The sequence below is a fragment of the Oncorhynchus kisutch genome, linkage group LG18, assembly GCF_002021735.2.
Source record: "Oncorhynchus kisutch isolate 150728-3 linkage group LG18, Okis_V2, whole genome shotgun sequence".
NCBI classification, from domain to species: Eukaryota; Metazoa; Chordata; class Actinopteri; order Salmoniformes; family Salmonidae; genus Oncorhynchus; species Oncorhynchus kisutch.
In genome coordinates, this window is record NC_034191.2 from 8,395,130 (window position 1) to 8,465,270 (window position 70,141).

The window sequence follows — 70,141 nt, forward strand, 5'->3', positions numbered from 1 at the left end:
ACAGGGCGGCAGAAACTCAGGGTCAGGACAGGCAGGTACAGGGTGGCAGGTAAACTCAGGGTCAGGACAGGCAGGTACAGGGTGGCAGGTAAACTCAGGGTCAGGACAGGCAGGTACAGGGCGGCAGGTAAACTCAGGGTCAGGACAGGCAGGTACAGGGTGGCAGGTAAACTCAGGGTCAGGACAGGCAGGTACAGGGCGGCAGGTAAACTCAGGGTCAGGACAGGCAGGTACAGGGCGGCAGGTAAACTCAGGGTCAGGACAGGCAGAAAGATCAGAGACTAGAACAGGAACATGGGGAAACTCGCTGGTAAGAACTAACAAGACAAGATGAACTGGCAACAGACAAGCAGAAAAAGCAGGTATTAATACACAGGAGATAATGGGTAGAAATGGGAGACACCTGGTGGGGGGTGGAGACAAGCAGGTATTAATACACAGGAGATAATGGGTAGAAATGGGAGACACCTGGTGGGGGGTGGAGACAAGCAGGTATTAATACACAGGAGATAATGGGTAGAAATGGGAGACGCCTGGTGGGGGGTGGAGACAAGCAGGTATTAATACACAGGAGATAATGGGTAGAAATGGGAGACACCTGGTGGGGGGTGGAGACAAGCAGGTATTAATACACAGGAGATAATGGGTAGAAATGGGAGACACCTGGTGGGGGGTGGAGACAAGCAGGTATTAATACACAGGAGATAATGGGTAGAAATGGGAGACACCTGGTGGGGGGTGGAGACAAGCAGGTATTAATACACAGGAGATAATGGGTAGAAATGGGAGACACCTGGTGGGGGGTGGAGACAAGCAGGTATTAATACACAGGAGATAATGGGTAGAAATGGGAGACACCTGGTGGGGGGTTTTTATTTATTTTATTTTATTTTACCTTTATTTAACCAGGTAGGCAAGTTGAGAACAAGTTCTCATTTACAATTGCGACCTGGCCAAGATAAAGCAAAGCAGTTCGACAGATAAAACGACACAGAGTTACACATGGAGTAAAAACAAACATACAGTCAATAATGCAGTATAAACAAGTCTATATACAATGTGAGCAAATGAGGTGAGAAGGGAGGTAAAGGCAAAAAAGGCCAAGATGGCAAAGTAAATACAATATAGCAAGTAAAATACTGGAATGGTAGTTTTGCAATGGAAGAATGTGCAAAGTAGAAATAAAAAAATAATGGGGTGCAAAGGAGCAAAATAAATAAATAAATTAAAATTAAATGCAGTTGGGAAAGAGGTAGTTGTTTGGGCTAAATTATAGGTGGGCTATGTACAGGTGCAGTAATCTGTGAGCTGCTCTGACAGTTGGTGCTTAAAGCTAGTGAGGGAGATAAGTGTTTCCAGTTTCAGAGATTTTTGTAGTTCGTTCCAGTCATTGGCAGCAGAGAACTGGAAGGAGAGGCGGCCAAAGAAAGAATTGGTTTTGGGGGTGACTAGAGAGATATACCTGCTGGAGCGTGTGCTACAGGTGGGAGATGCTATGGTGACCAGCGAGCTGAGATAAGGGGGGACTTTACCTAGCAGGGTCTTGTAGATGACATGGAGCCAGTGGGTTTGGCGACGAGTATGAAGCGAGGGCCAGCCAACGAGAGCGTACAGGTCGCAATGGTGGGTAGTATATGGGGCTTTGGTGATAAAACGGATTGCACTGTGATAGACTGCATCCAATTTGTTGGATGACCCCTCCTGACCCCTCCTGTCTCAGCCTCCAGTATTTATGCTGCAGTAGTTTGTGTCGGGGGGCTGGGGTCAGTTTGTTATATCTGGAGTACTTCTCCTGTCCTATTCGGTGTCCTGTGTGAATCTAAGTGTGCGTTCTCTAATTCTCTCCTTCTCTCTTTCTTTCTCTCTCTCGGAGGACCTGAGCCCTAGGACCATGCCCCAGGACTACCTGACATGATGACTCCTTGCTGTCCCCAGTCCACCTGGCCATGCTGCTGTTCCAGTTTCAACTGACCTGAGCCCTAGGACCATGCCCCAGGACTACCTGACATGATGACTCCTTGCTGTCCCCAGTCTACCTGGCCATGCTGCTGCTCCAGTTTCAACTTCCACCTGACTGTGCTGCTGCTCTAGTTTCAACTGTTCTGCCTTATTATTATTCGACCATGCTGGTCATTTATGAACATTGAACATCTTGACCATGTTCTGTTATAATCTCCACCCGGCACAGCCAGAAGAGGACTGGCCACCCCACATAGCCTGGTTCCTCTCTAGGTTTCTTCCTAGGTATTGGCCTTTCTAGGGAGTTTTTCCTAGCCACCGTGCTTCTCCACCTGCATTGCTTGCTGTTTGGGGTTTTAGGCTGGGTTTCTGTACAGCACTTTGAGATATCAGCTGATGTACGAAGGGCTATATAAATAAATTTGATTTGATTTGATTTGTTGAGTAGGGTATTGGAGGCTATTTTGTAAATGACATCGCCAAAGTCGAGGATTGGTAGGATGGTCAGTTTTACAAGGGTATGTTTGGCAGCATGAGTGAAGGATGCTTTGTTGCGAAATAGGAAGCCAATTCTAGATTTAACTTTGGATTGGAGATGTTTGATATGGGTCTGGAAGGAGAGTTTACAATCTAACCAGACACCTAAGTATTTGTAGTTGTCCACGTATTCTAAGTCAGAGCCGTCCAGAGTAGTGATGTTGGACAGGCGGGTAGGTGCAGGCAGCGATCGGTTGAAGAGCATGCATTTAGTTTTACTTGCATTCAAGAGCAATTGGAGGCCACGGAAGGAGAGTTGTATGGCATTGAAGCTTGCCTGGAGGGTTGTTAACACAGTGTCCAGAGAAGGGCCGGAAGTATACAGAATGGTGTCGTCTGCGTAGAGGTGGATCAGGGACTCACCAGCAGCAAGAGCGACCTCATTGATGTATACAGAGAAGAGAGTCGGTCCAAGAATTGAACCCTGTGGCACCCCCATAGAGACTGCCAGAGGTCCGGACAGCAGACCCTCCGATTTGACACACTGAACTCTATCAGAGAAGTAGTTGGTGAACCAGGCGAGGCAATCATTTGAGAAACCAAGGCTGTCGAGTCTGCCGATGAGGATATGGTGATTGACAGAGTCGAAAGCCTTGGCCAGATCAATGAATACGGCTGCACAGTAATGTTTCTTATCGATGGCGGTTAAGATATCGTTTAGGACCTTGAGCGTGGCTGAGGTGCACCCATGACCAGCTCTGAAACCAGATTGCATAGCAGAGAAGGTATGGTGAGATTCGAAATGGTCGGTAATCTGTTTGTTGACTTGGCTTTCGAAGACCTTAGAAAGGCACGGTAGGATAGATATAGGTCTGTAGCAGTTTGGGTCAAGAGTGTCCCCCCCTTTGAAGAGGGGGATGACCGCAGCTGCTTTCCAATCTTTGGGAATCTCAGACGACACGAAAGAGAGGTTGAACAGGCTAGTAATAGGGGTGGCAACAATTTCGGCAGATAATTTTAGAAAGAAAGGGTCCAGATTGTCTAGCCCGGCTGATTTGTAGGGGTCCAGATTTTGCAGCTCTTTCAGAACATCAGCTGAATGGATTTGGGAGAAGGAGAAATGGGGAAGGCTTGGGCGAGTTGCTGTTGGGGGTGCAGTGCTGTTGTCCGGGGTAGGAGTAGCCAGGTGGAAAGCATGGCCAGCCGTAGAAAAATGCTTATTGAAATTCTCAATTATGGTGGATTTATCAGTGGTGACAGTGTTTCCTATCTTCAGTGCAGTGGGCAGCTGGGAGGAGGTGTTCTTATTCTCCATGGACTTTACAGTGTCCCAGAACTTTTTTGAGTTAGTGTTGCAGGAAGCAAATTTCTGCTTGAAAAAGCTAGCCTTGGCTTTTCTAACTGCCTGTGTATAATGATTTCTAGCTTCCCTGAACAGCTGCATATCACGGGGGCTGTTCGATGCTAATGCAGAACGCCATAGGATGTTTTTGTGTTGGTTAAGGGCAGTCAGGTCTGGGGAGAACCAAGGGCTATATCTGTTCCTGGTTCTAAATTTCTTGAATGGGGCATGTTTATTTAGGATGGTTAGGAAGGCATTTTTTAAAAATATCCAGGCATCCTCTACTGACGGGATGAGATCAATATCCTTCCAGGATACCCCGGCCAGGTCGATTAGAAAGGCCTGCTCGCAGAAGTGTTTCAGGGAGCGTTTTACAGTGATGAGTGGCGGTCGTTTGACCGCTGACCCATTACGGATGCAGGCAATGAGGCAGTGATCGCTGAGATCTTGGTTGAAGACAGCAGAGGTGTATTTAGAGGGGAAGTTGGTTAGGATGATATCTATGAGGGTGCCCGTGTTTAAGGTTTTGGGGAGGTACCTGGTAGGTTCATTGATAATTTGTGTGAGATTGAGGGCATCAAGTTTAGATTGTAGGATGGCTGGGGTGTTAAGCATGTTCCAGTTTAGGTCGCCTAGCAGCACGAACTCTGAAGATAGATGGGGGGCAATCAGTTCACATATGGTGTCCAGAGCACAGCTGGGGGCAGAGGGTGGTCTATAGCAGGCGGCAACGGTGAGAGACTTGTTTTTAGAGAGGTGGATTTTTAAAAGTAGAAGTTCAAATTGTTTGGGTACAGACCTGGATAGTAGGACGTGGAGACAAGCAGGTATTAATGCACAGGAGATAATGGGTAGAAATGGGAGACACCTGGTGGGGGGTGGAGACAAGCAGGTATTAATACACAGGAGATAATGGGTAGAAATGGGAGACACCTGGTGGGGGGTGGAGACAAGCAGGTATTAATACACAGGAGATAATGGGTAGAAATGGGAGACACCTGGTGGGGGGTGGAGACAAGCAGGTATTAATACACAGGAGATAATGGGTAGAAATGGGAGACACCTGGTGGGGGGTGGAGACAAGCAGGTATTAATACACAGGAGATAATGGGTAGAAATGGGAGACACCTGGTGGGGGGTGGAGACAAGCAGGTATTAATACACAGGAGATAATGGGTAGAAATGGGAGACACCTGGTGGGGGGTGGAGACAAGCAGGTATTAATGCACAGGGGATAGTAGGTAGAAATGGGAGACACCTGGTGGGGGGTGGAGACAAGCACTAGACAGGTGAATCACATCTGAGTGTGACATTGAGTCAGGATCTCCTATGAAGTGTTTTTGTGTGTGTGTGTGTGTGTGTGTGTGTGTGTGTGTGTGTGTGTGTGTGTGTGTGTGTGCGTGTGTGTGTGTGTGTGTGTGTGTGTGTGTGTGTGTGAGTAAGTAAGTGTGATTATTTATGAATGTATCTCCAGTAATATTTAGTAATAGTTCTATGTTACTTGTTTTTACGACATGATCTCCTCCCCTCACCCTCCCCTTTCTCTTTGCTTATTTGAGCTGCCATAATATGTACTTGGTCTTTTACCAAATGGGGCTACCTTCTGTATACCCCCCCTACTTTGTCACAACACAATTGATTGGCTCAAACACATTAAGAAGGAAAGAAATTCCACAAATGAACTTTTAACATGTAACACCTGTTAATTGAAATGCATTTGTCACGCCCTGACCTTAGAGAGCTTTTGTATTTCTCTATTTGGTTAGGTCAGGGTGTGGTTTGGATGGGCATTCTAGTTTTTTGTTTTCTATGTTGACCTGGTATGGTTCCCAATCAGAGGCAGCTGTCTATCGTTGTCTCAGATTGGGGATCATATTTAGGCAGCCTTTTCCCACCTGTTGTTTGTGGGATCTTGTTTTTGTGTAGTGCCTATTAACACTGCAATTACGTCACGATTCATTTGTTTTCTGTATTTGTTTTGTTGATTTTCTTTGATTAAAACATGTGGAAGTCTACGCACGCTGCGCCTTGGTCCAATCATTCTTACGATCGTGACAGCGTTCCAGTTGACTACCTTATGAAGCTGGTTGACAGAATGCCAAGAGTGTGCAAAGCTGTCATCAAGGCAAGCTACTTTGAAGAATCTAAAATATAAATTATTTTTGGATTTGTTTAACACTTTTTTGATTACTACCTGAATCCATATGTGTTATTTCATAGATTTGATGTCATTATTATTATTCTACAGTGTAGAAAATAATAGAAATGAAGAAAACCCTTGAATGAGTCGGTGTGTTCAAACTTTTGACTGGTACTGCAAGTAAAGAACAACTTAGTGTTAAGTGTTTCTCATAACCACAACTCATAATGGTTGCTGCCCACTACAGTCCTTGTGATCCAGAAGGGTGCAGCGGTCAAAGGAAATGCATATCAGTGCTAGAGGCGTCACTACAGACCCTGGTTTGATTCCGGGCTGCATCACAATCGGCCGTGATTTGGAGGCCCATAGTGCAATGCACAATTGGCACAGGGTCGTCCGTGTTAGGGATTGGCTGGGTCTGTAATTGTAAATAAGAATTGGTCTTAAATGCAATGAAGTACTCTACATTGCACTAGAAACTATTTGGCTTCTTGAACAGTGTGTGTCTTAATTAACTGCTCTAGTAGGGGATGTAAGCATGAGAAGATCATCACTGGACACTGGGTGGAAGGGGTTGCAATAATGTGAATAAGGTTTGGCATATTTGTGATCTGTAATTAATCACATGTAAAGAATGTAAAAACAAGGTACAAATGTGGATTGACTGGCCAAGCAATCATTGACAAGACACCAATATATCTGACAATGTTTATTATACTATTATAATATACACTATGATGAATTACAATATCAATTGAACACACTCACTTCAATGTTATATCAATTCATATAGGAATAAAGCTTTTCTCCAACAACATGGAAGTGGTTCCACTGTAGGCTACTGCTAATTACATCATTTAGCAACAATTTCACATAACATTGGAATATCTAAAGTGACCCTGTTACACATTAATAGTTACAATGTTACCAATGATTATCTGCTAAATTGTTGTTTATCTCTGTCAGAGTAGTTCTACCTAACTCTATGATAAACCATATAACTGAACGTTACAATGTTTTTTCCACTCAATCATTTCTTAATGACGTATATCATTGGATGTCTTCTCCATGAGGTGTTTCTTGGTGTTCTTCTCCGGCCTGAACAGAATAATAAAGCATTTAGGAACAAATAATAGAAAGAACAACCCAAAGCTAGAGGTGATGATGGCAAAGATCTCCACAGCTACAGTGAACTTCCCAGGAGAGCTGACATAAGCTGGGATAAAGGTGATCCAGACTGCACAGAATATGAGCATGCTGAAGGTGATGAATTTGGCCTCATTGAAGTTATCAGGCAGCTTCCGAGCCAGAAAAGCCAGCACAAAGCACAAGAGAGACAGGAGACCTATATAACCCAACACAGCCCAGAATGCCCCTACAGAGCCTAAGTCACACTCGAGAAGGACCTTTTCCTTGTAGGTAGTGAGGTTTTTAATGGGGAAGGGAGGGGACAGGACCAACCACAGAGTGCATATCAAAGCCTGGACAAATGTGAAGGACACTACAGTCAATCTCTGCTGTGGAGGGCCAAACCATTTCATGACATTACTGCCTGGAAGTGTAGCCCTGAAGGCCATCAACACCACTATTGTTTTCCCCAGAACACAAGAGATGCAGAGGACGAAGGTGATCCCAAACGCTGTGTGACGCAGCATACAGGACCATTCAGAGGGCCGGCCAATGAAAGTAAGAGAACAGAGAAAACACAGAGTCAAGGAGAAGAGCAGCAGGAAGCTCAGCTCAGAGTTGTTGGCCCTGACGATGGCCGAAGTTCGGTGGCGGTAGAAGACGGTTGCCGTGGCGATGGCCAGACAAGCCCCGCCCACAGAGCAGGCGGTCAGGATGATTCCGAGGACCTCGTGGAAGGACAGGAACTCCACAGGTTTGAGGATACAGAGGTCTCTCTCAGCGTTGGGCCAGTACTCTTCGGGACAGATCAGACAGTCTGAAGAATCTGACCAGGACAAAACAACAGACATCAAATGTTAATAATAATAGATTCAGGTTTTATTTATTTACAAATACATGTCCCACAATGCTGCACTTTTCAGTTTACAATAAAGAATGTTGAATTAATTTGCAGCTTACATGAGATATTGAGAATAGTAACATGATTGACAGACACTACCTTTGTAGTGCTGGTAATATGAATAAATCACTACTTAGTAAACTGTGATGGAAATTACTACATCTACATCTTTGCCAACTGTTCCTATAGTCCTACCTGTGTTATTACTGATCTCTCCCTCTGCACATTGGATACAGTCATAACAGCATACAGGCCTTCCTTTCTGTACAGCCTTACGAGTGCCTGGGGGACAGCTCTCACTGCACACTGACACAGGTACTTCTGTACTGTTCTTTACCCAGGTGATTTCCTTCTCCATGTCAAACATCTGGTCAGGAGGCAGGGACGCATCATAGCGCCCCACTGTCACAAACTCCATCTTCCCACTCTCTCCTATCTGCCAGTTGACCAGCTCATATGTGGGCACTGGGTCCCCGTTGGCATCGAAAGACACCTGGTACCCATTTTGAGAGAAGTTCACCCTCCTCAATCTCTCCAGGACCTGGGGGTTAAAAGGGCAAGGAAGAGAGAGGGGACGAGAGAGAAGTAGAGAGGGTAAGAGAGATGGAGCAATAGACAGAGAGAGGGGAAGAGAGATGGAGATAAGGGAAGATAGAGATGGAGTGAGGTGAAGAGAGAAGGAGAGAGGAAGAGAGATGGAGCGATAGATTGAGGGAGGGGAAGAGAGATGGAGATATTGGAAGATAGAGATGGAGTAAGGGGATGAGAGAAGGAGAGAGAGAAACTTAACTTTCATTTACCTTGTATATTTTTCAAAGGTGTTACTTCAAAACCAGCCGTAAAGTATAATGAGAGCTCCTAGGCCTTCATACTTGTAGTCAATATAAACATATATATCAGGACATTATACCATTGTCTTGTCATTCACCTGTGTTGGTTTGACATGGAGGTGATTGTCACAGTTCACAGTGGAGTTTTCTCTCTCTTCACAAACGATGCTGTGGATGGCGTGTGCTATGGCATAAACAGCTTTATACACCATGTTAGTGACACGCAGCTGGGATGTATCTGTGTAGGGGGTCTGTAGCTGCTGTATATCCTCACTGCCATCACACACCTTCTCCTCAACCCCAACACCTGTAGAGGTCCCTACAGACAGACAGAGAGAGAGACAGAATGATAGGAAGATAGATAGATAGATAGATAGATAGATAGATAGATAGATAGATAGATAGATAGATAGATAGATAGATAGATAGATAGATAGATAGATAGATAGATAGATAGATAGATAGATAGATAGATAGATAGATAGATAGATAGATAGATAGATAGATAGATAGATAGATAGATAGATAGATACCCAGCTGACAGCCAAAGGCTCCCTCCCAGAACTCAGTGAGCAGGGGAGAGTTGGACACCTTCTGTGGGGAGAGGTCCAGGAGGAAGTCCCTAAGACCAGGGATGACAGAGCGTTGGATGCCAAATCCGATGGCCCCGGCACACATTGCAAAGCGCAGCATATCTGGGTCAGTGACCCAGGTCTCGCTTCCGATCCACTGGCGGGGTGGAGAGGGCAGGCGGTCCAACTCTCTCAGCAGGATCCTCATGTCCCCAGTGGCTGCAAATGCAACCACCACCCGGGCTGTGGAGCTGGGGAACATGATTATATCATAAAATATGCTTATGTTTGTCATTAATTGGCATGTCTCAGTGAAGTCAACATGAACATTAGCATTAAATAACACTTTTTATCTTTCTTTTCCCAAAGATCAGCTTTGGGAAAAGAGAGAAATTAATAACTGAAGCTTTTATAATTATGGTCTTGCATTTGTGTGAATGAAAAGTTCACCAGTAATCATGGATCACCTGCGGATCACGTCGGCCACCCGTTGCACTCTACTGAGTGGGTTGGTACGGTAGAAGGCTTCAGAATACTCCACACAGATTCCCTCCTCTTGTGCTGCCTGTAGGAAAGCAGCCATCCCGTTATTACCGTAGTCAGAGTCGGAACGGACCGCCCCAATCCAGGTCCAGCCGAAGTGCCTGATGAGGTGAGCCAGAGCGGCAGCCTGGAACTGATCACTGGGGATGGTTCTGAAGAAGGTTGGATACTGTTTCTTATCACTCAGACACGCACAGGTGGAAAAGTGACTCACCTTGGTAAAAACAGACAGTCGAAACATGAGAAAGAACATCATGTCGGCCAAACGAGTCTCAGTTATTGGCTACTTCCTACTTGTTTTCTTTAGCTGTGTGGTATGATGTAGTTTGATGTAGTTTGATGTTAGGGAGACATTATGTTTGATGGGAGATAATAAAAATATGCCGGTTTATTGTTTTTCGTTTCGCAAGAATGAAAAAGACGTTTCGACCCAAGACCTTGGTCATTCTATTCATATTGACAATAGTACAATAAGACATACTGGTTCTGTAAAAAACATGAGTAAAAGGTGCCAATCCCTGGTCTCCCATAACAACCTAGCCTATGAAAGATCAGATCATGTTTAAATGCCTATAGAAGTTCTCCTAACTTTCTCAACATAATTTCACACAGAAATGTATGTTCCTGAAAGAGAGAATACAGTTGGAATAGAGGAGGTTAAAAGAGGATTTATTTCCTGAAAGAGAGGAGAATATTAGATTTCTTTCCACAGGAGTTTACCTGAGGAATGCCGAAAGGGCCGATGATGCGCAACATGCTGATGGTTGGCGTGGAGCCAGACTCGCCCACGATAGCTGTCACCGTAGCCGATCCAGAGCACTGTTCTCCGGTATCAAACATGGGATCCAGGCCGTTAGCCAGTTGGAAGGCCACTTTTACAGCCATGGGGACCGAGGAGCAGGAGTCGTGCACTTGATAACCGAGTGTGACACCTGGTAGAAGGTCTGAACTGTTGTTTATCTCCTCAACTGCGAAGACCATGGCGCGTGAGAAGCGCAACTCACGGGAATCCAAACTGTAAATAGAAGATAGATAAGTGAGCACCACTTGACTAAATGGTAAACTGGCCTATAGAATACATGGTTATACGAGGGCAAACATCTTAATATCTAGCCATATTTTACTGTCTATAGGCCTACACTTTTGTTATCAGTAATTGAGGACATTGTAGTATTGCCTGCATTTTTGAAAATGTGACCCTTTGTAACAGTAGGCTTTATCTACTCTCTCGGATGCAAACACACTTTTAATCTGTCTTAAAAACACGGTTTATTGGTCTTTAAATGCTTTTCATATGTCTTTAAAACACAGTTAATCTGTCTTTAAAATATTGTTTATCTGTTTGTAAACACACTGTTTATCTGTCTTCAAAACACTGTTCCTCTGTATTTAAAACACAATGTATCTCTCTCCCCACACAGCCACAGTCCTGTCCCCTGTTCCCTCTTGCGCTCACTGACCTCCCTGTGCACTGCAGGGGCTCAGGCAGGCTGGTGTAGCTGTGATCCACAGTGTGCATATAGTAATGAATGGAGAAAACACCCCCGATGACAAAGTCCCCGTCCTGGGAGAACGCTGGAGGACGAGGGGTGCCTTGGAGCCTGCATCTGACAGACTCCATCCCAGAGGCAGAGTCAGAGTCAGAGGCAGACGAGAGCAAGGCGAGCCCACCAGCCACCACAGCTAGATGGAGTAGAACCAGACTACCAGCGAGACTTGGATCGAGAGCAGGAGCCGGAGACAGCCTCATTCCCCTGATGTGTAGAAGGTACGGAGTACTACAGTGCCACACAGACCCACATAGGTTAGGTTACCTCTCTAATCTCATTTAAATACCCACTGAACCTGTGTGGGGATTCCTCTAGGGGCCACACTGTGGGTATGGCCATGCCAGGGAGGGAGTGGTTAGAGGCTCACCCAGTCAGGTCCTGCTTCTTTCAGCTATAGAGGGAAAATGCAGCAGCATCAGCCCTACGTTGACTGTAATGGTTTAGATAGACGTAAACATACAGTAAACACACAATGACCATCTGGCTCTCTTATATTTCCTCTACAGTCTTGTCCTCTTGGCACGCTGGCTCTAAAGGAAGCTTGTTCTCAAGTGTCTGTCCTTTATCTGAGAAGAAAGATCAGAATGTATTAATACATTTTTTATTTTAACATGTGGGGGTTACATCCTTATATTTGGCACTAAAGTGTCCCTTTAGTGCCAAACTATTGGCCATGACTATACAGTCATGGCCAATAGTTTTGAGAATGACACAAATATAAATTTTCACAAAGTCTGCTGCCTCAGTTTGTATGATAGCAATTTTAATATTCTCCAGAATCTTATGAAGAGTGATCAGATGAATCCCTCCTTGCCATGCAAATGAACTGAATCCCCAAAAACATTTCCACTGTATTTCAGCTCTGCCACAAAAGGACCACCTGACATCATGTCAGTGTTTCTCTAGTTAACACACGTGTGCGTGTTGACGAGGACAAGGCTGGAGATCACTCTGTCATGCTGATTAAGTTTGAATAACAGACTGGAAGCTTCAAAAGGAGGGTGGTGCTTGGAATCTTTGTTCTTCCTCTGTCAACCATGGTTACCTGCAGGGAAGCATGTGCCGTAATCAAGAACTTCAAATAGAGTAGTTAAATTGTTGTGAAGAAGGCTTCAGGGCGCCCAAGACAGTCCAGCAAGCGCCAGGACCGTCCCCTAAAGTTGATTCAGCTGCGGGATTGGGGCACCACCAGTACAGAGATGGCTCAGGAATGGCAGCAAGCAGGTGTGAGTGCATCTCCATGCACAGTCAGGCGAGGACTTTTGGAGGGTGGCCAAGGGTCAAGAAGGGCAGTAAAGAAGTCACTTCTCTCTGGTAACCCATTCCAATCACCAGGTGCACGGCTGTGCATTTGCAGCATGTATCAATGTGTATTTACCATCACAAGTTTGTCATGCTCAAAAATCCTGCAGAAATGCAAAATTGACTGGCCTGATGAATTCGGGATGACCGGGCTGTGATAGTGGTTCCTATCCATCGCTCGTTGTGTTGATTTCATCATGTCCATTTGGTGATGTTTTTCACTGTTGAATCATATTGCAAATGCACGTGCATTTGCAATATGTTTCAATGGGCATTTACCTTCACGATTTGTCATGCTCCAAAATCCTGCAGAAATGCAAAATTGACTGGCCCGATGAACTCGGGATGGCCGGGCAGTGATTCTGGATCCTCTCCATCACTCGTTGGTGTTGATTTCAGAATGTCATTTTGCTGATGGTACCTAACTGTTTAAACATATTACAAATGGACAAAAGTCAGCCAGCAAGTCACCGTCCATCAGTCAATTAGATAGAATTTTGAAACCAAACTGATACAAACTGACACCACACCCACTTTTTCCAACTCGTTTAGAAGCCAACTATCACATATTTCAGAGCTGGCCCAAAATACACAGCGCCTTCTGTTCAAACCATAATAAAAACATAAAACACGAAGTTACATTCTAGCTGCGGGTCCAGTTCTGACATTATGTGTAGGCCTAGCTGAGGCGACCCCGAATCCCAAGTTCTGGCTCGATAGGTCATTCGGTGCCCGAGCAAGACTTTAATTGGTGCTGAAAATCCACTTTTTTCCATGCCTTGCTACGGGGACCTTTTTAACCCTTCGAAACAGCACCATTTTAAGTGCACCATTTTAAAATGACAGCATTTTAAGGCACTTCCGGTTTGAAAGTGAACACATATCCTCCTTGGGGTAGGCACTTATAGAATATTGAGTTTTAAGTCTTTAGGTTAAGAACTGACTTATTTACAGAGGGTTGAAATCCCAGAAATCTCGCATAGTGTCACGATTTACTAGGAGTGGTGGGTGGAATCAGGCGCAGAGAGCAGGGTTCAGTAGACTGTCAATTTATTCTCCGGCGCACAAAACCGGTCATGCCAACATACAGGGCGCATACAATTTACCAGCCCAAACACAGGACCAAAGTAGTCCGGAGAATAACCACACGAAAACCACCATACAACAGAGTAACAAAAACAATCCCGCACAAAACAAGGGCGGATCAACCTACTATTTATAAGGACGCGAATAAACTAAAATACACACAGGTGAAACTAATAAGACAAAACCAACAGACAAACGAAAAAGGGATCGGTAGTGGCTAGTAGGACAGTGACGACGACAGCCGAGCACCGCCCGAACAGGCAGGGGAGCCAACTTCGGCGGAAGTCGTGACACATAGCTCGGAAACACAATTCAAAAAGATTCGTCTGAACACGCTGCAACTGGATCTGTAACTTAAAAATTAAAATAAAGTAATTTTCCACCATAATTTGCAAATAAATTCATACAAAATCCTACAATGTGATTTTCTGGATTATTTTTTCTCATTTTGTCTGTCATAGTTGAAGTGTACTATGATGAAGATTACAGGCCTCTCTCATCTTTTTAAGTGGGAGAACTTGCACAATTGGTGGCTGACTAAATACTTTTTTGCCACACTGTATATACTGTATTCTATACCATCTACTGCATCTTGCCTATGCTGCAGAGCCATCGCTCATCCATATATTTATAGGTACATATTCTTATTCATACCTTTACATTTGTGTAAATAAGGTTGAATAAGATGTTGTGAATTTGTTAGATTACTTGTTAGATTTTACTGCATAGTCGGAACTAGGAGCACAAGCATTTGGCTACAATTGCATTAACATCTGCTAACCATGTGTATGTGACCAATACAATTTGATTTGATTTAATTTGATTTGACATACACAATCCATGTCCCAATTGTCTCAAGGCTTAAAACTATTCCCCTTCATCTATACTGATTGAAATGGATTTAACAAGTGACATCAATAACGGATCGTATCTTTCACCCTGATTCACCTGGTCAGACTATCATGGAAAAAACATGTATTCTTAGTATTCTTAGTATTCCAAATCAAATCAAATCAAATCAAATTGTATTTGTCACATACACATGGTTAGCAGATGTTAGTGGTCACATACACATGGTTAGCAGATGTTAATGGTCACATACACATGGTTAGCAGATGTTAATGGTCACATACACATGGTTAGCAGATGTTAATGGTCACATACACATGGTTAGCAGATGTTATTGGTCACATACACATGGTTAGCAGATGTTAATGGTCACATACACATGGTTAGCAGATGTTAATGGTCACATACACATGGTTAGCAGATGTTAATGGTCACATACACATGGTTAGCAGATGTTAATGGTCACATACACATGGTTAGCAGATGTTAATGGTCACATACACATGGTTAGCAGATGTTAATGGTCACATACACATGGTTAGCATATGTTAATGGTCACATACACATGGTTAGCAGATGTTATTGGTCACATACACATGGTTAGCAGATGTTATTGGTCACATACACATGGTTAGCAGATGTTAATGGTCACATACACATGGTTAGCAGATGTTAATGGTCACATACACATGGTTAGCAGATGTTAATGGTCACATACACATGGTTAGCAGATGTTATTGGTCACATACACATGGTTAGCAGATGTTATTGGTCACATACACATGGTTAGCAGATGTTAATGCGAGTGTAGCGAAATGCTTGTGCTTCTAGTTCCGACAATGCAGTAATAACCAACAAGTAATCTAGCTAACAATTCCAAAACTACTACCTTATACACACAAGTGTAAGGGGATAAAGAATATGTACATAAAGATATATGAGTGAGTGATGGTACAGAGCTGCATAGGCAAGATACAGTAGATGGTATTGAGTGCAGTATATACATATGAGATGAGTATGTAAACAAAGTGGCATAGTTAAAGTGGCTAGTGATACATGTATTACATAAAGATGCAGTAGATGATATAGAGTACAGTATATACATATACATATGAGATAAATACTGTAGGGTATGTAAACATTATATTAGGTAGCATTGTTTAAAGTGGCTAGTGATATATTTTACATAATTTCCCATCAATTCCCATTATTAAAGTGGCTGGAGTTGAGTCAGTGTGTTGGCAGCCGCTCTTTTAATTTATGGATTAAAAAAACGTGCCCGTTTTAAGCGCAATATTTTGTCACGAAAAGATGCTCGACTATGCATATAATTGGCAGCTTTGGAAAGAAAACACTCTAATTTTTCCAAAACTGCAAAGATATTATCTGTGAGTGCCACAGAACTCATGCTACAGGCGAAACCAAGATGAAACTTCAACCAGGAAATGGGCAGAATTTTTGAAGCTCTGTTTTCCATTGTCTCCTTATATGGCTGTGAATGCGCCGGGAATGAGCCTGCCCTTCCTATCGTTTCTCCAAGGTGTCTGCAGCATTGTGACGTATTTGTAGGCATATCATTGGAAGATTGGCCATAAGAGACTACATTTACCAGAGGTCCGCCCGGTGTCCTTTGTCTAAATTGGTGCGTAATCTACAAGCTGCACGCAGTCATCCAGTGATTGAGAGGAGAGAGGAGGCTTTCAACGAACGATATATCATGAAGAGATATGTGAAAAACACCTTGAGGATTGATTCTAAACAACGTTTACCATGTTTCAGTCGATTTTATGGAGTTAATTTGGAAAAAAGTTCAGCATTTTGAAGACTGAATTTTCGGGTTTTTTTGGTAGCCAAATGTGATGCACCAAACGGAGCAATTTCTCCTAAACAAATTATCTTTCAGGAAAAACTGAGCATTTGCTATCTAACTGAGAGTCTCCTCATTGAAAACATCTGAAGTTCTTCAAAGGTAATGATTTTATTTGAATGCTTTTCTGGTTTTTGTGAAAATGTTGCCTGCTAATGCCAACGCTAAATGCTACGCTAGCTGCGCTAGCTAAGCTTGAGAGCTAGCATATTAATTTCATTTCATTTGCGATTTTCATGAATAGTTAACGTTGTGTTATGCTAATGAGCTGCGGGGATAATTACTCTCCTGGATACAGGTTTTTTTCGTAGCTAAACGTGACGCACCAAACGGAGCGATTTCTCCTAAACAAATAATCTTTCAGGAAAAACTGAGCATTTGCTATCTAACTGAGAGTCTCCTCATTGAAAACATCTGAAGTTCTTCAAAGGTAATGATTTTATTTGAATGATTTTCTGGTTTTTGTGAAAATGTTGCCTGCTAATGCTAACGCTAAATGCTACGCTAGCTGCGCTAGCTGTTACACAAATGCTTGTTTTGCTATGGTTGAGAAGCATATTTTGAAAATCTGAGATGACAGTTTTGTTAACAAAAGGCTAAGCTTGAGAGCTAGCATATTAATTTCATTTCATTTGCGATTTTCATGAATAGTTAACGTTGCGTTATGGTAATGAGCTTGAGGCTGTATTCACGATCCCGGATCCGGGATGGCTCGACGCAACAGGTTAACCACTTACGTAACTGAGGAACTTATTTTAACCTTACATAATACCTAGATTCAGTCGCACTCCTAAAAACGAAAAATATTTGTCATTATAAACTAGCTCCCTGGTATACAAAAAATAGCCGAGTCGGAAGTGGCACTACACCAAACTGGAAGTCTTCTGATTAGCTTGGAATGGAAAGACAGTACCGTGCAGTATCGAAGATCCCTCACTGCTGCTAAATCATCCTATTTTTCCAATTTAATAGAGGAGAGTAAGAACAATCCAAAATGTATTTTGATACTGTCGCAAAGCTAACTAAAAAGTAGCATTCCCCAAGAGAGGATGGATTTTTGTTGTGGAAATAATCAGAATTTGTTGGTAACATATGTAAGATGTTTTATATTCATCAAATATGTGTAAGTTACTTCTCATCAGAATGGTATTTTTGTATATTACTGTGGCGGGTTGCAGTTGTCCGTTCTATGTCAAGACTAAGTTGATGGGCCGCAGAGAGGGGAGAGGTCAAAGTGTCATCATGTGTAAACATATCTTTTCCTCCCTACCTTTCCCAGCAGGGAAAGGAGGGTGGCAGTGTCTGGAATCATTCTATGCTCCCTCTAATGTTGTTTCTATCTTAACCTATAGCCGCATTCTCCTCTCTGTGAGTTTGTCCAGGATTGGTTGTATTTAGAATTGGTTGTATCTCAATGACAATTTGATATATGCCTGTAGATATGGAGGATTGGTTGAGAGAGGAGACAAAGCTGAACAATGAATTATGCCGATGCTGTCTTATCCTGTGTATCTTTGCTATAAAGGATCCCATTTGCCATTGTGTTGGGACTCTCAACTTTTCATTAGAGATACTGAACTGTTGAAAGTGAAAATGCTATTGCAATGTAGGGGGGGCTCTCAGAGAATTCACTGAGAGACACTGAATTACCTGAGAGTCACAGGATTGTGACAGAGGTCAGATAATTAAAGATGGACTTTGATAACTAACTCTGACTTGTGTGTGTGGTTTGCTCCCATGATTTGGTAAATAGAGGAAATTTCCTACGACATTTTACATCAGAAGTGATAAATTCATGAACTTCTTTGATGAAAAGATCATAATCATTAGAAAACAAATTACGGACATTGCTTTAAATATGCATATTTCTCCAAAGTTGTCCTGAGTCTGCGCAACACTGACCTAGGATCAAGGGAGACACTCAAGTTTTTGAATCTCTTGACACATTGATGGAAATAGCAATGGCCTCTAAACCTTCAAGCTGCATACTGGACCTAATTCCAACTAAACTACTGAAAGAGCTGCTTCCAGTCCCCATCATAGCACTGAGACTGCACTAGTGAAGGTGGTCAATTACCTTTTAATGGCGTCAGACCAAGGCTCTGCATCTGTCCTCGTGCTCCTAGACCTTAGTGCTGCTTTTGATACCATCAATCACAGCATTCTTTTGTAGAGATTTGAAACCCAAATTAGTCTACATGGACAAGTTCTGGCCTGGTTGGTTTAGATCTTATCTGTCAGAAAGATATCAGTTTTTCTCTGTGGATGGTTTGTCCTCTGACAAATCAACTCTATTGTTTTCACTATTTATTTTACATCTTGGTTGATTTTCACTGCTATGCGGATGATACACAGCTATACATTTCGATGAAACATGGTGAAGCCCCAAAGTGTTTCAGACACAAGGAAGTGGATGGCGGCACAGGTTTTACTTTTTAACTCAGAAATGCTAGTTCTAAGTCTCAAGAAACAAAGAGATCTTCTGTTGGATCTGACAATTAATCTTAATGGTGGTACAGTTGTCTCAAATAAAACTGTGAAGTGCCTCGGCATAAATCTGGACCCTGATCTCTCTATTGATGAACATATCAAGACTGTTTCAAGGACAGCTTTTTTCCATAACATAACATTGCAAAAATTTGAAATGTTCTATCCAAAAATGATGCAGAAATATGTTTTTGCCACTTCTAGATTAGACTACTGCAATGCTCTACTTTCCGGCTACCCGGATAAAGCACTAAATAAACTTCAGTTAGTGCTAAATACGGCTGCTAGAATCCTGAATAGAACCAAAGAATTTGATAAATTTACTCCAGTGCTAGCCTCTCTACACTGGCTTCCTGTTAAGACTAGTGCTGATTTCAAGGTTTTACTGCTAACCTACAATGCATTAAATGGACTTGCTCCTATCTATCTTTCTGATTTGGTCCTGACGTGAATACCTACACATATGCTACGGTCACAAGACGAAGGCCTCCTTATTGTCCCTAGAATTTCTAAGCAAACAGCTGGAGGCAGGGCTTTCTCCTATAGAGCTTAAATGTTATGGAATGGTCTGCCTATCCATTTTGAGAGACGCAGACTCGGTCTCAACCGGATATGTTGGACGGTAGCGTCCCACCCAGCCAACAAGCCAGTGAAAGTGCAGGGAGCCAAATTCAAAACAACAAAAATCTAATAATTAAAATTCCTCTAGCATACAAGTATTTTACACCAAAATTCTCGTTAATCCAGCCACAGTGTCTGATTTCAAAAAGGCTTTACAGCGAAAGCACCACAAACGATTATGTTGGGTCAGAGAGCCACATCAATTCACAGAAATACTCATAATAAACATTGATGAAAGACACAACTGTTATACAAGGAACTTTAGATAAACCTCTCCTTAATTCAACAGCTGTGTCAGATTTCAAAAACACTTTACGGAAAAAGCAGACCATGCAATAATCTGAGTACGGCACTCAGAGACCAAAACAGCCAATGAGATATCCGTCATGTTGTGTAGTCAACATTAGTAAAAAATAGCATTATAAATATTCACTTACCTTTGATGATCTTCATCAGAATGCACTCCCAGGAATCCCAGTTACACAATAGATGTTTGATTTGTTCGATAAAGTTTATAATTTATGTCCAAATACCTTCCTTTGTTAGATCGTTTGGTAAACAAATTCAAACGCGCGTGCAAGTCCAGCCGAAAGGTCGGATGAAAAGTCCAAAAAGTTCTGTTTACAGTCTGTAGAAACATGTCAAACTAAGTATAGAATCAATCTTTAGGATGTTTTTAACATAAATCTTCAACAATGTTCCAACCGGACAATTCCTTTGTCTATAGAAAAGCAATGGAACACGAGCTATCTCACATGACAGCGCGTCACGAGCTCAAAGCATTCTGCCAGACCTCTGGCTCATTCCCCTCTCATTCAGCCCCACTTCACAGTAGAAGCATCAAACTAGGTTCTAAAGACTGTTGACATCTAGTGGAAGCCCTAGGAAGTGCAACATGGGAATGTTGGGAAATGTTTTTTTTTTTTAACCTTTATTTTACTAGGCAAGTCAGTTAAGAACAAATTCTTATTTTCAATGACGGCCTAGGAACAGTGGGTTAACTGCCTGTTCAAGGGCAGAACGACAGATTTTGTACCTTGTCAGCTCGGGGATTTGAACTTGCAACCTTTCGGTTACTAGTCCAATGCTCTAACCACTAGGCTACACTGGAATGAGTTGAAAAACAACCAACCTCAAATTTCCCACTTCCTGGTTGGATTTCTTCTCAGATTTCTGCCTGCCAAATGAGTTATGTTTTACTCACAGACATCATTCAAACAGTTTGAGAAACTTCAGAGTGTTTTATATCCAAATATACTAATAATATGCATATATTAATAACTGGGCCTGAGTAGCAGGCAGTTTACTCTGGGCACCTTATTCATCCAAGCTACTCAATACTGCCCCCAGTCACCAAGAAGTTAAAGCTTTATTGAATACTCATCTCTTCAGTAGGGACTATGATTGAGTGTAGTCTGGCCCAGTGGTGTGAAGGTGAACGGAAAGATACTGGAGCGATGAACCGCCCTTGCTGTCTCTGCCTGTCCGGTTCCCCTCTCTACACAGGGATTCTCTGCCTCCAACCATATTACGGGGGCTAAGTCACTGGCTTACTTGTGCTCTTCCATGCCGTCCCTAGGAGGGGTGCTTCTCTTGAGTGGGTTGAGTCTCTGACATGATCTTCCTGTCCGGGTTGGCGCCCCCTCGGGTTTGTGCCGTGGAAGAGATCTTCGTGGGCTATACTCTGTCTTGTCTCAGGGTAGTAAACTGGTGATTAAAGATATTTAGTGGTGTGGGGGCTGTGCTTTGGCACAGTGGGTGGTGTTATATCTGCCTGATTGGCCCTGTCCGGGGGTATAGTTAGATGGGGCCACAGTGTCTCCCTACCCCTCCTGTCTCAGCCTCCAGTAATTATGCTGCAATAGATTATGTGTCCGGGGGGCTAGGTTCACTCTTATGTCTGGAGTATTTCTCCTGTCTTATCCAGGGTCCTGTGTGAATTTAAGTATGCTCCCTCCTATTCTCTCTCTCTTTCTCTCTTTGACTTTCTCTTCTCTCGGAGGACCTGAGGCCTGGGACAATGCCTCCGGACTACCTGGCCTGATGACTCCATGCTGTCCTCAATTCACATGGTCGTGCTGCTGTTCCAGTTTCAACTGAACTCTGACCTGGTCACCGGAAGTGCTCCCTTGTCTCGGACCTGCTGTTTTTGACTCTCTCACTCTACCACACCTGCTGTCTCTTAACGTTTGAACATCTTGGCCATGTACTATTATAATCTCCACCTGGCACAGCCAGAAGAGGACTGACCTCTCCTCAGAGCCTGGTTCCTCTCCAGGTTTCGTTCTAGGTTCCAGTGTAGAGCCAGCGTGCCAAGAGGACTAGCCTGTAGAGGAAATACTGTGTAGAGCCAGCGTGCCAAGAGGACTAGACTGTAGAGGAAACACTGTGTAGAGCCAGCGTGACAAGAGGACTAGACTGTAGAGGAAACACTGTGTAGAGCCAGTGTGACAAGAGGACTAGACTGTCTGGGAAATACTGTGTAGAGCCAGCGTGCCAAGAGGACTAGACTGTAGAGGAAATACTGTGTAGAGCCAGCGTGCCAAGAGGACTAGACTGTAGAGGAAATACTGTGTAGAGCCAGCGTGCCAAGAGGACTAGACTGTCTGGGAAATACTGTGTAGAGCCAGTGTGCCTAGAGGACTAGACTGCAGAGGAAATATAAGAGCCAGCGTGCCAAGAGAACTAGACAGTAGCGGAAATATAAGAGAGCCAGGTGGTTATAGTGTGCCTAATGTATGTTTATGCCTATATAAACCATTACAGTCTACTTAGGGCTTACGCTGGTGCATGCAGTCTCTATATCTGAAAGAAGCAGGACCTGACTGAGTGAGCAGAGCAGCTTCTAACCCCTCCCTCCCTGGCATGGCCATACCCACAGTGTGGCCCCCAGAGGAATCCCCACAGAGGTACGGTGGGTATTTAACCCAGAGAAGATATGTATCCTGACCTATATGGGTCTGTGTGGCGCTGTATTACTCCATACCTTCTACACATCAGGGGAATGAGGCTCTCTCCGGCTCCTGCTCTGGATCCAAGTCTGGCTGGTAGTCTGGTTCTACTACATCTAGCTGTGGTGGCTGGTGGGCTTGCCTTGCTCTCGTCTGCCTCTGTCTCTGCCTCTGGGCTGGAGTCTATCAGATGCAGGCTCCAAGGCACCCCTCGTCCTCCAGCGTTCTCCCAGGACGGGGACTTTGTCATCGGGGGTGTTTTCTCCATCCATTACTATATGCACACTGTGGATCACAGCTACACCAGCCTGCCTGAGCCCCTGCAGTGCACAGGGAGGTCAGTGAGCGCAAGAGGGAACAGGAGACAGGACTGCGGCTGTGTGGGGAGACAGATAAATTGTGTTTTAAAGACAGAGAAACAGTTTGTGTAAAGACCGGTAAACAGTGTGTTTAAAGACCGATAAACAGTGTGTTTAAAGACAGATAAACAGTGTTTAAAGAGACAAACAGTGTTTTAAAGACAGATTAAAAGAGTAGGTAAAGTCTACTGTTACAAAGGATCACATTTTCAAATGCAGGCTATCCTACAATGTCCTCAATTACAAACAACAAAAGTGTAGTCATATACACGGTATGGAAAATAATAGTAGATATTAGGCTGTTTGCCATGGAAACATTCTATAGGCTAGTTTATGATTTGTCAGGAGGTGCTCACTCACCTATCTTCTATTTACAGTATGGATTCCCGTGAGTTACGCTTCTCGCGTGCCATGATCTTCGCAGTTGAGGAGATAAACAACAGTTCTTACCTTCTACCGGGTATCATGCTTGGTTATCAAGTGCACGACTCCTGCGCCTCGGTCCCTATAGCCGTGAAAGTGGCCTTCCAGCTGGCTAACGGCCTGGACCCCATGTTTGATACCGGAGAACAGTGCTCAGGGTCTGCTACAGTGACAGCTATTGTGGGCGAGTCTGCCTCCACACCAACCATCAGCATGTTGCGCGTCATCGGCCCTTTCGGCATTCCTCAGGTAACTCCTGTGAAAATAAATCATTCAGCTTCTTTTAATTTACTGTATTCCTAATGTATATTCTCCTCTCTTTCAGGAATATACATTTCTGTGTGAAATTATGTGGAGAAAACCATTTGAACATAGACCGAGGATTATGAGTCTGGAGATCTTCTGTCGCCATTAAAACATGATCTGAGGACTATCTTTCATAGGCTAGGTTGTTATGGGAGACCAGGGATTTGTGTCACAATTTTGTGTACCTTTTTCATTCTGGCACAATGAAAAACAATGAGTTGGCTTATTATTATTAATGTCTCCCTAACATCAAACTACATAGCAAAATAAAAAGAACAGGAAGTTGCCAATAACTGAGATTCGTTTGGTCAACATTACGTTCTTTCTCATGTTTTCGACTGTCTGTTTTTACCTAGGTGAGCCACTCTTCCACCTGTGCGTGTCTGAGTGATAAGAAACAGTATCCAACCTTCTTCAGAACCATCCCCAGTGATCAGTTCCAGGCTGCCGCTCTGGCAAACCTCATCAGGCACTTCGGCTGGACCTGGATTGGGGCGGTCCGTTCCGACTCTGACTACGGTAATAACGGGATGGCTGCTTTCCTACAGGCAGCACAAGAGGAAGGCATCTGTGTAGAGTATTCTGAAGCCTTCTCCCGTACCAGCCCACTCAGCAGAGTGCAACGGGTGGCCGACGTGATCCGCAGGTGATCCGTGATTACTTGTGAACTTTTCATTCATACAAATGCAAGACCATAATTATAAAAAATACTATTGTTTTTAATTTCTCTCTTCTCCCAAAGCTGATCTGTGAGACCAACATGATTTGCATATCTTAAGCATGTCAAAAGTGTTGATTAATACTAATGTTCATGTTCACTTCACTGAGACATTCCAATGAATGACAAACATGACCAGCATATTAAGCATATGATATAATCATGTTCCCCAGCTCAACAGCCCGGGTGGTGGTTGCATTCGTATCTTCTGGGGACATGAGAATCCTGCTGAGGGAGATGGAACGCCTGCCCTCTCCACCCCGCCAGTGGATCGGGAGCGAGACCTGGGTCACTGACCCAGATATGCTGCGTTTCGGTTTGTGTGCCGGGGCCATTGGATTTGGCATCCAACGCTCTGTCATCCCCGGCCTCAGGGACTTCCTCCTGGACCTCTCCCCACAGAAGGTGTCCAACTCTCCCACGCTCACTGAGTTCTGGGAGGGGGCCTTTGGCTGTCGGCTGGAGACAGGTATCTATGTATCTATCTATCCATCCATCCATCCATCTATCAGTCTATCTATCTATTTATCTGTCTGTCTGTCTGTCTGTCTGTCTGTCTGTCTGTCTGTCTGTCTGTCTGTCTGTCTGTCTGTCTGTCTGTCTGTCTGTCTGTCTGTCTGTCTGTCTGTCTGTCTGTCTGTCTGTCTGTCTGTCTGTCTGTCTGTCTGTCTGTCTGTCTGTCTGTCTGTCTGTCTGTCTGTCTGTCTGTCTGTCTGTCTGTCTGTCTGTCTGTCTGTAGGGACCTCTACAGGTGTTGGGGTTGAGGAGAAGGTGTGTGATGGCAGTGAGGATATACAGCAGCTACAGGCCCCCTACACAGATACATCCCAGCTGCGTGTCACTAACATGGTGTATAAAGCTGTTTATGCCATAGCACACGCCATCCACAGCATCGTTTGTGAAGAGAGAGAAAACTCCACTGTGAACTGTGACAAAAACCTTAATGTGAAGCCAACACAGGTGAATGACAAGTCTATAGTCTAATTTCCTGATAAATATGTTTCTATAGACTACATGTATGAAGGTCTAGGAGTTCTCATTATACTTTACAACTTCTTCTGAAGCAACACATCTGATAAATTTGATTTGAATTAATGTTCCGTTTCTCTCTCCATCTGTCTTCCCTTCTCTCCATTTTTCTCTTTCCATCTTTCTTCCCCTTTCTCCATCTCTCATCTCTCTATTCTCCTCTCTCCATCTATCTCTCCATCTCTCATCTCTCTCTTCCCCTCTGTCCATCTATCTCTCCATCTCTCATCCTCTTACTCATCTCTCTCTTCCCTTATCTCCATCTCTCCTCACCTCTCTCCTTCTCTCACATCCTCTCTCTCTCTCTCTCTCTCTCTCTCTCCCTCCCTTGCCCTTCCAACCCCCAGGTCCTGGAGAGATTGAGGAGGGTGAACTTCTCTCGTAACGGGTACCAGGTGTCTTTCGATGCCAACGGGGACCCAGTGGCCACCTATGAGCTGGTCAACTGGCAGAGACGGGAGAGTGGGAAGATTGAGTTTGTGACAGTGGGGCGCTATGATGCGTCCCTGCCTCCTGACCAGAGGCTTGACATGGAGAAGGAAATCACCTGGGTAAAGAACAGTACACAAGTACCTGTGTCAGTGTGCAGTGAGAGCTGTCCCCCAGGCACTCGTAAGGCTATACAGAAAGGAAAGCCTGTATGCTGTTATGACTGTATCCAATGTGCAGAGGGAGAGATCAGTAATAACACAGGTAGGAATATAGGAATAGTTGGCAGAAAATCTGTAGTAACTTCAATCACGGTTTACTAAGTAGTGGTTTATTCATATTACCAGCACTACAAAGTTAGTATCTGTCAATCATGTTCCTGTTCTTATTTTCTCATGTAAGCTGCACATTAATTCAACAATCTTTATTGTAAACTGAAAAAGTGCAGCATTGTGGGACATGTATTTGTAAATAAATAAAACCTGAATCTATTATTATTAACATTTGATGTCTGTTGTTTTGTCCTGGTCAGATTCTTCAGACTGTCTGATCTGTCCCGAGGAGTACTGGCCCAACGCTGAGAGAGACCTCTGTATCCTTAAGCCTGTGGAGTTCCTGTCCTTCCACGAGGTCCTCGGAATCATCCTGACCGCCTGCTCTGTGGGTGGGGCTTGTCTGGCCATCGCCACGTCAACCGTCTTCTACCACCACCGAACATCGGCCATCGTCAGGGCCAACAACTCTGAGCTGAGCTTCCTGCTGCTCTTCTCCTTGACTCTGTGTTTTCTCTGTTCTCTTACTTTCATTGGCCGGCCCTCTGAGTGGTCCTGTATGCTGCGTCACACAGCGTTTGGGATCACCTTCGTCCTCTGCATCTCTTGTGTTCTGGGGAAAACAATAGTGGTGTTGATGGCCTTCAGGGCTACACTTCCAGGCAGTAATGTCATGAAATGGTTTGGTCCTCCACAGCAGAGGTTGACTGTAGTGTCCTTCACGTTTGTCCAGGCTTTGATATGCACTCTGTGGTTGGTCCTGTCCCCTCCCTTCCCCATTAAAAACCTCACTACCTACAAGGAAAAGATCATTCTAGAGTGTGATGTGGGTTCAGCTATTGGTTTCTGGGCTGTGTTGGGCTATATAGGACTCCTGTCTCTCTTGTGCTTTGTGCTGGCTTTTCTGGCTCGGAAGCTACCTGATAACTTCAATGAGGCCAAATTCATCACCTTCAGCATGCTCATATTCTGTGCAGTCTGGATCACCTTTATCCCAGCTTATGTCAGCTCTCCAGGGAAGTTGACTGTAGCTGTGGAGATCTTTGCCATCATCACCTCTAGCTTTGGGTTGTTCTTTCTATTATTTGTTCCTAAATGCTTTATTATTCTGTTCAGGCCGGAGAAGAACACCAAGAAACACCTCATGGAGAAGACATCCAATGATATACATTATTAAGAAAATATTGACGGGAACAGACACTGTAACGTTCAGTTATATGGTTTATCATACAGTTAGGTAGGACTACTCTGACAGAGATTTAGCAGCTAATCATTGGTAACATTGTAACTAGTAACATGACACAGGTTCACTTTAGATATTCCAATGTTATGAGTGATTGTTCAAATCTAGAGTGTTAAAATCTGATTTGACCTGCTAAATGATGTGATTAGCAGTAGCCTACAGAGTGGAACCACTTCCATGTTGTTGGAGAAAAGCTTTATTCCTATATGAATTGATATAACATTGAAGTGCATGTGTTCAATTGATATTGTAACTCATCATATTATGTATTATAATAATATAATAAACATTTTCAGATACAGTTGAAGTCGGAAGTTTACATACACTTAGGTTGGAGTAATTAAAACTTGTTTTTCAACAACTCCACACATTTCTTGTTAACAAATTATAGTTTTGGCAAGTCTGCTAGGACATCTACTTTGTGCATTACACAAGTCATTTTTCCAACAATTGTTTTCAGACAAGAGTATTTCACTTATAACTCACTGTTTCACAATTCCAGTGGGTGAGAAGTGTTTATACACTAAGTTCATTGTGCCTCTGTCTGCACTACGTCCAGACAAAAACTCTAAATGTTCCGTCACAGTCCTTTAGAAACATGTCAAGCAATGTATGGAATCAATCTTTAGGATATTTTTAACATAAAACATCAATAATGTTCTAACCCGGAGAATTCCTTTGTCTGAAGAAAAAGCATTGGAACGCGAGGTAACTCTGTCGGGAGCGCGCGTAATGAGACCAAGGCACTCTGCCAGACCACTAACTCAAAAAGGTCTCATGAGCCCCTCCTTTGTAGTAGAATCCTCATTCAAGTTTCTAAAGACAGTTGACATCTAGTGGAAGCCTTAGGAAGTGCAACATGACCCATATCCCACTGTATCTTCAATAGGGAATTAGTTGAAAAACAACCAACCTCAGATTTCCCACTTCCTGGTTGGATTTCTTCTCAGATTTCTGCCTGCCAAATGAGAGAGTAAAACAGGTTTAGAAACTTCATAGTGTTTTCTATCCAAATATACTAATAATTTGCATATATTAGCAACTGGGCCTGGGTAGCAGGCAGTTCACTCTGTGCACCTTATTCATCCAAGCTACTCAATACAGCCCCCCAGTCACCAAGAAGTTAAAGCTTTATTGAATACTCATCTCTTCAGTAGGGACTATGATTGAGTGTAGTCTGGCCCAGTGGTGTGAAGGTGAACGGAAAGATACTGGAGCGATGAACCGCCCTTGCTGTCTCTGCCTGTCCAGTTCCCCTCTCTACACAGGGATTCTCTGCCTCCAACCCTATTACGGGGGGGGGCTAAGTCACTGGCTTACTTGTGCTCTTCCATGCCGTCCCTAGGTGGGGTGCGTCCCTTGAGTGGGTTGAGTCTCTGACGTGATCTTCCTGTCCGTGTTGGCGCCCCCTCGGGTTTGTGCCATGGAGGAGATCTTCGTGGGCTATACTCTGTCTTGTCTCAGGGTAGTAAATTGGTGGTTAAAGATATTTAGTGGTGTGGGGGCTGTGCTTTGGCACAGTGGGGGGTGTTATATCTGCCTGATTGGCCCTGTCCGGGGGTATAGTCGGATGGGGCCACAGTGTCTCCCTACCCCTCCTGTCTCAGCCTCCAGTAATTATGCTGCAATAGATTATGTGTCCGGGGGCTAGGTTCACTCTTATGTCTGGAGTATTTCCCCTGTCTTATCCAGTGTCCTGTGTGAATTTAAGTATGCTCCCTCCTATTCTCTCTCTCTTTCTCTCTTTGTCTTTCTCTTCTCTCGGAGGACCTGAGGCCTGGGACAATGCCTCAGGACTACCTGCCCTGATGACTTCTTGCTGTCCTCAATCCACCTGGTCGTGCTGCTGTTCCAGTTTCAACTGAACCCTGACCTGGTCACCGGAAGTGCTCACCTGTCTCGGACCTGCTGTTTTTGACTCTCTCACTCTACCACACCTGCTGTCTCTTAACGTTTGAACATCTTGGCCATGTACTATTATAATCTCCACCTGACACAGCCAGAAGAGGACTGGCCTCCCCTCAGAGCCTTGTTCCTCTCCAGGTTTTGTTCTAGGTTCCAGTGTAGAGCCAGCATACCAGAGGACTAGACTGCATGGAAATATAAGAGAGCCAGAGTGCAAAGAGGACTAGACAGAAGTGGAAATATAGAGGACTAGACTGTAGGGGAAAAACTTTGTAGAGGCAGAGTGCCAAGAGGACTAGACTGTCTGGGAAATACTGTGTAGAGGCAGAGTGCCAAGAGGACTAGACTGTAGATGAAACACTGTGTAGAGGCAGAGTGCCAAGAGGACTAGACTGTAGAGGAAATACTGTGTAGAGCCAGCGTGCCAAGAGGACTAGACTGTAGAGGAAACACTGTGTAGAGGCAGAGTGCCAAGAGGACTAGACTGTCTGGGAAATACTGTGTAGAGGCAGAGTGCCAAGAGGACTAGACTGTCTGGGAAATACTGTGTAGAGCCAGCGTGCCAAGAGGACTAGACTGTCTGGGAAATACTGTGTAGAGGCAGAGTGCCAAGAGGACTAGACTGTCTGGGAAATACTGTGTAGAGCCAGCGTGCCAAGAGGACTAGACTGTCTGGGAAATACTGTGTAGAGCCAGCGTGCCAAGAGGACTAGACTGTCTGGGAAATACTGTGTAGAGCCAGCGTGCCAAAAGGACTAGACTGTCTGGGAAATACTGTGTAGAGCCATCGTGCCAAGAGGACTAGACTGTCTGGGAAATACTGTGTAGAGCCAGCGTGCCAAGAGGACTAGACTGTCTGGGAAATACTGTGTAGAGCCAGCGTGCCAAGAGGACTAGACTGTCTGGGAAATACTGTGTAGAGCCAGCGTGCCAAGAGGACTAGACTGTCTGGGAAATACTGTGTAGAGCCAGCGTGCCAAGAGGACTAGACTGTCTGGGAAATACTGTGTAGAGCCAGCGTGCCAAGAGGACTAGACTGTCTGGGAAATACTGTGTAGAGCCAGCGTGCCAAGAGGACTAGACTGTCTGGGAAATACTGTGTAGAGCCAGCGTGCCAAGAGGACTAGACTGTCTGGGAAATACTGTGTAGAGCCAGCGTGCCAAGAGGACTAGACTGTCTGGGAAATACTGTGTAGAGCCAGCGTGCCAAGAGGACTAGACTGTCTGGGAAATACTGTGTAGAGCCAGCGTGCCAAGAGGACTAGACTGTCTGGGAAATACTGTGTAGAGCCAGCGTGCCAAGAGGACTAGACTGTCTGGGAAATACTGTGTAGAGCCAGCGTGCCAAGAGGACTAGACTGTCTGGGAAATACTGTGTAGAGCCAGCGTGCCAAGATGACTAGACTGTCTGGGAAATACTGTGTAGAGCCAGCGTGCCAAGAGGACTAGACTGTCTGGGAAATACTGTGTAGAGCCAGCCTGCCAAGAGGACTAGACTTTCTGGGAAATACTGTGTAGAGCCAGCCTGCCAAGAGGACTAGACTGTCTGGGAAATACTGTGTAGAGCCAGCCTGCCAAGAGGACTAGACTGTCTGGGAAATGCTGTGTAGAGCCAGCGTGCCAAGAGGACTAGACTGTCTGGGAAATACTGTGTAGAGCCAGCATAACAAGAGGACTAGACTGTCTTGGAAATACTGTGTAGAGCCAGCGTGCCAAGAGGACTAGACTGTCGGGGAAATATTTGTAGAGCCAGCATGCCAAGAGGACTAGACTGTAGGGGAAATACTTTGTAGAGCCAATGTGCCAAGAGGACTAGACTGTCTGGGAAATACTGTGTAGAGCCAGCGTGCCTAGAGAACTAGACTGTAGAGGAAACACTGTGTAGAGCCAGCGTGCCAAGAGAACTAGACAGTAGGGGCAATATACACTGTAAGAGAGCTTTATGGTTATAGTGTGTCTACTGTATGTTTATGTCTATATAAACCATTACAGTCTACTTAGGGCTTACGCTGGTGCATACAGTCTCTATATCTGAAAGAAGCAGGACCTGACTGAGTGAGCAGAGCAGCTTCTAACCCCTCCCTCCCTGGCATGGCCATACCCACAGTGTGGCCCCCAGAGGAATCCCCACAGAGGTACGGTGGGTATTTAACCCAGAGAAGAGAGGTATCCTGACCTATATGGGTCTGTGTGGCGCTGTATACCTTCTACATATCAGGGGAATGAGGCTCTCTCCGGCTCCTGCTCTGGATCCAAGTCTGGCTGGTAGTCTGGTTATACTACATCTAGCTGTGGTGGCTGGTGGGCTTGCCTGGCTCTCGTCTGCCTCTGTCTCTGCCTCTGGGCTGGAGTCTATCAGATGCAGGCTCCAAGGCACCCCTCGTCCTCCGGCGTTCTCCCAGGACGGGGACTTTGTCATCGGGGGTGTTTTCTCTATGCATTACTATATGCACACTGTGGATCACAGCTACACCAGCCTGCCTGAGCCCCTGCAGTGCACAGGGAGGTCAGTGAGCGCAAGAGGGAACAGGGGACAGACTGTGGCTGTGTGGGGAGAGAGATAAATTGTGTTTTAAAGACAGAGAAACAGTTTGTTTAAAGACCGATAAACAGTGTGTTTAAAGACAGAGAGACAGTTTTAATCACAGAGAAACAATGTGATTAAAGAAAGATAAACATTTTGTTTCAAGACAGATAAACAGTGTGTTTAAAGACAGATAAATAGTGTTGTTCAAGACGATAAACTGTTTTCAAGAGACAAACAGTACGTTTAAAGACAGATAAACAGTGTTTAAAGAGACAAACAGTGTTTTAAAGACAGATAAACAGTGTTTAAAGAGACAAACAGTGTTTTAAAGACAGATTAACTGTGTGTTTAAAGACAGATTAAAAGAGTAGGTAAAGCCTACTGTTTCAAAGGATCACATTTTCAAAAGCAGGCTATCCTACAATGTCCTCAATTACAAACAACAAAAGTGTAGTCATATAGACGGTATGGAAAATAATACTAGATATTAGGCTGTTTGCCATGGTAACATTCTATAGCCTAGTTCATCATTTATCAAGAGGTGCTCACTGACCCATCTTCTATTTACAGTATGGATTCCCGTGAGTTACGCTTCTCGCGTGCCATGATCTTCGCAGTTGAGGAGATAAACAACAGTTCTTACCTTCTACCGGGTATCATGCTTGGTTATCAAGTGCACGACTCCTGCGCCTCGGTCCCTATAGCCGTGAAAGTGGCCTTCCAGCTGGCTAACGGCCTGGACCCCATGTTTGATACCGGAGAACAGTGCTCAGGGTCGGATACAGTGAAAGCTATTGTTGGCGAGTCTGGCTCCACGCCAACCATCAGCATGTTGCGCATCATCGGCCCTTTCGGCATTCCTCAGGTAAACTTCTATGGAAAGAAATCATTCAGCTTCTTTTAATTTACTGTATTCCTAATGTATATTCTCCTCTCTTTCAGGAATGAGTTCAACTTTTAAATTACCGTATTTCAAGTGTATTCTCCTCTCTTTCAATAATATACATTTCTGTGTGAAATTATGTGGAGAAAACCATTTGAACATAGACCGAGGATTATGAGTCTGGAGATCTTCTGTCGCCATTAAAACATGATCTGAGGACTATCTTTCATAGGCTAGGTTGTTATGGGAGACCAGGGATTTATGTCACAATTTTGTGTACCTTTTTCATTCTGGCACAATGAAAAACAATGGGTTGGCTTATTATTATTAATGTCTCCCTAACATCAAACTACATAGCAAAATAAAATAAGCAGGAAGTAGCCAATAACTGAGATTCGTTTGGTCAACATTATGTTCTTTCTCATGTTTTCGACTGTCTGTTTTTACCTAGGTGAGCCACTCTTCCACCTGTGCGTGTCTGAGTGATAAGAAACAGTATCCAACCTTCTTCAGAACCATCCCCAGTGATCAGTTCCAGGCTGCCGCTCTGGCTCACCTCATCAGGCACTTCGGCTGGACCTGGATTGGGGCGGTCCGTTCCGACTCTGACTACGGTAATAACGGGATGGCTGCTTTCCTTCAGGCAGCACAAGAGGAGGGTATCTGTGTGGAGTATTCTGAAGCCTTCTCCCGTACCAGCCCACTCAGCAGAGTGCAACGGGTGGCCGACGTGATCCGCAGGTGATCCGTGATTACTTGTGAACTTTTCATTCATATAAATGCAAGACCATAATTATAAAAAATACTATTGTTTTTAATTTCTCTCTTCTCCCAAAGCTGATCTGTGAGACCAACATGAATTGCATATCTTAAGCATATCAAAAGTGTTGATTAATACTAATGTTCATGTTCACTGAGACATTCCAATGAATGACAAACATGACCAGCATATTAAGCATATGATATAATCATGTTCCCCAGCTCAACAGCCCGGGTGGTGGTTGCATTCGTATCTTCTGGGGACATGAGAATCCTGCTGATGGAGATGGAACGCCTGCCCTCTCCACCCCGCCAGTGGATCGGGAGCGATCCCTGGGTCACTGACCCAGATATGCTGCGTTTCGGTCTGTGTGCCGGGGCCATTGGATTTGGCATCCAACGCTCTGTCATCCCCGGTCTTAGGGACTTCCTCCTGGACCTCTCCCCACAGAAGGTGTCCAACTCTCCCCTGCTCACTGAGTTCTGGGAGGGAGCCTTTGGCTGTCGGCTGGAGACAGGTATATATGTATCTATCTATCCATCCATCCATGCATCCATCCATCCATCTATCAGTCTATCTATCTATTTACATGTCTGTCTGTCTGTAGGGACCTCATCTACAGGTGTTGTGGTTGAGGAGAAGGTGTGTGATGGCAGTGAGGATATACAGCAGCTACAGACCCCCTACACAGATACATCCCAGCTGCGTGTCACTAACATGGTGTATAAAGCTGTTTATGCCATAGCACACGCCATCCACAGCATCGTTTGTGAAGAGAGAGAAAACTCCACTGTTTACTGTGACAAAAACCTCAATATGAAGCCAACACAGGTGAATGACAAGACGATAGTATAATGTTCTGATTGATATGTTTATTTAGACTACATGTATGAAGGACATTACGGCTGGTTATCTAGTAACACTTCTATTAAACACATGACTTAAATTAATGTTCTGTTTCACTCTATTCCTCACTCCATCTCTCTCTTCCCCTCTCTCCATCTATCTCTCCATCCCTCTTCCTATCTATCCATCTATCTCTCAGTCCATCTTCCCCTCTATCCATCTATCTCTCCATCCCTCTTCCCCTCTCTCCATCCCTCTTCCCCTCACTCCATCTCTCTCGACCCCTCTCTCCATCTCTCTCTCCCTCACTCCATCTCTCTCTTCCCCTCTATCCATCTATCTCTCCATCCCTCTTCCCCTCACTCCATCTCTCTCGACCCCTACATCTCTCTCTCCCTCACTCCATCTCTCTCTTCCCCTCTATCCATCTATCTCTCCATCCCTCTTCCCCTCACTCCATCTCTCTCGACCCCTCTCTCCATCCCTCTTCCCCTCACTCCATCTCTCTCGACCCCTCTCTCCATCTCTCTTCCCCTCTATCCATCTATCTCTCCATCCCTCTTCAACCAACACAGGTGAATGACAAGTCTGTAGTATCATTTCCTGATAAATATGTTTATATAGACTACATGTATGAAGGCCTAGGAGTTCTCATTATACTTTACAACTTCTTCTGAAGTAACACATCTGATAAATTTGATTTGAATTAATGTTCTGTTTCTCTCTCCATCTTTCTTCCCCTTTCTCCATCTCTCATCTCTCTCTTCCCCTCTGTCCATCTATCTCTCCATCTATCTTCCCTTCTCTCCATTTCTCTCTTTCCATCTTTCTTCCCCTTTCTCCATCACTCATCTCTCTCTTCCCCTCTGTCCATCTATCTCTCCATCTTTCATCCTCTCACTCATCTCTCTCTTCCCCTCTCTCCATCTATCTCTCCATCTCTCATCCTCTCACTCATCTCTCTCTTCCCTTATCTCCATCTCTCCTCACCTCTCTCCTTCTCTCACATCCTCTCTCTCTCTCTCTCTCTCTCTCTCTCTCTCTCTCTCTCTCTCTCTCTCTCTCTCTCTCTTGCCCTTCCAAACCCCAGGTCCTGGAGAGATTGAGGAGGGTGAACTTCTCTCGTAACGGGTACCAGGTGTCTTTCGATGCCAACGGGGACCCAGTGGCCAACTATGAGCTGGTCAACTGGCAGACAAGGGAGAGTGAGAAGATGGAGCTTGTGACAGTGGGGCGCTATGATGCGTCCCTGCCTCCTGACCAGAGGTTTGACATCAACAGGGAAATCACCTGGATAAAGAACAGTACACAAGTACCTGTGTCAGTGTGCAGTGAGAGCTGTCCCCCAGGCACTCGTAAGGCTATACAGAAAGGAAAGCCTGTATGCTGTTATGACTGTATCCAATGTGCAGAGGGAGAGATCAGTAATAACACAGGTAGGAATATAGGAATAGTTGGCAGAAAATGTGTAGTAACTTCAATCACGGTTTACTAAGTAGTGGTTTATTCATATTACCAGCACTACAAAGTTAGTATCTGTCAATCATGTTCCTGTTCTTATTTTCTCATGTAAGCTGCACATTAATTAAACCTTCTTTATTGTAAACTGAAAAAGTGCAGCATTGTGGGACATGTATTTGTAAATAAATAAAACCTGAATCTATTATTATTAACATTTGATGTCTGTTGTTTTGTCCTGGTCAGATTCTTCAGACTGTCTGATCTGTCCCGAGGAGTACTGGCCCAACGCTGAGAGAGACCTCTGTATCCTTAAGACTGTGGAGTTCCTGTCCTTCCACGAGGTCCTCGGAATCATCCTGACCGCCTGCTCTGTGGGTGGGGCTTGTCTGGCCATCGCCACGTCAACCGTCTTCTACCACCACCGAACATCGGCCATCGTCAGGGCCAACAACTCTGAGCTGAGCTTCCTGCTGCTCTTCTCCTTGACTCTGTGTTTTCTCTGTTCTCTTACTTTCATTGGCCGGCCCTCTGAGTGGTCCTGTATGCTGCGTCACACAGCGTTTGGGATCACCTTCGTCCTCTGCATCTCTTGTGTTCTGGGGAAAACAATAGTGGTGTTGATGGCCTTCAGGGCTACACTTCCAGGCAGTAATGTCATGAAATGGTTTGGTCCTCCACAGCAGAGGTTGACTGTAGTGTCCTTCACGTTTGTCCAGGCTTTGATATGCACTCTGTGGTTGGTCCTGTCCCCTCCCTTCCCCATTAAAAACCTCACTACCTACAAGGAAAAGATCATTCTAGAGTGTGATGTGGGTTCAGCTATTGGTTTCTGGGCTGTGTTGGGCTATATAGGACTCCTGTCTCTCTTGTGCTTTGTGCTGGCTTTTCTGGCTCGGAAGCTACCTGATAACTTCAATGAGGCCAAATTCATCACCTTCAGCATGCTCATATTCTGTGCAGTCTGGATCACCTTTATCCCAGCTTATGTCAGCTCTCCTGGGAAGTTAACTGTAGCTGTGGAGATCTTTGCCATCATCACCTCTAGCTTTGGGTTGTTCTTTCTATTATTTGTTCCTAAATGCTTTATTATTCTGTTCAGGCCGGAGAAGAACACCAAGAAACACCTCATGGAGAAGACATCCAATGATATACATTATTAAGAAAATATTGACGGGAACAGACACTGTAACGTTCAGTTATATGGTTTATCATACAGTTAGGTAGGACTACTCTGACAGAGATTTAGCAGCTAATCATTGGTAACATTGTAACTAGTAACATGACACAGGTTAACTTTAGATATTCCAATGTTATGAGTGATTGTTAAAATCTAGAGTGTTAAAATCTGATTTTACCTGCTACATGATGTGATTAGCAGTAGTCTACAGAGTGGAACCACTTCCATGTTGTTGGGAGAAAAGCTTTATTCCTGAATGAATTGACATAACATTGAAGTGCATGTGTTCAATTGATATTGTAACTCATCATATTATGTATTATAATAATATAATAAACATTTTCAGATACAGTTGAAGTCGGAAGTTTACATACACTTAGGTTGGAGTAATTAAAACTTGTTTTTCAACAACTCCACACATTTCTTGTTAACAAATTATAGTTTTGGCAAGTCTGCTAGGACATCTACTTTGTGCATTACACAAGTCATTTTTCCAACAATTGTTTTCAGACAAGAGTATTTCACTTATAACTCACTGTTTCACAATTCCAGTGGGTGAGAAGTGTTTATACACTAAGTTCATTGTGCCTCTGTCTGCACTACGTCCAGACAAAAACTCAAAATGTTCCGTCACAGTCCTTTAGAAACATGTCAAGCAATGTATGGAATCAATCTTTAGGATATTTTTAACATAAAACATCAATAATGTTCTAACCCGGAGAATTCCTTTGTCTGAAGAAAAAGCATTGGAACGCGAGGTAACTCTGTCGGGAGCGCGCGTAATGAGACCAAGGCACTCTGCCAGACCACGAACTCAAAAAGGTCTCATGAGCCCCTCCTTTGTAGTAGAATCCTCATTCAAGTTTCTAAAGACAGTTGACATCTAGTGGAAGCCTTAGGAAGTGCAACATGACCCATATCCCACTGTATCTTCAATAGGGAATTAGTTGACATCTAGTGGAAATGTAACTTTATCCATATCTCAAAGTGTATTCGGTAGGCCAAGCTTTGAAAAACTACAAACCTCAGTTGTCCCACTTCCTGGTTGGATTTTTCTCAGGTTTTCGCCTGCCATATGAGTTCTGTTATACTCACAGACATTATTCAAACAGTTTTAGACACTTCAGAGTGTTTTCTATCCAATACTAATAATTACATGCATATATTAGCATCTGGGACAGAGTAGGAGGCAGTTCACTCTGGGCACGCTATTCATCCAAAAGTGAAAATCCTGCCCCCTATCCCAAAAGAGATAATCTTTTGATACCGACAGAATAAGAACAAGTCTTTGATATTAATTACTAGTCTGCAGCTATGAATTCGGTATCATTGAATGCGAAGACCGGCAACCGCCGAAATGTCTATTCTATAACGACATGAATGAATGTCACTCTGAACTATCTATTCTAACCACGACAGAGAGAGACGACAAACTCTCCAACAGAAACAAACTTTTCAACAGAGATCCCGATGATACACTGAGCGTAAATATATATATTGAATGCAATTATTCCCGAATGAGTGAGCGTTCATGTGCAAAGGATTAGCATTTCAATTGTTATAATTATCATCTCTGTGTTGTCATATCTCAGTCGACCTCCCCTTCCCTTTTGTACAACAAGCCGCGATGCCGGTTTATTCCACTAGTAAATATATGATTTTAAGAAAATTGATGTATGGATGACTCATATTGAAGACTGGGTTCGTGCAGATAACCAAGAATTTACGACGTTTGGAATGAGACTGACTTGAGATAAATAATAATTAATTATTTCTAAGACTAATTGATCAGATATGAAAATATCTGAAAAGTTATATTAGGAAAATTATAACTTTATAATCTGAATAATTTCCTTGTTGCCCCTACTTCCTAGTTAATTACAGTTACATGAGTAATCAGTTTCATCGCGTAATAATAATTACAGAGAGTTATTTAATAAATAGGTCTTCAGGTTTAATGATGCCAAAGACACGACAGATGACAGAGAGAATCAAGTAGACGGCACACGCCAAACGTCTGATTTATGACCCTATGTCCGGATGAAGCATACATTCCCAAATATGGGCATCCGGCCAGGACATCTTGGCGGGAAGGTGTCACATGGCCATATGGCCATATAATGCATCCTGTTGTCATGTGTTAGAGAGTGTGTTATTTTATATCTATATTGCATCTATTCCTTTGAAGTTGTCATGATGATTGATGTGTAGGGACCTGGTTGAACTGGGGGGGGGGGGGGGGGTTTGAACATTTCAAAGAGGATGACCCCACACCTACCCTATTTTATTGCCCTTAGGTTTGTTGTCTTTGAAGGGTTAATGTCCGAGATTTAAAAAATAAAACCCACAACATTAAAACAGAGATTATGTCTCCGTGGCCAATTCTTGGGGTGCTATGCATCTATTTTCATGAACCCAATGATAAAAGCATCGAGGACATTTTGTGTTAGGCCCCTGAATGTTTTAAAGAAGTTTTGGATACGAGTGATGGACACGTCTTACATATTCCAACCTGAGGATTCTACTGTTAAGATAATCACAGACAGCGGACCCAATCTCCTTTATCATGCAAAAGCTGGGAATTTTTCTCCTGCGCTGTGTATGAGAGAATGGCTTAAGATAAGGATAGCGCTCTGTTAAATTGAACAGGCCCTGAGTGGTACAACCCTGCCAGGATATGCAATGGAAGAACTTGTGTGCGGCCGATTCCAAAGTGACAATTTTAGCATGTGAACAATTTGATAGTACAAATAAGATGAAGTCTGTCATTTCATATGTATTTTCCAAAGCCTGCAAGGATGTAAACTTTTTTATGCCGGTATTTAGCTTTAAATGGATTAATTACCCTATATTCATAACCTTGATGAATAAGCTGGACAGTTTTTTCCAAAATAGTGAACAATTATGTCGCTGGCCGCATCTATCATTAAGACATACCCAGGATCTACATGCACGACGTTTGATCTATCCCTGGAGTGAAAACTTACGGAGCCTTGACGGAGCATGTGTGGGATATCCTGGGGGCAAGAGAGTATGTCTTGACGCTGGTGAATTGGAGACGGATGCCAGTCACCTAACCTGCCCCTTCATCTGTAAAAAAGGAATAGTAAAAATTATTTTAAAAGTTATAACATGTTTTAAAAGGTCTGTACTAAAGATTTAGAATTAAAGGGGATTAATGCTATATCTCAACCCTTAACGAACGGGAATCTCTCATTTTTTCCTGTGCGGTCTGTCACGCAGAAATGCAATGTTTTATTTTATAAGAATTCAGTCTTTCATACAACGGTATGTTATAAACATTAAAGATTATTAAAAGTTTAGTTTGTCTGTGTGCTGGTAATGATGTATAACTGTTGTACAACCACTGTTTATAAATGTAACATTAGTGCTGATTCAATATTGCGCAGTAAAAATGTTTTTGATGAATTATAAGATGTTTTAAAAAGGTCTGTACTAAATATTATGAATTAAATAAATGGTTTTAAAGAGGTACCTCACATTTAACGATGGGGCTCTGTCTTTTAGATCTATCATTATGCATGTTTCGGAGAAAAAGTATTTCGGAAAAGACGTGTGCGTGCACGTGCGCGGGTGTGTGTGTGCAGGGCCAGGAGGTGTGTGTGTTTCAAAAGAAAAGGGGGTCAGAGGTGTGTGTCTCTGCATGGGGCGTTTGAAACCAAAAATATATGTCAGGACTGTTTAGGATTGGGTGGGCGTCTCTTAAAATGGGCACTTTCGATTCATTAACACACGCCTTTCAAGTACGTTTTTATCTCACCCCCAAGGATGTGGGAGGCTAAAAAGTCAAACAACCCCGGCAGAATATATCTTGTTGAGACAACTTCTTATGGTTTAAAACAAATGTTATTTGCAATCAGCCCATATACAAACGGACCCCCACCCAGGTCTATAAATGTATAATGGACACCCCCCCCAAGCTGCTAACCATGATGTTGTCGGAAGTGAAAAGGAAATACCGGCAGACAGAATATGTCGAGACAACCACCTGTGGTTTTGGGGTCTCTAAACATTCAGGGGTCCTGCCGCCTGAAAAAACATCACCCCGTTCTGTAAGATCATTATTTGAGCCAAGACCGCGGCGCGAGGCTAGTGAAACAGATACTATCCCCTCTGTTCGAACAACCAAAATCGCAACTCCAGATATCAACCCAGAACAGCTGTCACGTTCTGACCTTAGTTCCTTTGTTTTGTCTTTGTTTTAGTGTGGTCAGGGCCTGAGTTGGGGTGGGCAGTCTATGTTCTTTTTTCTATAATTTGGGATTTCTGTGTTTTGTGTATTCACCGTACAGGACTGTTTCGTTTCGTTCGTTGTCACTTTATTGTTCTGTTGTTTAGTGTTCTGAGTTATAATAAATATCATGAACACTTACCACGCTGCGCATTGGTCCTCCGATCTTTCCTACTACTCCTCCTCGTCAGAGGAGGAAGAAGAAACCTGTTACAACAGCTAAAAGACCATTCATGAATCCGTCCTAATGGAGCTTTCTGAAGGTGAGTTAGTGAAAATAATATATTAGGTATTTTTTCAGGGAATGGTATGGATATTATTGATATTATTGGAATATTAAACAGGAGATATATGTTTTTTAAACGGGGTGATAATGATTTTTTTAGGTAATATGTGAAATGCACGTATTCTTGTAATTAAAAAAAGTATATATATATATCGGATAAATATATGTTAATATTATCTAACGTTTGTAGGGTATCCTTCATTTACGCAGTTGCTCCGGGGGATAAATGATCTGGAACAGCCTTCGTTAGAAAGGGGTTCAGAGGAGAAAAACGCATGCAGCCAGTCCCCATCACATTATTGTAAGAATAAGAATATTTATACACTAAAAACAAAAAGTGTGCACCCTATATTAAAAGCTATTTTTGTGTTTACAGCTGACAGATCGCCAAGAAGGATAACAGCCTCCTTATGGACCCTGAACAACATCGGAGGAGCAGATGACACAGATGCTATTCTCCCGTTCTGTACGAATGTTTTTTCAAACACACCAAGAACCGAGAATTTGAACGACCCATCAATTACCCCGGGAACTCACACCCGCTCGCTCCATATTCCAGACTCAAACAAGCAACGCACAACTCGGGTGCAAAAAAGTGCAACTGGGCAGGGAACTTACTGCTTCAAGAAACGGAGCTACTTGTACATGGTATGAAGCCATTATATATATATATTATTAGTTATACATATTTTATTATTTTATACATTTTTATGATTGAATATGTTAAAACAATGACAAATAATGTCTATTCAGACTCCAATGAGACAGGCCCGCAGAATCTGGAATACCAGGTGCAAAAAGTCAAGAGCCCCCGGTTTCCGCCCCCGGTTTCCGCGATTCGTCAGAACAGCCTGCTTCAAAAAAGCTGAGGTAATTTAATTATGTATTGTTAATATATAGTATATATATATACCTGAAATATATTTGACATTTTTATCTAAAATATTTTATGTTTAATAACCTATTTTGTATATTTTATTTTCTTTCAGACTCCTCCCCGGCGTATAACGGCACAGAACCCCATACGCACCTAGAGAACGCAGAGGATTTCGGCTCACCGGACATTTACAAAGAATCAACGAAACCGGAGGATTTCATCGTTTTAAATGACATTTCAGAGGTAGACAACCTGCTATTATGGAGGCGGCCAACCTTCTTGATTCCTCCGAACCTGAAATAGAACAAGCCCCCTTTTCCAGGGGGCTCCAAAATCCCGAAAGGTTTTGCTCCACACGTATGGGCTTTACTCGAGCGACTTAATCATCAGGATCTATCCTCCTGGCATAGAACAATGCCATATTTGTTAAACAGCAATCTGATTCAAAAACGCAAATACATGCGCTAAAAACATATATGTAACATGTATCCGCCCAGAATACCACAAGAACACACATCATTAATTATCCAAATGGCTGAGCCAAGAGACATAATTGAGACAGTTGAAACCCTGTTATCCCAGATACCGCCCGAACTCCAAGCTATAATTAACCTGTCACGCCCTGACCTTGGATATCCTTTTCATGTCTCTATTTTGGTTTAGTCAGGGCGTGAGTTGGGGTGGGCATTTCTATGTGTTGTGTTTCTATGATTTTCTATCTCTATGTTTTGTGCAGGTATGGTACTCAATCAGGGACAGCTGTCTATCGTTGTCTCTGACTGGGAACCATACTTTGGTACCTTTTTCCCACCTGTCTTGGTGGGAAGTTGACATTCTTTATGGCACTTTGCCTTTGAGCTTCACGGTTTGTTTTTGTATTCTTTATTGTTTTGTCGGTGATAATGTACGCTCACAACGCTGCACCTTGGTGCTTTCCTTCAAACAGCCGTGACATAACCATATGAATGAGGCTGGAGTAACAGACATAATACCGATAGATGAAAACACATAATCCCAGATTCCCGCCAAACTCAAATAAATGATTAATTGTATGAATGAGTCAGGGGCCACCGATGAAAACCTGTTATCCCAGATTCCTGAAGCCCTCATATCGTTAATTAACCAGATGAATGAGAGCCTAAGATCTTCCTCATCGGACCGCCCACAAACCCCGCCATTAACACCCATGTCCGAAGAATCTGAAATGCAATACAATGTTTTTGAGGATTTGGAAAATTGTCTAATAAATCAGGAGGGAGATGGTATTGATAGAAGTGTCCGGGTTGTGTACCGAAATCAATTCTGCAATACAGAGATTCAACAGTTTTTCAGTTTCACATGAGTGAATCAGAATCTTGACTATGCAGTGTTTTATGTGATGACACTGGATACTCTGAATGAACTGTTAGACAGGGCAAGAGATTATGGCGAACCTCGTGATGTCTTACAGTTGGAAATTTGTGGAGAAATCCTGCATAACACTGTATCTCTTATTTTACCCAATGGTGAAGCAGATCTTGAACAATTTATAGCCCTGCTGGAACGATTTGTTCAATCAAATGTATCCATCATAGCCGATAGGACCCTCGAGCTTGTAGTGCAAATAATACGTCAACCCCTGGGTGGCGAGGTTCAGAGAAAGAAACTAGATAGCCTAATGCCAGCAGAAATCATTAGCAATAAAAGGGCCTACCTCATAAACGTTCACAATCCAGGTAATAAGCTATGCTTTGCAATAGGTCTAGCACATTTACTCAACTCTGAATGTACGGATCTAGTGGAGTTACACAAGGCTAGAGAGCTCCAAACGGCCGTGGGTCGTGGGTATACAGGATGTGGTGGCTTTCTCGGACATAGTCAAATTAGAACATTTTCTGAATATCAAGATTGTTGTTTTGTACCACAGTAGAGCTAATGCAGCTCTCTTGAACAACTCCCAACCTCATCCTCAGATTCTGTACCTTTATGCTATTACAAACATCTAATGCAGCTCTCTTGAACAACTCCCAACCTCATCCTCAGATTCTGTACCTTTATGCTATTACAAACCTCTAATGCAGCTCTCTTGAACAACTCCCAACCTCATCCTCAGATTCTGTACCTTTATTACAAACATCACAGCAAAACGAACATTACTATGCCGTTACTAACATCACAGCGTTTTTAGGCGCACCATATGTGTGTCCATCCTGCCATACCAGCTACACCCGAAAGGGAGGGACACTCGTGCCTTTATAACTGTTCAGTATGTCTGGATGAAAATTGTCCGATGAAGCCCTTAAACCTGACACCCTGTGCAGATTGTCACCTCAAAAGTCATTCGGCCTACTGTTAAGAAAAACGCCAAATTTAAACATGGCACCCCAAGGTCTGTAAATCTGTAAGCAGTTGTGATATTAACAAGAAATGTCCAATATGCTATATGCTAATTACAACCTTAAATATACATCCCTAAACCTCATGTGTGTGGAATCATACATTGCCCAATTTGTGAAGTGCCTTTGAAAAGCAGAGACGCTGAAGTGGTTCAAGAAGTGCCACACGAGTGTAATATTCAGCCCTTGGCTGAAGATGAACATTCAGAGAAATATGTTTTTTTATGATTTTGAGAGTAATCAGCAATCGGTGGTTCATTTGCCTATTTTTGTATCTACCATGACTTTCAAGGGTGAAACGTGGTCGGCAGAGGGGCCCAATTGTGAACTGCTCTTTCTAAAACACTTTAGAAAACCCCAGTACAGAAACTTCACGTTTATAGCGCATAAAACTTCTTTTGAACCCCTTGATACAGCAAGGCGTTGCACCCAGTGTCATAGCTCAAGGTAGTAAGGTCCAGATAGGTCCAGATAGTTGTCACCGTGGCCTGGTATGAAACATTCTATAGGACCGTTGTCTGTAATGGCAGAGAGTGGGGCTATCTCCGCATAACTGGACATCTCTATTGAATGTTGGGTTAACTTGGTTCACCGATCCCTTTAGCGGGATCATTTAGCGGGGTCAATGTCCATTGAATTGCAGAGCGCCAAATTCAAATTAAATTACTAAAAATATTTACTTGTCATGAAATAACAAGTGCAATATACCAAAACACAGCTTAGCTTGTTGTTAATTCACATGGCATGTCAGATTTCAAAAAAGCTTTACAGCGAAAGCAAACCAAGCGTTTATGTTAGGACAGCTCTCTCAGCAGACGATGGTAACCATTACAAACAGCTAGCAGCAAAGTAGATTGGTCACGAAAGTCAGAAAAGCAATACAATTAATCGCTTACCTTTGATGATCTTTGGATGTTTGCACTCACGAGACTCCCAGTTACACAATAAATGTTTGTTTTGTTCGATAAAGATAATTTTTATATTGAAAAACCTCCATTTGGTTGGCGCGTTATGTTGAATAATCCACAGGCTCGTGCAAGTCAAGAAGGGCAGATGGAAATTCCAAATAGTATCCGTAAAGTTTGTAGAAACATGTCAAATGTTTTTTATAATCAATCCTCAGGTTGTTTTTACAATAAATAATCAATAATATTTTAACCGGACGGTAGCTTTTTCAATAGGAGAGAGATAGAAAAGTTCTGCTCCAAGCTGCTTGCGCATGGAAAAAGGACACCCACTGACGCGATGTGATCATTCTCGCTCATTTTTCATGTCTAAACTATGTCTAAAGACTGTTCACAGCATGTGGAAGCCAAAGGGATATGCCTTTAAATGGAGGGAAAGCATGCAGTGGAACCGAGAGGTTTCAGGAAAACAGCACTTCCTGGTTGGATTTTCCTCAGGTTTTCGCCTGCAATATCAGTTCTGTTATACTCACATACAATTTTTTGGACAGTTTTGGAAACTTTACAAAGTTTTCTATCCTAATCTGCCAATTGCATGCATATTCTAGCTTCTGGGCCTGAGAAATAGTCAGTTTCATTTGGGTACATTTTTCATCCAAACATCAAAATAATGCCCCCTAGTCTCAAGAGTTAAGGGGCCGTGAAAGATTGAGCTCTGTCTTTATATCTTCACAGGGCATGTGGTGTAAAAGAGCTATGTTGCTTGTTCTTTTAGAAAATACTTAGTATTATTTTTGTTGTTTTTGGTCCAGGCCTCCTCACTTTACCACGCCTTTGACTTACTGAGGTTCTTTTAACGGTTAACCTCTGCTTTTTAGGGGCAGGTGTCGTGGAAGATTCAGAATTTGTTGGTAACATATGTAAGATGTTTTATATTCATCAAATATGTGTAAGTTACTTCTCATCAGAATGGTATTTTTGTATAATACTGTGGCGAGGTTGCGGGTATCTGTTCTATGTCAAGACTAAGTTGCAGGGGCCGCAGAGAGGGGAGAGGTCAAAGTATCATCATGTGTAAACATATCTCTTGACCTCACAATGTCTGTGTGCCAGTTCAGTGTGTCTCCATGAGTTTGTCCAGGATTGATTGTATTTAGAATTGGTTGTATCTAAATGACAATTTGATATATGCCTGTTGATATGGAGGATTGGTTTATGGTTCTGGGTTTGAGTAAGGAGACAAAGCTGAACGATTTATTATGTCTATGCTGTCTGACTATGTGTGATCTTTGCTATAAGGATCCCATTTTGCCATTATGGGGGGACTCTCAACTTTTCATTAGAGATACTGAACTGTTGAAAGTCAAAATGCTATTGCAATGTGGAGGGGGCTCTCAGAGAATTCACTGAGAGACACTGAATGAAACCAATACAAACAGTGCAGCTATTCCCTCCGCAAGGCTATCAAACAAGCTAAGCGCCAGTACAGAGACAAAGTAGAATCTCAATTCAACGGCTCAGACACAAGAGGCATGTGGCAGGGTCTACAGTCAATCACGGACTACAGGAAGAAATCCAGCCCAGTCACGGACCAGGATGTCTTGCTCCCAGGCAGACTAAATAACTTTTTTGCCCGCTTGGAGGACAATACAGTGCCACTGAGACGCCCTGCAACGAAAACATGCGGTCTCTCCTTCACTGCAGCCGAGGTGAGTAAGACATTTAAACGTGTTAACCCTCGCAAGGCTGCAGGCCCAGACGGCATCCCCAGCCACGCCCTCAGAGCATGCGCAGACCAGCTGTCCGGTGTGTTTACGGACATATTCAATCAATCCCTATACCAGTCTGCTGTTCCCACATGCTTCAAGAGGGCCACCATTGTTCCTGTTCCCAAGAAAGCCAAGGTAACTGAGCTAAACGACTACCGCCCCGTAGCACTCACATCCGTCATCATGAAGTGCTTTGAGAGACTAGTCAAGGACCATATCACCTCCACCCTACCTGACACCCTAGACCCACTCCAATTTGCTTACCGCCCAAATAGGTCCACAGACGATGCAGTCTCAACCACACTGCACACTGCCCTAACCCATCTGGACAAGAGGAATACCTATGTGAGAATGCTGTTCATCGACTACAGCTCGGCATTCAACACCATAGTACCCTCCAAGCTCGTCATCAAGCTCGAGACCCTGGGTCTCGACCCCGCCCTGTGCAACTGGGTACTGGACTTCCTGACGGGCCACCCCCAGGTGGTGAGGGTAGGCAACAACATCTCCTCCCCGCTGATCCTCAACACTGGGGCCCCACAAGGGTGCGTTCTGAGCCCTCTCCTGTACTCCCTGTTCACCCACGACTGCGTGGCCACGCACGCCTCCACTCAATCATCAAGTTTGCAGACGACACAACAGTGGTAGGCTTGATTACCAACAACAACGAGACGGCCTACAGGGAGGAGGTGAGGGCCCTCGGAGTGTGGTGTCAGGAAAATAACCTCACACTCAACATCAACAAAACTAAGGAGATGATTGTGGACTTCAGGAAACAGCAGAGGGAACACCCCCCTATCCACATCGATGGAACAGTAGTGGAGAGGGTAGCAAATTTTAAGTTCCTCGGCATACACATCACAGACAAACTGAATTGGTCCACTCACACAGACAGCATCGTGAAGAAGGCGCAGCAGCGCCTCTTAAACCTCAGGAGGCTGAAGAAATTCGGCTTGTCACCAAAAGCACTCACAAACTTCTACAGATGCACAATCGAGAGCATCCTGGCGGGCTGTATCACCGCCTGGTATGGCAACTGCACCGCCCTCAACCGTAAGGCTCTCCAGAGGGTAGTGAGGTCTGCACAACGCATCACCGGGGGCAAACTACCTGCCCTCCAGGACACCTACACCACCCGATGCTACAGGAAGGCCATAAAGATCATCAAGGACATCAACCACCCGAGCCACTGCCTGTTCACCCCGCTGTCATCCAGAAGGCGAGGTCAGTACAGGTGCATCAAAGCTGGGACCGAGAGACTGAAAAACAGCTTCTATCTCAAGGCCATCAGACTGTTAAACAGCCACCACTAACATTGAGTGGCTGCTGCCAACACACTGTCAATGACACTGACTCAACTCCAGCCACTTTAATAATGGGAATTGATGGGAAATTATGTAAATATATCACTAGCCACTTTAAACAATGCTACCTTATATAATGTTACTTACCCTACATTATTCATCTCATATGCATACGTATATACTGTACTCTATATCATCGACTGCATCCTTATGTAATACATGTATCACTAGCCACTTTAACTATGCCACTTTGTTTACATACTCATCTCATATGTTATACTGTACTCGATATCATCTACTGTATCTTGCCTATGCTGCTCTGTACCATCACTCATTCATATATCCTTATGTACATATTCTTTATCCCCTTACACTGTGTATAAGACAGTAGTTTTTTGGAATTGTTAGTTAGATTACTTGTTCGTTATTACTGCATTGTCGGAACTAGAAGCACAAGCAATTCACTACATTCGCATTAACATCTGCTAACCATGTGTATGTGACAAATAACATTTGATTTGATTTGATTTGATTTGATTTGAATTGAATTACCTCACAGGATTGTGATAGAGCTCATATAATTAAAGATGGACTTTGATAACTAACTCTGACTTGTGTTGTGGTTTGCTCCCATGATTTGGTAAATAGAGGACATTTCCACGACACAGGCCTGAGCCTTGTACCCGGAGGTCTCTTTTTTGGTTTTCGAGACAACATCATAAGCCCCGAGCCTTCTTGATGCTCGGCATCTGGTGACGCCGTTCTGGTCATAGCATTGGCTACAACCTCACTTACTGTATTTTTAGCCGCTGATTTTAAATGTGGTTTGGCTATGCTGAGGCCTCTCTACATAAACAGTACAACCATCCTAAAGAGGTTACGAAATATACCTCCTATCCCCGAACCGTACATGGTCGGGGATCCATAATAGCCGGGTAAATCATTAACCACTTGAGCAACATAGTATGAGACATAGCGGTTAGGGTCGAGATGTTGGTGGTCCATAACCCTTTTAATTTATTTGTATTATGTTTCTATAAATATATATATAATACTAATGTAGAGAGGTTTTTGTGGGTCTAAAGTGGAGTTTTACAATCGTTTTACGATAAGTAAATTCGATGTGTTCGTTCTGATCCGTTTTAAGCTCAACCAGAATGTTTTCAATATATTTCTTGTTTATACGTCATAGTTGACAGTGACTATATCGCCATCCTTTCTGTCTATATGAACTGCTCTCAGGAGGGACACACAACTGTCTCTGACCCTTTGATAGGATATGATCTCGGGATACACAAATATGTTGTAAAATCCTGCATGTATATCCGCAGGGAATGGGAATAATTTATCTTTCACATACGTCCATTGAATTGGGACCCATCCCCAACATGTAGGCTAAATTACGCTGGTTTTTATACCCCCACCAGCATCCCCTGAGATGTGTACATGTTTATGTATAGGGTTGTAGATCAAGAGTATTTCCATATTGTTCTGGGTTAGGAGTTCATTCAATTCTGAGACGATCCTGTCGATGGTTCTATAGAATCCTTTTTTAAGCTTAATAAGTTTTGCAGGTTCCGATATCCTTTTGCAATAATAATCACTGTCCTTATCCTTGATATTATACCAACTATGTAATCTCACTGAGACCTACTTCCCAGGCCTCTAACTATATAGGCTTTGGAAAATTGGTTGTATAATTCGAACTTTAGTTATTACGATATATGTGCAGACGCATTACTGGGGAGAGTCAGGTAGAAGCCGCTGTGTTCCGTGATGCACTCCTGTGTACACGCGAATGATGCTGTATTTATCATGCATGAGGGTATAAAAACTTCTTATGGTATAGGGGACGCTTGGCCAAAAGCCAGGAAAAATGCTGCGCGGCAAATTCAAATAAAATTATATAAAAATCTAACTTTCATTAAATCACACATGTAAGATACTAAATTAAAGCTACACTCGTTGTGAATCCAGCCAACATGTCAGATTTTTAAAAGGCTTTTCGGCGAAAGCACAAGAAGCTATTATCTGATGATAGCACAACAGTAAACAAAGAGAGTAGCATATTTCAACCCTGCAGAAATAAAATATAAAACATGCCTTACCTGCGACGAGCTTCTTTTGTTGGCACTCCAAAATGTCCCATAAACATCACAATTGGTCCCTTTGTTTGATTAATTCCATCCATATATATCCAAAATGTCCATTTATTTGGCGCGTTTGATCCAGAAAAAACAGCTTCCAAATTGTGCAACGTCACTACAAAATATTTCAAAAGTGCCTGTAAACTTTGCCAAAACTTTTCAAACTACTTTTGTAATACAGCTTGTATTGCTAAACGTTAATATTCAATCAAATTGAAGACGGGTCTATCTGTGTTCAATACAGGAAGACAACAAACCAAGCTACTTTTCAAGTCTCGCGCAACTCTCAACAGTGTTACGAAGTTCCTAGATGGCCATACTGTTTCACTGCACAAAGGAATAACCTCAACCAAATTCAAAAGACTGGTGACATCCAGTGGAAGCGGTAGGAACTGAAAACAAGTCCCGAAGAAATATCGTTTCCCAATGAGAAAACACTGAACAGAGACCTCAAAAAAAAATATTCCAAAAGGTTAGTCCTCATGGTTTTGCCTGCTACATAAGTTCTGTTATACTCACAGACATGATTCAAACTGTTTTAGAAACTTCAGTGTGCTTTATATCCAAATCTACTAATAATATGTATATCTTATATTCTTGGCCTGAGTTGCAGGAAGTTGAAATTGGACACGCTATTTATCCAAAAGTGAAAATGCTGCCCCTTATACCTTAAGAAGTTAATTAAGGGCACTCCTCTTATTGTTAAAGCAGTCCTTTGGGTATCAGGGCGTGGTTGACGCAGCCGTGTACTTAGTTTCCTTCGGGGGCTGACCCTTCTGAGGATGTACCTTTTTGGGGTGCCTTTGAATCATAATCCTCAGGATTCGTATATATTATGCACTCCCTAATTGAGTGTTTGTAAACTTCTGACCCACTGGGAATGTGATGAAAGAAATAAAACCTGAAATAAATAATTTTCTCTACTATTATTCTGCCTTTTCACATTCTCAAAATAAAGTGGTGATCCTAAATGACCTAAGACAGGGAATTTTTACTTGGATTAAATGTCAGGAATTTTTTTAAACTGTTTTTAAATGGATTTGGCTAAGGCAAATGTAAAATTCCGACTTCAACTGAAAGGCAACGTGCCAAGAGGACTAGACTGTAGGGGAAATATAAGAGAGGAAGCTTAACAAGAGGACTAGACTGTAGAATAAATCCTGTGTACTGCCAGTGTGCCAAGAGGACTAACTGTAGAGGATTAACTGTATAGAGCCAGCATACCAAGAAGACAAGACTGTTGGATAAATACTGTGTAGATCCAGCTTGCCAAGAGGTCTAGACTGTAGAGGAAATATAAGAGAGGCTCATGGTTATTGTGTGTCTAATGTATGTTTATGTCTATCTTAACCATTACAGTCAACGTAGTTCTGATGTTGGTGCATCTCTATAGCTGAAAGAAGCAGGACTGACTGGGTGAGCAGAGCAGCTTCTAGCCCCTCCCTCCTTGACATGGCCATACCCACAGTGTGGCCCCCAGAGGAATCCCCACAGAGGTACGGTGGGTATTTAACCCAGACAAGAGAGGTATCCTGACATATATGGGTCTGTGTGGCGTTGTATTACTCCATACCTTCTACACATCAGGGGAATGAGGCTCTCTCCAGCTCCTGCTCTGGATCCAAGTCTGGCTGGTAGTCTGGTTCTACTACATCTAGCTGTGGTGGCTGGTAGGCTTGCCTTGCTCTCATCTGCCTCTGTCTCTGCCTCTGGGCTGGAGTCTGTCAGATGCAGGCTCCAAGGCACCCCTCGACCTCCGGCGTTCTCCCAGGACGGGGACTTTGTCATCGGGGGTGTTTTCTCCATTCATTACTATATGCACACTGTGGATCACAGCTACACCAGCCTGCCTGAGCCCCTGCAGTGCACAGGGAGGTCAGTGAGCGCAAGAGGGAGCAGGGGACAGGACTGTGGCTGTGTGGGAAGACAGATAAATTGTGTTTTAAAGACAGAGAAACAGTGTGTTTAAAGATTGATAAACAGTGTGTTTAAATACCGATAAACAGTGTGTTTAAAGACAGATAAACAATGTTTTTAAAGACAGGTCAACAGTGTTTTAAAGACCATAATCAGTGTGTTTGTGTCTGAGAGAGTAGGTAAAGACTACTCTTACAAAGGATCACATTTTCAATTGCAGGCTATACTACAATGTCCTCAATTACAGACAACAAAAGTGTAGACATATAGACGGTATGCAAATGATACTAGATATTAGGCTGTTTGCCATGGTAACATTCTATAGTCTAGTTCATCATTCATCAGGAGGTGCTCACTGACCCATATTCTATTTACAGTATGGATTCCCGTGAGTTGCGCTTCTCCCGCGCCATGATCTTCGCAGTTGAGGAGATAAACAACAGTTCGTACCTTCTACCGGGTATCATGCTTGGTTATCAAGTGCACGACTCCTGCAACTTGGTCCCTATGGCCGTGAAAGTGGCCTTCCAGCTGGCTAACGGCCTGGACCCCATGTTTGATACCGGAGAACAGTGCTCAGGGTCGGCTACAGTGACAGCTATCGTTGGCGAGTCTGCCTCCACGCCTACAATCAGCATGTTGCGCATCATTGGCCCTTTCGGCATTCCTCAGGTAAACTTCTATGAAAAGAAATCATTCAGCCTCTTTTAATTTACTGTATTTCTACTGTATATTCTCCTATCTTTCAGGAATGAGTTCAACTTTTAATTTACTGTATTCCTAGTGTATATCCTCCTCTCTTTCAGGAATATACATTTCTGTTTGAAAATATGGAGAGAAAGGCATTTGAACATAGACTGAGAACTATGAGTCTGGAGAACATCTAGAGGCATTAAAACATGGTCTGAGGACTATCTTTCATAGGCTAGGTTGTTATGGGAGACCAGGGATTGGTGTCACAGTTTTGTGTATCCTTTTCATTCTGGCCTAATGAAAAACAATAGTTTGGCTTATTATTATTAATATCTCCCCTCCCTAACATTTTTTTTATTCCACCTTTATTTAACCAGGTAAGCTAGTTGAGAACAAGTTATCATTTGCAACTGCGAACTGGCCAAGATAAGGCCAACATCAAACTACACAGCTAAAGAAAATAGCAGGAAGTAGCCAATACATTAGAGTTGTGAGGCAGACATGATGATCTTTCTCATGTTTTCGATTGTCTGTTTTTACCTAGGTGAGCCACTCTTCCACCTGTGCGTGTCTGAGTGATAAGAAACAGTATCCAACCTTCTTCAGAACCATCCCCAGTGATCAGTTCCAGGCTGCCGCTCTGGCCCACCTCATCAGGCACTTCGGCTGGACCTGGATTGGGGCGGTCCGTTCCGACTCTGACTACGGTAATTACGGGATGGCTGCTTTCCTGCAGGCAGCACAAGAGGAAGGTATCTGTGTGGAGTATTCTGAAGCCTTCTCCCTTACCAACCCACTCAGTAGAGTGCAACGGGTGGCTGACGTGATCCGCAGGTGATCCATGATTACTTGGGAACTTCAACAAGTGTTGATTAATACTAATGTTCATGTTCACTTCACTGAGACATTCCAGTAAATGACAAACATGACCAGCATATTAAGCATATGATATAATCATGTTCCCCAGCTCCACAGCCCGGGTGGTGGTTGCATTCGTATCCTCTTGGGACATGAGAATCCTGCTGAGGGAGATGGAACGCCTTCCCTCTCCACCCCTCCAGTGGATCGGGAGCGAGTCCTGGGTCACTGAACCAGAGATGCTGCATTTCGGCCTGTGTGCCGGGACCATCGGAATTGGCATCCAACGCTCTGTCATCCCGGGCCTCAGGGACTTCCTCCTGGACCTCTCCCCACAGAAGGTGTCCAACTCTCCCCTGCTCACTGAGTTCTGGGAAGCAGCCTTTGGCTGTAGGCTGGGTATAGGTATCTATCTATCTGTCCGTCCGTCGTCCATCCGTCTGTCTGTCTGTCTGTCTGTCTGTCTCTCTGTCTCTCTCTCTCTCTGTCTGTCTGTAGGGACCTCTACAGGTGTTGGGGTTGAGGAGAAGGTGTGTGATGGCAGTGAGGATATACAGCAGCTACAGGCCCCCTACACAGATACATCCCAGCTGCGTGTCACTAACATGGTGTATAAAGCTGTTTATGCCATAGCACACGCCATCCACAGCATTGTTTGTGAAGAGAGAGAAAACTCCACTGTGAACTGTGACAAAAACCTTAATGTGAAGCCAACACAGGTGAATGACAAGTCTGTAGTATCATTTCCTGATAAATATGTTTATATAGACAACATGTATGAAGGCCTAGGAGTTCTCGTTATACTTTACAACTTCTTCTGAAGTAACACTTCTGATAAATATGAGGTGAATTAATGTTCTGTTTCTCTCTCCATCTATCTTCCCTTCTCTCCTTATCTCTCTTTCATATTTCTTCCCCTTTCTCCATCTCTCATCTCTCTATTCTCCTCTCTCCATCTATCTCTCCATCTCTCATCCTCTCATCCTCTATCTCTTCTCTTCCCTTATCTCCATTTCTCTTCACCTCTCTCCTTCTCTCTCCTTCTCTCTCGTCCCCTCTTTCTCTCTCCCTTGACCTTCCAACCCCGAGGTCCTGGAGAGATTGAGGAGGGTGAACTTCTCTCGTAACGGGTACCAGGTGTCTTTCGATGCCAACGGGGACCCAGTGGCCACCTATGAGCTGGTCAACTGGCAGATACAGGAGAGTGGGAAGATGGAGTTTGTGACAGTGGGGCGCTATGATGGGTCTCTGCCTCTTGACCAGAGGCTTGACATCGAGAGGGAAATCATCTGGGTAAAAAACAGTACACAAGTACCTGTGTCAGTGTGCAGTGAGAGCTGTCCCCCAGGCACTCGTAAGGCTGTACAGAAAGGAAAGCCTGTATGCTGTTATGACTGTATCCAATGTGCAGAGGGAGAAATAAGTGATAACACAGGTAGGACTATAGGAACAGTTGGCAAAATTGTGTAGTAATTTCTATCACGGTTTGTTCATATTACCAGCACTGCAAAGGTTGTGCCTGTCAATCATGTTCCTATTCTTATTATCTTATGTAAGCTGTACATTAATTAAACCTTCTTTATTGTAAACTTATAAAGTGCAGCATTGTGGGACATGTATTTGTAAATAAATAAAACCTGAATCTATTATTATTAACATTTGATGTCTGTTGTTTTGTCCTGGTCAGATTCTTCAGACTGTCTGATCTGTCCCGAGGAGTACTGGCCCAACGCTGAGAGAGACCGCTGTATCCTTAAGCCTGTAGAGTTCCTGTCCTTCCACGAGGTTCTCGGAATCATCCTGACCGTCTGCTCTGTGGGCGGGGCTCTACTGGCCATCGCCACGGCAGCTGTCTTCTACCGTCACCGAAATTCTGCCATCGTCAGGGCCAACAATTCTGAGCTGAGCTTCCTGCTGCTCTTCTCCTTGGCTCTGTGTTTTCTGTGTTCTCTTACTTTCATTGGCCGGCCCTCTGAGTGGTCCTGTATGCTGCGTCACACAGCGTTTGGGATCACCTTCGTCCTCTGTATCTCTTGTGTTCTGGGGAAAACAATAGTGGTGTTGATGGCCTTCAGGGCTACGCTTCCAGCCAGTAATGTCATGAAATGGTTTGGTCCTCAACAGCAGAGATTGACTGTAGTGTCCTTCACGTTTGTCCAGGCTATGATATGCACTCTGTGGTTGGTCCTGTCCCCTCCCTTCCCCATTAAAAACCTCACTACCTACAAGGAAAAGATCATTCTAGAGTGTGATGTGGGTTCAGCTATTGGTTTCTGGGCTGTTTTGGGCTATATAGGACTCCTGTCTCTCTTGTGCTTTGTGCTGGCTTTTCTGGCTCGGAAGCTGCCTGATAACTTCAATGAGGCCAAATTCATCACCTTCAGCATGCTCATATTCTGTGCAGTCTGGATCACCTTTATCCCAGCTTATGTCAGCTCTCCTGGGAAGTTGACTGTAGCTGTGGAGATCTTTGCCATCATCACCTCTAGCTTTGGGTTGTTCTTTCTATTATTTGTTCCTAAATGCTTTATTATTCTGTTCCGGCCGGAGAAGAACACCAAGAAACACCTCATGGAGAAGACATCCAATGATATACGTTATTAAGAAATGATAGAGGGGAACAAACATTGTAACGATCAGTTATATGGTTTATCATATAGTTAGGTAGGACTACTTTGACAGAGATGACCATCAATTTAGCAGCTAATCATTGGTAACGTTGTAACTAGTAACATGACACAGGTTCTCTTTAGATATTCCAATGTTATGAGTGATTGTTAAAATCTAGAGTGTTAAAATCTGATTTGACCTGCTAAATGATGTGATTAGCAGTAGCCTACAGAGTGGAACCACTTCCATGTTGTTGGAGAAAAGCTTTATTCCTATATGAATTGATATAACATTAAAGTGCATGTGTTCAATTGATATTGTAACTCATCAATTTATGTATTATAATATAATAAACATTTTCATACACAGTTGAAGTGGGAAGTTTACATACACTTAGGTTGTAGTCATTGCAACTCGTTTTTCAACAACTCCACACTTTTCTTGTTCACAAATTGTAATCTACTTTGTACATGAACACAAGGAATTTTTCCAACAATTGTTTACAGATACATTATTTTACTTTTAATTCACTGTTTCACACTTCCAGTGGGTGAGATGTTTACATGCACTTAGTTGACTGTGCCTTTATACAGCTTGGAAAATTCCAGAAATATATGTCATGGCATTAGAAGCTTCTGATAGGCTGATTGACATCATTTGAGTCAATTGGAGGTGTACCTGTGGATGTATTTCAAGGCCTACCTTCAAACTCAGTGCCTCTTTGTTTGACATCATGGTGAAAATCAAATGAAATCAGCCATTACCTCCAGTCTGGTCAGTCTGGTTTATCCTTGGGAGCAATTTCCAAACGCCTGAAGGTACCACGTTCATCTGTACAAACAATAGTACTGTCACGCCCTTGTTTCTCTATGGTGTAGTAAGTCAGTGCGTGACTAGGAGTTATTCTAGTTCATAATTTCTATATTGTGTTCGATATTTTATTTTCTATGTTAGTGTTTTGTTTGATTCCCAATTAGAGGCAGCTGATAATCGTTGTCTCTAATTGGGGATCATATATAGGTTGATATTTTTCCCACCTGTGTTTGTGGGATATTATTTTGTGTTTGTGCACGTGTTCCATGTAGTCACATACCGTTGTTCGTTTATTTGATTTATTGTTTTTGGTTTAAGTTTCACTTTGGAATAAATATGTGGAACTCAATATCAGCTGCGCCTTGGTACAGTTCTCAAGACAACCGTGACAAGTACGCAAGTAAAAACACCATGGGACAACGCATGCGTCGTACCGCTCAGGAGGAATATGTGTTCTGTCTCCTAGAGATTAACGTACTTTGGTGGGAAAATTGCAAATCAATCCTAGAACAACAACAAAGGACCTTGTGAAGATGCTGGAGGAAACAGGTACGAAATTATTTATATCCACAGTTAAATGAGTCCTATATTGACATAACCTGAAAGGCCGCTCAGCAAGGAAGAAGCCACTGCTCCACAACCACCATAACAATGCCAGACTACTGTTTGCAACTGCACATGGGGAGAAAGTGACCATCGTTATGTTTGGAGGAAAAGTGGGAGTCTTGCAAGCCAAAGAACACCATCCCCACCATGAAGCACGGGGTGGCAGCATCATGTTGTGGGGTAGCTTTGCTGCAGAAGGGACTGGTGCACTTCACAAAATAGATGGCATCATGAGGAGATAAAATTATGTGGATATATTGAAGCAACATCTCAAGACATCAGTCAGGAAGTTAAAGCTTGGATGCTAATGGATCTTCCAAATGTACAGTGACCCCAAGCATACTTCCAAAGTTGTGACAAAAATGGCCTAAAGACAACAAAGTCAAGGTATTGGAGTGGCCATCACAAAGCCCTGACCTCAATGCAATAGAACATATGTGGGCAGAACTGAAAAAGCATGTGTGAGCGAGGATGCCGACAAACCTGACTCAGTTACACAGCTCTGTCAGGAGGAATGGGCCACAATTCACCCAACTTATTGTGGGAAGCTTGTGGAAGGCTACACGAAATGTGTGACCCAAGTTAAAAAATGTAAAGGCAATTCTACCAAATTCTATATGAGTGTATGTACACTTCTGACCCACTGAGAATTTGCTGAAAGAAATTAAAGCTGAAATAAATAATTTTCTCTACTATTATTCTGACTTTTCACATTCTTAAAATTAAGTGGTGATCCTAACTGACCTAAAACAGGGAATTTTTACTTGGATTAAAAGTCAGGAATTTGGAAAAACTGAGTTTAAATGTATTTGGCAAAGGTGAATGTACACTTCTGACTTCAACTGTAAGTGAGGCAACTTACCAAGAGGACTATATTGTTGGGGAAATATAAGAGAGGAAGCTTACCAAGAGGACTAGACTATAGCAGAAATACTGTGAAGAGCTAAAGTGCCTAGAGGACTAGACTGTTGGGTAAATACTGTGCAGTGCCAGCGTGCCAAGAGCACTAGACAGTACGATAAATATAAGAGAGGCTCGTGGTTATTGTTTCTAATGTATGTTTATCTAAACCATTACAGTCAGTTCTGATGCTGGTGCATACACTCTCTATAGCTGAAAGAAGCAGGACCTGACTGGGTGAGCAGAGCAGCCTCTAGCCCCTCCCTCCTTGGCATGGCATTACCCACAGTGTGGCCCCCAGAGGAATCCCCACAGAGGTACGGTGGGTATTTAACCCAGAGAAGAGAGGTATCCTGACCTATGTGGGTCTGTGTGGTGCTGTGTTATTCCATACCTTCTACACATCGGGGGAATGAGGCTCTCTCCGGCTCCTGCTCTAGATCCAGGTCTTGCTGGTAGTCTGGTTCTACTACATCTAGCTGTGGTGGCTGGTGGGCTTGCCTTGCTCTCATCTGCCTCTGTCTCTGCCTCTGGGCTGGAGTCTGTCAGATGCAGGCTCCAAGGCACCCCTCGTCCTCCGGCGTTCTCCCAGGACGGGGACTTTGTCATCGGGGGTGTTTTCTCAATCCACAACTATATGCACACTGTGGAACACAGCTACACCAGCCTGCCTGAGCCCCTGCAGTGCACAGGGAGGTCAGTGAGCGCAAGAGGGAACAGGGGACAGGACTGTGGCTGTGTGGGGAGACAGATGAATTGTGTTTTAAAGACACGGAGACACACTGTTTAAAGACAGATAAACAGTGTGTTTAATGACAGGTAAACAGTGTTTTAAAGACAGGTAAACAGTGTTTTAAAGACAGATAAACAGTGTGTTTAATGACAGGTAAACAGTGTTTTAAAGACAGGTAAACAGTGTGTTTAATGACAGGTAAACAGTGTTTTAAAGCCAGATAAACAGTGTTTTAAAGACAGGTAAACAGTGTGTTTAATGGCAGGTAAACAGTGTTTTAAAGACAGGTAAACAGTGTGTTTAATGACAGATAAACAGTGTTTTAAAGACAGTTAAACCGTGTGTTTGTGTCTGAGAGAGTAGATAAAGCCTACTGTTACAAAGTGTCACATTTTCAAATGCAGGCAATACTACAATGTCCTCAATTACAGTTATCAAATGTGTAGGCATGTAGACGGTGTGGAAAATAAGGCTAGATTTTAAGATGTTTGTCCTCGTATAACCATATATTCTATGGGCTAATTTACCGTTTAGTCAAGTGGTGCTCACTCACCTACCTTCTATTTACAGTTTGGATTCCCGTGAGTTGCGCTTCTCCCGCGCCATGGTCTTCGCAGTTGACGAGATAAACAACAGTTCAGACCTTCTACCAGGTGTCACACTCGGTTATCAAGTGCACGACTCGTGCACCACGGTCCCCATGGCCGTGAAAGTGGCCTTCCAGCTGGCTAATGGCCTGGACCCAATGTTTGATACCGGAGAACAGTGCTCGGGGTCGCCTACAGTGACAGCTATCGTTGGCGAGTCTGGCTCCACGCCAACCATCAGCATGTTGCGCATCATTGGCCCTTTCGGCATTCCTCAGGTAAACTAATGTGGAAAGAAATCATTCAGCATATTTTAAACTTACTGTATTCCTACTTTATATTCTCCTCTCCTTCAGGAATATACATTTCTGTGTGAAATTATGTAGAGAAATGCATTTGAACGTAGACTGAGAACTATGAGTCTGGAGGACATCTTGCGGCATTAGAACATGATCTGAGGACTATAGGCTAGGTTGTTATGGGAGACCAGGGATTAGTGTCACACCTTTTACTCATGTTTTTCATAGCACCAGTATGTCTTATAATACTATTATCAATATGAATAGAACGACCAAGATAGAAACGGGCAGAAATATGTATCCTTTTCAATCTGGCCCAATGAAAAACAATACATTATTATTATTAATGTCTCCCTAACCTCATACCAAACATCTAAAGAAAAAAAGCAGAAAGTAGCCAATAACTGAGACTCGTTTGGCCGACATGATGATCTTTCTCATGTTTTCGACTGTCTGTTTTTACCAAGGTGAGCCACTTTTCCACCTGTGCGTGTCTGAGTGATAAGAAACAGTATCCAACCTTCTTCAGAACCATCCCCAGTGATCAGTTCCAGGCTGCTGCTCTGGCCCACCTCATCAGGCACTTCGGCTGGACCTGGATTGGGGCGGTCCGTTCCGATTCTGACTACGGTAATTACGGGATGGCTGCTTTCCTACAGGCAGCACAAGAGGAGGGCATCTGTGTGGAGTATTCTGAAGCCTTCTCCCGTACCAGCCCACTCAGTAGAGTGCAACGGGTGGCCGACGTGATCCGGAGGTGATCCATGATTACTTGTGAACTTTTCATTCATACAAATGCAAGACCATAATTATTAAAAACATACTATTGTCATTAATTTATCTCTTTTCCAAAAGCTGATTTTATTTTAACTAGGCAAGTCAGTTAAGAACAAATTCAAACTTGCAACCTTCCGGTTACTAGTCCAACGCTCTAACCACTAGGCTACACTGCCACCCTGTGAGACCAACATGATTTGCATATCTCAAGCAAGTCAAAAGTGTTGATTAATACTAATGTTCACTTCACTGAGACATTTCAGTGAATGACAAACATGACCAGCATATTAAGCATATGATATTTTCATGTTCCCCAGCTCCACAGCCCGGGTGGTGGTTGCATTCGTATCCTCTTGGGACATGAAAATCCTGCTGAGGGAAATGGAACGCCTGCCCTCTCCGCCCCGCCAGTGGATCGGGAGCGAGTCCTGGGTCACTGACCCAGACATGCTGCACTTCGGACTGTGTGCCGGGGCCATCGGAATTGGCATCCAACGCTCTGTCATCCCCGGCCTCAGGGACTTCCTCCTGGACCTCTCCCCACAGAAGGTGTCCAAGTCTCCCACACTCACTGAGTTCTGGGAGGGAGCCTTTGGCTGTCGGCTGGGGACAGGTATCTATCTATCTATCTATCTATCTATCTATCTATCTATCTATCTATCTATCTATCTATCTATCTATCTATCTATCTATCTATCTATCTATCTATCTATCTATCTATCTATCTATCTATCTATCTATCTATCTATCTATCTATCTATCTATCTATCTATCTATCTATCTATCTATCTATCTATCTATCTATCTATCTATCTATCTATCTATCTATCTATCTATCTATCTATCTATCTATCTATCTATCTATCTATCTATCTATCTATCTATCTATCTATCTATCTATCTATCTATCTATCTATCTGTCTGTCTGTCTGTCTGTCTGTCTGTCTGTCTGTCTGTCTGTCTGTCTGTCTGTCTGTCTGTCTGTCTGTCTGTCTGTCTGTCTGTCTGTCTGTCTGTCTGTCTGTCTGTCTGTCTGTCTGTCTGTCTGTCTGTCTGTCTGTCTGTCTGTCTGTCTGTCTGTCTGTCTGTCTGTCTGTCTGTCTGTCTGTCTGTCTGTCTGTCTGTCTGTCTGTCTGTCTGTCTGTCTGTCTGTCTGTCTGTCTGTCTGTCTGTCTGTCTGTCTGTCTGTCTGTCTGTCTGTCTGTCTGTCTGTCTGTCTGTCTGTCTGTCTGTCTGTCTGTCTGTAGGGACCTCTACAGGTGTTGGGGTTGAAGAGAAGGTGTGTGATGGCAGTGAGGATATACAGCAGCTACAGGCCCCCTACACAGATACATCACAGCTGCGTGTCACTAACATGGTGTATAAAGCTGTTTATGCCATAGCACACGCCATCCACAGCATCGTTTGTGAAGAGAGAGAAAACTCCACTGTGAACTGTGACAAAAACCTTAATGTGAAGCCAACACAGGTGAATGACAAGTCTGTAGAATCATTTCCTGATAAATATGTTTATTGAGACAACATGTATGAAGGCCTAGGAGTTCTCATTATACTTTACAACTTCTTCTGAAGTAACACATCTGATAAATTTGAATTGAATTTATGTTCTGTTTCTCTTTCCATCTATCTTCCCTTTTCTCAATTTCTCTCTTTCCATCTTTCTTCCCCTTTCTACATCTCTCATCTCTCTCTTCCCCTCTCTCCATCTATCGCTCCATCTCTCTTCCCCTCACTCATCTCTGTCTTCCCTTTCTCCATCTCTCTTCACCTTTCTCCTTCTCTCTCGTCCCATCTCTCTCTCTCTCTTCCCCTTCCAACCCCCAGGTCCTGGAGAGATTGAGGAGGGTGAATTTCTCTCGTAACGGGTACCAGGTGTCTTTCGATGCCAACGGGGACCCAGTGGCCACCTATGAGTTGGTCAACTGGCAGAGACAGGAGAGTGGGAAGATGGAGTTGGTGACAGTGGGGCTCTATGATGGGTCCCTGCCTCCTGACCAGAGGCTTGACATCGAGAGGGAAATCACCTGGGTAAAGAACAGTACACAAGTACCTGTGTCAGTGTGCAGTGAGAGCTGTCCCCCAGGCACTCGTAAGGCTGTACAGAAAGGAAAGCCTGTATGCTGTTATGACTGTATCCAATGTGCAGAGGGAGAGATCAGCAATAACACAGGTAGGACTATAGGAGTATCCACTAAGTAGTGGATTATTCATATTAACAGCACAACAAAGGTATAGTAGTGAATCTATTATTATTAACATTTGATATCTGTTGTTTTGTCCTGATCAGATTCTTCAGACTGTCTGATCTGTCCCGAGGAGTACTGGCCCAACGCTGAGAGTGACCGCTGTGTCCTTAAGCCTGTGGAGTTCCTGTCCTTCCACGAGGTCCTTGGAATCATCCTGACCGCCTGCTCTGTGGGCGGGGCTTGTCTGGCCATCGCAACGGCAACTGTCTTCTACCGCCATCGAACTTCGGCCATCGTCAGGGCCAACAACTCTGAGCTGAGCTTCCTGCTGCTCTTCTCCTTGGCTCTGTGTTTTCTGTGTTCTCTCACTTTCATTGGCCAGCCCTCTGAATGGTCCTGTATGCTGCGTCACACAGCGTTTGGGATCACCTTCGTCCTCTGCATCTCTTGTGTTCTGGGGAAAACAATAGTGGTGTTGATGGCCTTCAGGGCTACGCTTCCAGCCAGTAATGTCATGAAATGGTTTGGTCCTCCACAGCAGAGATTGACAGTAGTGTCCTTCACGTTTGTCCAGGCTTTGATATGCACTCTGTGGTTGGTCCTGTCCCCTCCCTTCCCCATTAAAAACCTCACTACCTACAAGGAAAAGATCATTCTAGAGTGTGATGTGGGTTCAGCTATTGGTTTCTGGGCTGTGTTGGGCTATATAGGACTCCTGGCTCTCCTGTGCTTTGTGCTGGCGTTTCTGGCTCGGAAGCTGCCTGATAACTTCAATGAGGCCAAATTCATCACCTTCAGCATGCTCATATTCTGTGCAGTCTGGATCACCTTTATCCCAGCTTATGTCAGCTCTCCTGGGAAGTTAACTGTAGCTGTGGAGATCTTTGCCATCATCACCTCTAGCTTTGGGTTGTTCTTTCTATTATTTGTTCCTAAATGCTTTATTATTCTGTTCAGGCCGGAGAAGAACACCAAGAAACACCTCATGGAGAAGACATCCAATGATATACGTTATTAAGAAATGATTGAGTGGAAAAAACATTGTAACGTTCAGTTATATGGTTTATCATAGAGTTAGGTAGGACTACTCTGACAGAGATTACCAACGTTTTAGCAGGTGATCATTGGTAACATTGTAACTAGTAACATGACACAGGTTCACTTCATATATTCCAATGTTATGAGAGATTGGTGAAATCTAGTGTTAAAATGATATTACTAATGCCCTAGATTATAGACAGTGCTGTGCCGCCTTGTTCATTGATTTATCTAAAGCTTTTGACACTGTCCACCATGCAATTCTTTTGAGTAAGCTGTCGTCAATAGGACTGGGATTGGATGCCTGTCGTTGGTTTCATGACGATCTAAAGGATAGAAGTCAGGCTGTTAGAGTCGACGACATCCAGTCGGAGCCATTGGAGTTGGTTAAAGTGGTCCCACAAGGTTCTATACTTGGACTATTACTGTTCACTCTCTACATCATCAATATCGGTGATGAGATAAGAAAGTGTCAAATTCATTTATATGCAGATGACACTGTCATGTACTCTATCGCTTCAACGGCTGACCAAGCATTATCACTGTATTTTATACAGCTGAAACTTGTTTTAAATGCAAATAAAACACATGTTATGATTTTAATAGGTTCAAAAAGTTGGTTGAAAATACACTTGCACTTACGAGCTTAGATGGTTCTCAAATTAATCAGGTCTCTGCATATAAATACGTATGGATATGGTTGGATGATAAACTCTTTTAAAATGCATATTGGCAAACTTTGTAGACGGCTAAAAATCAAGCTAGGCTTCTTCTATAGAAACAGGACACGCTTGTCCTCTACAAATAGAAGACAAATGATGCAAGCTACTTTTATGTCTGTTATTGATTATTGGGATATTATTTACCTGCATGCAACTGCATCAACACTGAAAGCTACCTTCTAATTTATCATCACTCATCAATATTATAATTATATATCCTAAAACCAGGTCTCAAGCATGGATTAAACTTGAGGCCCATGCGTTTTCCACAGAGTTGGGTATGGCTGCCTTTTCCTAATACGCTCCTTGCCTATGGAATAGCCTGCAGACTAAACTTAAACATGAGACTCTTGTCCCCCTTGATCATTTTAAATATTTATTGGAGCATTTTTATTTTTGAATTGCGTGTAACTGTTTCGGGAAAGACAAGTTCTTGTGCTGTTAGTAGAATAACCTGTTAGTAGAATAACCTGTTAGTAGAATAACCTGTTAGTAGAATAACCTGTTAGTAGAATAACCTACGTGTAAATTAAATCTGTTTCTGTATGTTTATTGTGTTATCTGTGATCGTTTTGTTTGTCTTGTTTAGTGTTTTAATCATTGTACATAAACTACGCGTAAACATGTATACCCAGGGCCCAGCTGTAACAGAGACCTTGGTCTCAGGCTGTGTTCCTTGTTTAAATGAAGGTATACATTTTTTAAAATCTAATTTGACCTGCTAAATGATGTGATTAGCAGTAGCCTACAGAGTGGAACCACTTCCATGTTGTTGGAGAAAAGCTTTATTCCTATATGAATTGATATAACATTGAAATGCATGTGTTCAATTGACATTGTAATTCATCAATTTATATATTATAATAATATAATAAACATTTTCATACACAGTTGAAGTGGGAAGTTTACATACACTTATGTTGGAGTCATTTCAACTCGTTTTTCAACAACTCCACATATTTCTTGTTAACAAATTATAGTTTTGGCAAGTCTGTCAGGACATCTCAGTAATCCCTCCACCAATTGTTTACAGGCAGATTATTTCACTTATAATTCACTGTTACACAACTCCAGTGGCTGAGAAGTTTACATACACCGTGTTGACTGTGCTTTTAAACAGCTTGGAATATTCCAGAAAAATATGTCATGGCTTTAGTTGCTTCTGATAGGCTGATTGACGTCATTTGAGTCAATTGGAGGTGTACCTATGGATGTATTTCAAGGACTACCTTCAAACTCAGTGCCTCTTTGCTTCACATCATGGTCAAATCAAATCAGAAAAAAACTTGTAGACCTCCACAAGTCTGGTTCATCCTTGGGAGCAATTTCCAAACGCCTGAAGGTACCACGTTCGTCTGTACAAACGATAGTATAAAGGGATAAACACCATGGGACCACGCAGGCGTCATACCACTCAGGAAAAATACGCGTTCTGTTTCCTAGAGATTAACATACTTTGGTGCGAAAAGTGCAAATCAATCCCAGAACAACAGCAAAGGACCTTGTGAAGATGCTGGAGGAAACAGGTACGAAAGTATCTGTATCCACAGTAAAACGAGTCTTATATCGACATAACCTGAAAGGCCGCTCAGCAAGGAAGAAGCCACTGCTCCAAAATCACCTTAACAAGGCCAGACTACGATTTGCAACTGCATATGGGGACAAAGATCGTGACTATCTTTATGTTTGGAGGAAAAGGGAGGAGGCTTGCAAGCCGAAGAACGCCATCCCAACCGTGAAGCACGGGGGTGGCAGCATCATGTTGTGGGGTTGCTTTGCTGCAGGAGGGAGTGGTAAACTTCACAAAATAGATGGCATCATGAGGCGAGAAAATTCTGTGGATATATTGAAGCAACATCTCAAGACATCAGACAGGAAGTTAAAGCTTGGTTGCTAATGGGTCTTCCAAATGTACTGTGACCCCAAGCATACTTCCAAAAATGGCCTAAGGACAACAAAGTCAAGGTATTGGAGTGGCCATCACAAAGCCCTGACCTCAATGCAATAGAACATTTGTGGACAGATCTGAAAAAGCATTGGCAATCAAGGAGGCCGACAAACCTGACTCAGTTACACCAGCTCTGTCAAGAGGAATGGGCCAAAATTCACCCAACTTATTGTGGGAAGCTTGTGGAAGGCTCCCCAAAACGTTTGACACAGTTAAACAATTTAAAGGCAATGCTACCAAATACTAATTGAGTGTATGTAAACTTCTGACCCACTGGGAATGTAATGAAAGAAATATAAGCTGAAATAAATAATTTTCTCTACTAGATTCTGACTTTTCACATTCTTAAAATAAAGTGGTGATCCTAACTGACCTAAAACAGGGAATTTTTACTTGGATAAAATGTTAAGAATTTTGAAAAACTGAGTTTAAATGTATTTGGCTAAGGTGAATGTAAACTTCTGACTTTAACTGTAAGTGAGGCAATGTGCCAAGAGGACTAGACTGTAGGGGAAATATAAGAGAGGAAGCTTACCAAGAGGACTAGATTGTAGGGGAAATATAAGAGAGGAAGTGTACCAAGAGGACTAGACTGTAGGGTAAATATAAGAGAGGAAGTGTACCAAGAGGACTAGACTGTAGGGGAAATATAAGAGAGGAAGCTTACCAAGAGGACTAGATTGTAGGGGAAATATAAGAGAGGAAGTGTACCAAGAGGACTAGACTGTAGGGTAAATATAAGAGAGGAAGTGTACCAAGAGGACTAGGCTGTAGGGGAAATATAAGAGAGGAAGTGTACCAAGAGGACTAGACTTTAGAATAAATACTGTGTACTGCCAGCATGCCAAGAGGACTAGACTGTAGGGGAAATATAAGACAGGAAGCGTGCCAAGAGGACTAGACTGTAGGAGAAATATAAGAGAGGAAGCGTACCAAGAGGACTAGACTTTTTGAATAAATACTGTGTACTGCCAGCGTACCAAGAAGACTAGACTATATGGGAAGTACTGAGTAGTGCCTGAATGCCAAGAGGACTAGATTGTAGGGGAAAAATAAGAGAGGCAGCGAGCCAAGAGGTCTAGACTATAGAGGAAATATAAGTCAGGTAAAGTGAAAAATTGACTAGACTTTTGAATAAATACAGTGAAGAACCAGCGTGCCAAGAGCACTAGACCGTAAGAGAAATATAAGAAAGGCTCATGGTTATTCTGTGTCTAATGTATGTTTTTGTCTATCTAAACCATTCCAGTCAACGTATTTCTGATGCTGGTGCATACACTCTCTATAGCTGAAATAAGCAGGGAGAGCAGAGCAGCTTCTAACCCCTCCCTCATTGGCATGGCCGTACCCACAGTGTGGCCCCCAGAGGAATCCCCACAGAGGTACAGTGGGTATTTAACCCAGAGAAGAGAGGTAACCTGACCTATGAAGGTCTGTGTGGCGCTGTGCTACCCCATACCCTCTACACATCAGAGGAATGAGGCTCTCTCCGGCTCCTGCTCTAGATCCAAGTCTGGCTGGTAGTCTGGGTCTACTACATCTAGCTGTGGTGGCTGGTGGGCTTGCCTTGCTCTCGTCTGCCTCTGCCTCTGCCTCTGGGCTGGAGTCTGTCAGATGCAAGCTCCAAGGCACCCCTCGTCCTCCGGCGTTCTCCCAGGACGGGGACTTTGTCATCGGGGGTGTTTTCTCCATCCACAGCTACATGCACACTGTGGATCACAGCTACACCAGCCTGCCTGAGCCCCTGCAGTGCACAGGGAGGTCAGTGAGCGCAAGAGGGAACAGGGGACAGGACTCTGGCTGTGTGGGGAGACAGATGAATTGTGTTTTAAAGACACGGAGACAGTGTTTAAAGACAGATAAACAGTGTGTTAAAGACAGGAAAACAGTATTTTAAAGACATATAACCATTGTTTTAAAGACAGATAAACCGTGTTTTTAAGACAGATAAACAGTGTGTTTGTGTCTGAGAGAGTAGATAAAGCCTACTGTTACAAAGTGTCACATTTTCAAATGCAGGCTATACTACAATGTCCTCAAGTACCGATATCAAATGTGTAGGCATGCAGACAGTGGAAAATAAGACTAACTATGGAGATGTTTGCCCTCGTATAACCATATATTCTATAGGCTAGTTTACCATTTAGTCAAGTGGTGCTCACTCACCTATCTTCTATTTACAGTTTGAACTCCCGTGAGTTGCGCTTCTCGCGCGCCATGGTCTTCGCAGTTGACGAGATAAACAACAGTTCGGATCTCCTACCGGGTGTCACACTCGGTTATCAAGTGCACGACTCGTGCAACACGGTCCCCATGGCCATGAATGTGGCCTTCCATCTGGCTAATGGCCTGGACCCAATGTTTGATACCGGAGAACAGTGCTCGGGGTCGCCTACAGTAACAGCTATCGTGGGAGAGTCTGCCTCCTCGCCTACCATCAGCATGTTGCGCATCATCGGCCCTTTTGGAATTCCTCAGGTAATCTCCTACGGAAAGAAATCATTCAGCTTATTTTAATTTATTTCTATTGCCTCTCCTTCAGGAATGAGTTCAACTTTTAATTTGCCAAGTTCCAATTGTATTCTCCTGTCTTTCA

General features: G+C 43.4%; 6 protein-coding genes across 7 annotated transcripts in view; 5 read left to right on the top strand and 1 right to left on the bottom strand.

Moving 5' to 3' along the window:
* Positions 1–6,614: 6,614 nt before the first annotated feature.
* Positions 6,615–11,675, bottom strand: LOC109878816 (extracellular calcium-sensing receptor-like). The gene is made up of 7 exons (XM_031795419.1): positions 11,353–11,675; positions 10,613–10,907; positions 9,817–10,106; positions 9,311–9,600; positions 8,876–9,096; positions 8,143–8,488; positions 6,615–7,872 (listed from the first exon to the last, which is right to left on the bottom strand). The coding sequence occupies exons 1-7, from the start codon at positions 11,640–11,642 to the stop codon at positions 6,956–6,958; spliced, it is 2,649 nt and encodes an 882-aa protein (XP_031651279.1). The 5' UTR covers positions 11,643–11,675; the 3' UTR covers positions 6,615–6,955.
* A 9,998-nt stretch (positions 11,676–21,673) lies between these two features.
* LOC109878828 (extracellular calcium-sensing receptor-like) lies at positions 21,674–27,684 on the top strand. The gene is made up of 7 exons (XM_031795416.1): positions 21,674–22,942; positions 23,342–23,636; positions 24,050–24,339; positions 24,585–24,880; positions 25,151–25,371; positions 25,788–26,133; positions 26,402–27,684. Exons 1-7 carry the CDS (start codon positions 22,593–22,595, stop codon positions 27,316–27,318), a joined length of 2,715 nt encoding a protein of 904 aa, XP_031651276.1. The 5' UTR covers positions 21,674–22,592; the 3' UTR covers positions 27,319–27,684.
* Positions 27,685–31,500: 3,816 nt separating this feature from the next.
* LOC116352979 (extracellular calcium-sensing receptor-like) lies at positions 31,501–37,236 on the top strand. The gene is made up of 7 exons (XM_031795425.1): positions 31,501–31,795; positions 32,387–32,681; positions 33,151–33,440; positions 33,681–33,976; positions 34,067–34,290; positions 35,396–35,741; positions 36,010–37,236. Exons 1-7 carry the CDS (start codon positions 31,512–31,514, stop codon positions 36,924–36,926), a joined length of 2,652 nt encoding a protein of 883 aa, XP_031651285.1. The 5' UTR covers positions 31,501–31,511; the 3' UTR covers positions 36,927–37,236.
* Positions 37,237–52,420: 15,184 nt separating this feature from the next.
* Positions 52,421–57,303, top strand: LOC116352886 (extracellular calcium-sensing receptor-like). Of its 2 annotated transcripts, XM_031795415.1 has the most exons (7): positions 52,421–52,733; positions 53,153–53,447; positions 54,013–54,302; positions 54,436–54,731; positions 54,825–55,045; positions 55,416–55,761; positions 56,014–57,303. In XM_031795415.1, exons 1-7 carry the CDS (start codon positions 52,450–52,452, stop codon positions 56,928–56,930), a joined length of 2,649 nt encoding a protein of 882 aa, XP_031651275.1. In that variant the 5' UTR covers positions 52,421–52,449; the 3' UTR covers positions 56,931–57,303. The 2 variants fall into 2 exon arrangements, with proteins under 2 accessions (XP_031651275.1, XP_031651274.1); XM_031795414.1 differs by having other exon boundaries at positions 54,436–55,045; positions 56,014–57,200.
* A 2,364-nt stretch (positions 57,304–59,667) lies between these two features.
* On the top strand, positions 59,668–65,455 carry LOC109878817 (extracellular calcium-sensing receptor-like). Its single transcript, XM_031795427.1, has 7 exons — positions 59,668–59,951; positions 60,559–60,853; positions 61,342–61,631; positions 61,969–62,249; positions 62,911–63,119; positions 63,476–63,821; positions 63,939–65,455. Exons 1-7 carry the CDS (start codon positions 59,668–59,670, stop codon positions 64,853–64,855), a joined length of 2,622 nt encoding a protein of 873 aa, XP_031651287.1. The 3' UTR covers positions 64,856–65,455.
* A 3,537-nt stretch (positions 65,456–68,992) lies between these two features.
* Positions 68,993–70,141, top strand: part of LOC116354738 (extracellular calcium-sensing receptor-like) — a 5,785-nt gene continuing 4,636 nt past the window's right edge. Inside the window, exons 1-2 of the mRNA XM_031795422.1 lie at positions 68,993–69,306; positions 69,729–70,023. Of these exons, the coding sequence (XP_031651282.1) occupies positions 69,023–69,306; positions 69,729–70,023 (579 nt within the window). The 5' untranslated portion in view covers positions 68,993–69,022. The remainder of the gene's footprint in view (positions 69,307–69,728; positions 70,024–70,141) is intronic.

What these genes read in the sequence shown, in the direction of transcription:
- LOC109878816 (XM_031795419.1), bottom strand. Translation starts at nt 11,642, where the DNA reads ATGAGGCTGTCTCCGGCTCCTGCTCTCGATCCAAGTCTCGCTGGTAGT. An exon ending in AGCCTTTGGCTGTCAGCTGG is followed by an intron (nt 9,097 to 9,310) that starts GTATCTATCTAT and finishes GTCTGTCTGTAG; the next exon opens with GGACCTCTACAGGTGTTGGG. An exon ending in AGAGATCAGTAATAACACAG is followed by an intron (nt 7,873 to 8,142) that starts GTAGGACTATAG and finishes TGTCCTGGTCAG; the next exon opens with ATTCTTCAGACTGTCTGATC.
- LOC109878828 (XM_031795416.1), top strand. Translation starts at nt 22,593, where the DNA reads ATGTATCCTGACCTATATGGGTCTGTGTGGCGCTGTATTACTCCATAC. An exon ending in CCCCTGCAGTGCACAGGGAG is followed by an intron (nt 22,943 to 23,341) that starts GTCAGTGAGCGC and finishes TTCTATTTACAG; the next exon opens with TATGGATTCCCGTGAGTTAC. An exon ending in AGAGATCAGTAATAACACAG is followed by an intron (nt 26,134 to 26,401) that starts GTAGGAATATAG and finishes TGTCCTGGTCAG; the next exon opens with ATTCTTCAGACTGTCTGATC.
- LOC116352979 (XM_031795425.1), top strand. Translation starts at nt 31,512, where the DNA reads ATGAGGCTCTCTCCGGCTCCTGCTCTGGATCCAAGTCTGGCTGGTAGT. An exon ending in TCAATATGAAGCCAACACAG is followed by an intron (nt 34,291 to 35,395) that starts GTGAATGACAAG and finishes TCCAAACCCCAG; the next exon opens with GTCCTGGAGAGATTGAGGAG. An exon ending in AGAGATCAGTAATAACACAG is followed by an intron (nt 35,742 to 36,009) that starts GTAGGAATATAG and finishes TGTCCTGGTCAG; the next exon opens with ATTCTTCAGACTGTCTGATC.
- LOC116352886 (XM_031795414.1), top strand. Translation starts at nt 52,450, where the DNA reads ATGAGGCTCTCTCCAGCTCCTGCTCTGGATCCAAGTCTGGCTGGTAGT. An exon ending in TTAATGTGAAGCCAACACAG is followed by an intron (nt 55,046 to 55,415) that starts GTGAATGACAAG and finishes TCCAACCCCGAG; the next exon opens with GTCCTGGAGAGATTGAGGAG. An exon ending in AGAAATAAGTGATAACACAG is followed by an intron (nt 55,762 to 56,013) that starts GTAGGACTATAG and finishes TGTCCTGGTCAG; the next exon opens with ATTCTTCAGACTGTCTGATC.
- LOC109878817 (XM_031795427.1), top strand. Translation starts at nt 59,668, where the DNA reads ATGAGGCTCTCTCCGGCTCCTGCTCTAGATCCAGGTCTTGCTGGTAGT. An exon ending in CCCCTGCAGTGCACAGGGAG is followed by an intron (nt 59,952 to 60,558) that starts GTCAGTGAGCGC and finishes TTCTATTTACAG; the next exon opens with TTTGGATTCCCGTGAGTTGC. An exon ending in GTGGCCGACGTGATCCGGAG is followed by an intron (nt 61,632 to 61,968) that starts GTGATCCATGAT and finishes CATGTTCCCCAG; the next exon opens with CTCCACAGCCCGGGTGGTGG.